This window comes from Chiloscyllium punctatum, chromosome 41 (assembly GCF_047496795.1).
Source record: "Chiloscyllium punctatum isolate Juve2018m chromosome 41, sChiPun1.3, whole genome shotgun sequence".
Taxonomy (NCBI): domain Eukaryota; kingdom Metazoa; phylum Chordata; class Chondrichthyes; order Orectolobiformes; family Hemiscylliidae; genus Chiloscyllium; species Chiloscyllium punctatum.
In genome coordinates this window covers 65,209,820-65,281,908 of record NC_092779.1, presented here as the reverse complement: position 1 = coordinate 65,281,908, position 72,089 = coordinate 65,209,820, and the positions used below count along the sequence as shown (strand labels likewise).

At 44.6% G+C, this 72,089-nt stretch overlaps 1 long non-coding RNA gene across 2 annotated transcripts; it reads left to right on the top strand.

Moving 5' to 3' along the window:
* Positions 1 to 17,936: 17,936 nt before the first annotated feature.
* On the top strand, positions 17,937 to 54,441 carry LOC140465093 (uncharacterized). 2 transcript variants are annotated; one of them, XR_011955093.1, is made up of 3 exons: positions 17,937 to 18,039; positions 46,633 to 46,739; positions 52,701 to 54,441. It is a non-coding gene; the product is annotated as an uncharacterized lncRNA (long non-coding RNA). The 2 variants fall into 2 exon arrangements; XR_011955094.1 differs by lacking the exon at positions 17,937 to 18,039 and adding an exon at positions 24,076 to 24,162.
* Positions 54,442 to 72,089: the final 17,648 nt, after the last annotated feature.

The window sequence follows — 72,089 nt, the reverse complement described above, 5'->3', positions numbered from 1 at the left end:
CCAACTGATCTGTAAAGCTCTGCAACCTTGGACATTCTTGTTGGTTAACCCCATCTCCACCAATTTTCATTTCACCTCCAATAATTATCTTTGTCATTTCCCTTGTTTCAGTTGTGTGAGAATCTGGAAACAGAGACCATAAAATCCCATCAAGGGATCACCTATTGAAAATGGAGATGAAGAGGAATGTCTTCACTCAGAGGGTAGTGACTCTTTGGGAATTCCTGACTGGAGGGGGCTGTCGAGGCTGGGTCATTAAGAATATTTACAGCAGAGATGGTCAGATGTTAATGAATCAGGGAAACAAGGGCTTGGGGAAAAGGCAGGAAAGTAGAGTTGGAGAGTATCAGGTCAGCCATGATCAGATTGAAAAGCAGAGCATCCTCAATGGGCCAAATGGTCTAATTTCACTCCTACTTCTCATGTTTTAGCTCAAACTGAGCATCTACATTACAACATTGTGGGTCTCTGCTCAAAAAAACACCTTTAGATTAGGATTTTTAGATATTGATTATTACACAGTATTTGATCTACAATAGACAATTTTGTTGCTGGCTCCTTGATATGATGTTATAGAAAACTATCTTGTATCCAATCCAGGATTCCATCCATTATAGCCCTGATATTCATTAGTTATCCAGTCGGGATGGAGACCACCGTCACACACAGTCACTGTACTGCCCTTACTGCAAGTATATTCAGTGTCCTGATCATAACCATATTGACATTGCCATCACTTGCTGGTGCCCATAAAATAATTCTTGCTCACGGTTGCTGCTGCTTGCTCCACCCAAACAGACTCCAACATTTGATCTTCAGATCCATATGACTGTCTCATTAATGCATTAACCTCATCCTTTCTTCACAACTTGTTGCCTTTTTGTATAGATCCCAACAACCCTTCAGTATTCCCTTCCCAGCGATGGTGATTCTACAGCTACATCTCCGGAATGACGGTTCCATCATATCTGTTCACTGTCATTCCATCTGCCTTATGGCGAATACAGGGAGACATTCCTCAGTAGTGGGGGTTTGAACAGATGGATAAATGTTACAGAGATAGGGAGGCTTACAGGGACACAAGGATGTTAGAGTTAAACAGAGTACATCTGGTCAAGAATGTCAGCGGGACAAAGGGGTTTGGGGATTTGAGGAATTTACAGAGATAGAGGGAGCTGGATTAAATTCTGGAGATAGGGATTGGGATGGGTGTAGGGTGAGGCAGGCAGACTGAGAGGGACAGACAGGGGGTGTTTCCAAGAGAAGAGTCCTAAGAGAGGTATGGAAGGTTGTAGTGACGGAAGACGTTTACAGATATTCGAAGGCTTCTAGGTTCTGAAGGCTCATAGATAGGAAGGCAATGGAGAATGTCAGGTTACTGGGTTAGAGACAATTACACAGATGGGGAGGGTTGCTCAAACTGAAAGAGGTCCCTGTGGTTGGGAGGGTTGGGGGAGAACTAGGGTGAAATGTAAAGAGATTGATTTCTAAGAATTGGAGAAGAATAAGCAGATTATAGGTAGGTTTTGATACTAGATAAACTGGCATTGAAAGTGAGTCTTATCGGAATTGGAGAGTCATAAAGATTGGGGAAACTGCTAAAATTGGGAAATCGCCTGGAACTTCAAGAGATTACCCAACAAGGGAAGATCAAATGGGCTCCATAGATTGGGGGTTTCGAAAGGACTGGAAGAGTAGTACAAATAGAGATGAATTTAGGGGTAGCAGGTGTTTATGGAGATAGTGAGGGGTTGGAACAGTTTACATAGACATGCACGTTTTTAGGCAGTACTAAGATACACAGGCTTTAGTTAATGCAAGAATGGGAAGCTTAATGGGACTGGAAGACCGAAGAAAGTTACGGACAGTAGTGGTGGCTGCAGATGTTAACAGATTACAGAGAGACTTGCAGATTAGAGAGAGTGTGGGCATCAGATTCTGACAGACATTGTAGGAACTGGAGTAGCCTTGGCAAACGGGCAGTTTGCAGTTATAGAAGGTGCTGAAGGGACTGGAAGCAGGAAAAGGTGTGGTGAAGGTTGTGGAGGCAGCTTGTGGTTTGAGAGACAGATGGATACAGAGACTGCAGGGGATCATACAGACAGGAAGTGTTCTTAGAGCAGGAGAAAGTAGCAAAAATAGAGAAAGTGCAGAGCCTGAAGTAGGTTCAGCAATCAGGAGGTTTCAAGCTGCAGGATAATGTTAACAAAACAGGGGCAGTTGTAGGGATTGGAGGACCATACAAATATAGGGAGAGCTTTTGACACTGCAGGATATATTACAGACATGGGGAAAGTTTCACAACTAAAGGGAATTAGAAACACCAGGAGGCTTTGAGGTTATTGGAGCAGCTTTGACTGCTCCAGGGAGAGATGTGGAGGCTGGAACAGGAGACAAAGTTAGGGAGGGTTTTAAGAATAAGGAGGACTTTTCAGAAAAACGGAGGGATATAGGGATGGGACATGGTGAGAGTCGGTGAGAATTACGGAAGCTCATGAAGGTAACGGAAATAAATAGTGTAGTCACATGGGGAGGACGTGAAAGATATAAAGATATGTAGTGACTGAAGCAGATTACATGCACAAGGAGGGGAGCAGGGACCAGCAGAATTTACAGAGATTGAGTGCGCTTTAGAGAGGAAGAGTTTATCGTCATCATTAGGATTATAGAGACAAAAGTTCCATGATAGGGACGGTTGAACTGGAAGGTTTCTACAGACATGGAGGATGTTATCAGGTGGAGGGGTTCCTGAAGTCAGGGGTTCCTTGGGAGATTACACGGATAGTGAGATTCTCAGATAGGAGCCTGACATAGTTTCAAAGACAGGGAGGTATTTAGATCTGGAAGGGATTACACAGATCTGGACAGCTCAATGGAGTGAATAATTTTTCACAGACAAGGAAGACTTGGAGGAGCTGGAGACGTTTACCCAGATAGGAAAGGATGGAGAGGTTAAAGGCAAATACATTTACATGGAGGGTAGTATTGGTAGGAGGGGCTTACAGGGATTAACAGGACTCTCGGGGTTAACCAGGATGAAGGAATTTAGTTTCTATTGGAGACGTATAGGGATTAGGTTGTTAGAGATTGGAGAACCTGACAGATATAGAGAGCATTGTGGGGACTAGAAGAGATTCCAAACAGAGGAAAGATGATCGGGAATGGAGGATATTACAGGGATCACTAATACAGCATGGGCCAGGATTGATACCTGGGACCACCTGGGTTGTCTCAGTGAGGACCATACATCAGAGGGGAAAGAAATGTCCTCACAAGATAGTGGGATTGAAGCCTCGAATATAGCTGTTCCTTGCCCAGCAGTGTCCCCACTCCCAGACCATACAGAACCTCATCACCTCAGGAGATATCACACCCACAGCTTCCAACTTCATAGTCCGGGAACTCTGCACTGCCCGGTTCTACCTCCTTCCCAAGATCCACAAGCCTGACCACCCTGGCCGATTCATTGTCTCAGCATGCTCCTGCCCCACTGAACTCATCTCTACCTACCTCGACACTATCCTATCCCTCCAGTCCAGGAACTCCTCACATACGTTCGAGACACCACCCACGCCCTACACCACCTCAAAGACTTCCGTTTTTCTGGCCCCCAACGCCTCATCTTAACCATGGATATTCAATCCCTCTGCACCTCCATCCGCCATGACTAGGGCCTCCAAGCCCTCCGTTTGTTCCTCTGCAGACGTCCCCAACAGTAGCCTTCAACCGATACTCTCATTCATTTGGCTGAACTGGTCCTCATCCTTAACAATTTCTCCTTTGAATCCTCCCACTTCCTCCAGACCAAAGGGGTAGCCATGGGCACACGTATGGATTCCAGCTATGCCTGTCTCTTTGTTGGCTACGTAGAGCAGTTGATCTTCCGTAATTACACTGGCACCACTCCCCACCTCTTCCTCCGCTACATTGATGACTGCATTGGCGCCACCTCGTGCTCCCGCGAGGAGGTTGAACAATTCATCAACTTCACCAACACATTCCACCCTGACCTTAAATTTACCTGGACCATCTCTGACACCTCCCTCCCCTTCCTGGACCTCTCCATCTGCATTAATGACGACCGACTTGACACTGACATTTTTTACAAACCCACCGACTCCCACAGCTACGTGGATTACACCTCTTCCCACCCTACTTCTTGCAAAAATGCCATCCCGTATTCCCAATTCCTCCGCCTCCGCCGAATCTGTTCCCAGGAGGACCAGTTCCACCACAGAACACACCAGATTGCCTCCTTCTTTAGAGACCGCAATTTCCCTTCCCACGTGGTTAAAGATGCCCTCCAACGCATCGCATCCACATCCCGCACCTCTGCCCTCAGACCCCACCCCTCCAACCGTAACAAGGACAGAGCATGCTGAGACAATGAATCGGCCAGGGTGGTCAGGCTTGTGGATCTTGGGAAGGAGGTAGAACCGGGCAGTGCAGAGTTCCCGGACTATGAAGTTGGAAGCTGTGGGTGTGATATCTCCTGAGGTGATGAGGTTCTGTATGGTCTGGGAGTGGGGACACTGCTGGGCAAGGAACAGCTATATTCGACCCTAACAACCTTTGCATAAACCAAATCATCCGCCGACATTTCTGCCACCTCCAAACAGACCCCACTACCAGGGATATATTTCCCTCCCCACCCCTTTCCACAAAAACCGTTCCCTCTGCGACTACCTCATCAGGTCCACGCCCCCAATCAACCCACCCTCCAATCCTGGCACTTTCCCCTGCCACCGCAGGAACTGTAAAACCTGCGCCCACATCTCCTCCCTCACCTCTATCCAAGGCCCTAAAGGACCCTTGCACATCCATGAAAGTTTTACTTGCACATCCACTAATATCTTTTATTGTATCCGTTGCTCCCGATGTGGTCTCCTCTACATTGGGGAGACTGGGCGCCTCCTAGCAGAGCAGTTTAGGGAACATCTCCAGGACACCCGCACCAATCAACCAAACTGCCCCGTGGCCCAAAATTTCAACACCCCCTCCCACTCTGCTGAGGACATGGAGGTCCTGGGCCTCCTTCACCACCGCTCCCTCACCACCAGACGCCTGTAGGAAGAACGCCTCATCTTCCGCCTCGGAACACTTCAAGCCCAGGGCATCAATGTGGACTTCAACAGTTTCCTCGTTTCCCCTTCCCCCACCTCACCTTAGTTCTAAACTTCTAGCTCAGTAACTGTCCCCTTGACTTGCCTGGAGTTGTCCTACCTGCCTATCTTCTTTTCCACCAAACCACTCCACCCTCTCCTCCTTGACCTATCACCTTCATCCCCTCTCCCACTCACCCATTGTACTCTATGCTACTCTCTCCCCACCCCCACCCTCCTCTAGTTTATCTCTCCACGCTTCAGGTTCACTGCCTTTATTCCCGATGAAGAGCTTTTGTCCGAAATGTCGATTTCGCTGCTCGTTGGATGCTGCCTGAACTGCTGTGCTCTTCCAGCACCACTAATCTAGTATTTGGTTTTCAGCATCTGCAGTCATTGTTTTTACCTCGCAGTAATACCACTCGGCCATCAGCTCCATCCTGTGATCTTCATTATTTGTTGTTTTCAGTTCTTAAGAAATATGTTCTGCATTAATTTTGAACGCTGTAAAAGCATCCACAGTGAACACAAAAACCCACCTCCAGTCATGATGTTTGAGTCTGGATGACTCAGTCAGACTGGCTAATGAGGCGGAGTTACGCATTTTAATATCTGACAGTTTCTCCGCAGTTTCGGCTGGCGTTGGGCTGCTCACATTCCTTCTGCGATGAAATGAAGAAATGACAGTCGATACTCCCCACTAAGTGTCTAAATTCAATTGCACCGCAACCAAAGTAATTTATTTTAATTCAAAAATGTTTCGGTGAAAGACATTCCAGGAAGCTCACCACCACCTGTCTCAGTTTAATGGGAAATGGGATCAATTTTGTAGCGCCTACTGTCCCACAGAAAAGGCCACTGGTTTAAGCCCTTGAACAGTTTATCAGCTGATCTGAGTTTTCAATCTTGTTCTTTGATAGATTGCACATGTTTTGCACAAGGGGGCATGCAGACAGGACAAACTTCAATTATATTCAACACAAGAAAAGGCAATTCCTTTTAACTGAGGCAGATTAATTGAGATCAGGCCTCAGGTGAGGATACAAAACAGTCAAGTTTGGAATTTCCAGAGACCATCAAGATTGTCCATTCAATTACTGAAGTTTGTCTCAGTATTGCTTTCCCAATCAAACTATTTCAATGCATTTTGACACCTCTGGAGGTGGGACAGTTCCAGGCCTTCTGGCTCAAAGTTGGAGACACTACCACAGAATCACAAGAGCACTGTGTTTTAGGCTGAGTAACTGGTGGGTTAATTTGCCCAATTATCTTACTAATCCAGAAGACACTGTTACCACCCTAATGCTGGGAAATAAGCAAGGTATTAATGGGAGCAAAGATGTTACAACAGACTCTCTGACAAGGGACAAAATATCTTCCATCTGTTGTTTTGTTCATCCTTCGATAGTTTGAAGTTTTTAAACCTCCTGGTCTACCATCATCTTTGCAGTTTTGTACATCTTTTCTTTCAATTTGATGTCACTCATAATTCCCTCAGCTATGCACCGCTGTTCATCGTGCATTTCTTTTACAAGTTAATATATATTGTTGAGAATTATAAAATAACTGAATATATTCTTCTGCTTTAACATTCTAACTATAGTCCCATTCCAGTTTAGCAAACAACTACTTTATCCCCTTGTCACTGCCTTGAAGTTTAGATACTAGTTGAAGAAATTCCTCACCCTAAAGCTAAATTCTATCATGCTGCATTGCATCTTACCAAAAGGGTATTTTACTTTGAGCTCATTAATCAATCATATTATCAGGTCTAAAATAGCTGTTCCATGATTGGTTCCAGAGCATCTCTTCTGTAAAATTGCACAGAGCAGTCTACCTCAAACTGCTTCAGAAGGTAACATAAGCTAAGTGCACAATACTATTTTAACTAACAGAGAACCCTCTGAATACCAGGATTCTGTTAGATCCCCAAAATTACTCATAGCAAGGAATCCCTACGTTGTAGAAACACGCCCTTCAGCCCAACAAATCCACACCAACCCTGCAAAGAGTATCCCAACAAAACCGATTCCTCAATGTTTACCCCTGATTAATGCACCGAAGCTGTGCATCGCTGGACACTATGGCAATTTAGCATGACCAATTCACCTAACCTGCAGTTCTTCGGATTGTGGATTTGCAGCCCTGGTTCGCGGTTGCTTCGTGAAGTCTGAATGTTGTTGTCTCAATTAGTCCAACAACACTGTCACTGACACAGGAGCTGTTCCCCCAGATCAGTTTGTGGCAGTCAGAGATCCTGCTACAACCTGCGCACATGCTAACCCAGTCATCTCAATCAAAAAGAATGAGTACAGCACAGATTAGGAGACAAATTGGATCACATTGTGCTTTTGAAATCAGAGGCTTTTGAAATGTTACAACAGTCTTTGTTACAAGGGACAAAGTATTGACCAACTAATAGGACTAAAGGCAGACAGCACCTAATGGCCTGGATCAAACATTTTTAAGGCAACTGACTGCAGAGATATTCAAGGCATCGATTGGAATATTCCAGAATCAGGGGATACAGGAAACATCTAGTGGATTGATGCACCTGTTCAAGAAGGGAAGGGAGACAGAAATCAGGAAACTATAGACTAGTTAGTTTAATATCTGTTTTTGTAATAAAGCAGAGTCGAATATTAAAGTAATACATAGCAGGACATTTAGAAAAGATTATCATTAAACATGGTAGACTGGGTTTTGTGAAAGAGACACTATGACAAATTTGCGACAGTTCATTGAGGAGATAACAAGCAGGGCTGATAAAGGGCAATCCAATGATGTTCTGTATTTGGATTTTAAAAATGCAAATGATAAGGTGCTACAGAAAAGTTAATTGCATAACAAAGGAGCTCACTGTGTCAGGGGTGACGTATTGGCATGGAGTGAGGATTGGTTAACCACACTGGCTGTTGCCGAGACCTCACTTGGAGTACTGTATACAATGTTAGCTCCCATATTTAATAAGGGATAAACCAGTATTGGAGACCATTCAAAAAAAGATTCAGCTAGCTGCTTCGATGACAAAAAGGTTGACCTATCAAGAATAGCTAAACAGGTTAGGTCATTATACAATAGAATCTCAACAAACAGATTACATACTGTGTGGAAACAGGCCCTTGGCCCAACAAGTTCACACCGATCCGCCGAAGCACAACCCACCAAGACCCATTCCCCTACATTTACCCCTTCACCTAAAACTACAGGCAATTTAGCATTGCCAATTCACCTAACCTGCACTTTTTTTTGGATTGTGGGAGGATACCAGAGCACCCAGAGGAAAGCCACGCAGACAACGTGCAAACTCCACACAGAGAGTCACTTGAGGCAGGAATTAAACCCAGGTCTCTGGCACTGTGAGACATCAGTGCTAACCACTATGCCACCCACATAATATAAGGGGTGATCTTATGGAAACAAGACTCTGAGGAGCTTGACAGGGTAGATGTTGACGAGATCTTCTAGCACCAATGAAGTCTCAAACCAAGGGACATTACATAAGGGAACATTCATTTTCTAGAAAATGTAAAGATTTATTTTCTCTCAGTGAATGGCTAGAATTTTATACCCCAAACAATTATGAAAGTTAAATGTGGTAGGGGAATGGATCTGGTTGGGTTACTCTTCAGAGGGTTGTGTGGCTTGTTGGGCCGAAGGGCCTGTTTCCACACAGTAGGGAATTTATGATTCTATCTCAAATTATTCTAAAAGAGGGCAGATAGATTTTTGAAGTATTGAGCAGTTGAGGGCTCTGCAGATCAAGCATAAAAGAGGTGTTGAGATCTGGGTTGGCCCAGCCATGATCTGATAGAATGGGGGAACAAGCTGGAGGGGATGAATGCCCTACTCCTGCTCCGATTCCTTGAGGCTCCATTTCATGCTTTTTTTATCTCCAAAGAAGAGTTTGATACAATGTGCTGAACATCTCAGATGTTGTGAAAATGGGATGTTTATGTACGGGATCATTTGGCATTGTTTCATCAATCACAGCTATACAGTCGTGAGTAGGAAGGCAATTCCCTCCATGAATAAAGGAAATCTACTGCAGAGCTCACACAAAGGGATCCTTCCCCTCAGTGAACTCTCCCATCACATTACCCAATATATCAGCAAAAGCAGGACGCACTGCGCATGCTCTAGCCAACAAAGGGATCCCGGTGATTGATGTCAGCTCCGGACCAATGAAAGGACTGTGGGCGGATCTGGAGGACCCGCGGAAGGTTGGTCCTCCAACCAATCAAAGTGAACTAGGGGCATAACTAGTTAAACCACGTGATCACTCGCGCGCGGAGGAGAGTCGCTGTAACGGATGCTCAGGAAGTTATGGAGCGAAAGGATACGGTTAGGAAAGAAATAAATAAACAGAGAGAAACGGGAGAAAAACTGTGTTGCTATGAGCGGAGAGGTTTTACAAACATGTTGTGCACATCGGAAAACACAAATTTGAACGTCCCAGTCCGGTGTTTGGAGTAAACGGGGAATTGCCTCAGTGTGGCCGCAGGCCTGAGTGAGCGCCGCCATCTTTATTCGGGGCAACGATTCACTGGACACGTGCGTGTCCGCCATCTTTGTAGGGGGCAGGTGCATGTGCAGCCTTTCTCTGGTCCAGTTATTGGGTAGAATTTACACAAATCACATTCAAACTCAGAGAAATAGATTTTTATTTCTGGATTTGTTTTGTCATTCATTTAAATGACTTGCTGTCGTAACTGAGTTTGCAGGTCATTCAAAATTGGAGGTATTGTGCATAATGAAGAAGGTTACAGTGAGATATCGATCAGATACGGATTAATTTAGATAAATGTGAGGTGCTGCATTTTGGAAAAGCAAGTTAAGGCAGGACCTATACACTAGGGGAAAGTGAAGACTGCAGATGCTGGAGATCAGAGCTGAAAAATGTGTTGCTGGAAAATCACAGCAGGTCAAGCAGCATCAAGGGCTCATGTCCGAAACGTAGATTCTCCTGATCTTTGGATGCTGCCTTTTCCAGCAACACGTTTTTCAGCCCAGGACTTATACACTGAATGGCAAGGCCCCGGAGACGCTTGCAGAACAAAGAGACCTTGGACTGCAGGTTCATAGTCCTTGCAAGTCAATTTGCAGGTAGATAGGATGATGAAGAAGGTGTTCAGTGTATTTTCCTTTATTGGTTAGAGCATTGAGTATAGGATGTGGGAAGTCATGTTGCTGTACAGGACATTGGTTAGGTTACTTTTGGAATAGTGTGTGCAATTCCGGCCTGCCTCCTATCAGAAGGGTGCTGTGAAACTTGAAACTTGGGCGGCACGGTGGCACAGTGGTTAGCACTGCTGCCTCACAGCGCCTGAGACCCGGGTTCAATTCCCGCCTCAGGCGACTGACTGTGTGGAGTTTGCACGTTCTCCCCGTGTCTGCGTGGGTTTCCTCCGGGTGCTCCGGTTTCCTCCCACAGTCACAAAGATGTGCAGGCCAGGTGAATTGGCCATGCTAAATTGCCCATAGTGTTAGGTAAGGGGTAAATGTCGATGTAGGGGTATGGGTGGGTTACGCTTCGGCGGGGCGGTGTGGACTTGTTGGGCCGAAGGGCCTGTTTCCACACTGTAAGTAATCTAATCTAATCTAATCTAATCATAAAAGACTTGCAAGGATGTTGTTACGTTTGGAGGATTTGAGCGACAGGATGAGGCATAAAAGGCTGGGGCTGTTTTCTCTGGAGTGCGATAGACAGAGCAGTGATGTTATGGAGGTTTATACAATCATGAGGAGCATGAACAGGGTTAATGAACAACGTGTTTTCCCTCGAGCAGTGGTGTCCAAAAGTAGAGGACATTGCTTTAGGGTGAACGGGGCAAAAATTCAAAGAGGCCTAAAGGGCAACTCTTTCATGCAGTGGGTGGAATGAGCTGCCAGAGAAAGTGGTGGAGGCTAGTACAATTAAAAGATATTAAAGGCATCTAAATAGACACATGATCTGATTAGGAAGCGTTTACAGGAATATGGGCCAAGTGTTGGCAAATGGGAATAGATTACGTTCGGATACCTGGTTGGCATGGATGAGTTAAACCGAAGGGTATGTGTCGGTGCTATACATCTCTATGACTGTGGGATCATAACAGTTTATACTGCTCTGCTTCATCTCTGGGCTCCCTTATGACCACTTTGTCAATATCTAGCTTGCTCAGTATTGAACAATGGGTGTATTTTTGGTCTGTTTAGTATTTTACGATTACTTTTACAGACATTTTTGTAAGTTAATTTTTCTCTGCTGCCCAGCCCCTGACCATGTGCTGCTTATTAATTTTTTTTTCTGGAAAATATTTGACAGTCAAGAATTCTTTTTTCCAATAAGCAAGTGTATGTTCCTTCCATTTCTGACTATCAAATTCTGCACCATTTTCATTCCCTGTAATCCATTTTTCACTCCCTGAAACATCAACTGTGTTTCTCCTTCCACAGAAACCAGTGATTAATGTCAAAGACCTGTTGTCTGTGGAGAGGGTGATGTTTGACTTTCTTGTACAGCTGCAGTTTGTGTGGTGAAGGTGCTCCCACAATGTGATTAGGTAAGAGACATTACAGAGTATTCTTTACAGCAACAGTGATGATTTGAAGGTAATGTCCAAATCAAGAACAGTTTGTAGTTTTATTATCCTGCTTATAATTTCACAAAAATATTATTGGGAACTTTAGATATAAGGTCAGAGACTGATGATATTAGGTCAGGTGACCAAAAGCATTGCCAAATAAGCAGGTTTTGAGGAATGTCTTAAAGGGGGAAAGCAGACCTGTGAGGTTTTGGCTGCGAATTTAAAAAAATGTTGCTTTGGCAACTGTAAAAGCAGCCAGACAGGTGAAGTAATGAATTAACAGATCACTGGGAGTCTCGAACAGAATGGGTTGTCGAGGTCTTCAAGGATGTGTGATGCGGTGAGCTAGGGATAATCACAACCAGGAATTAAATCAAGAGTGAGAATTTTAAATTGAGGGATGTGGGCCGGATGCTGGCAGGTGAGACTAGATTGGGTTGGGATATCTGGTCGGCATGGACGGGTTGGATTGAAGGGTCTGTTTCCATGCTGTACATCTCTGTGGCTGTATGTTGTTGATTATGAATAGGAGCCTTTTGACGGATCAACAAGTTTTGGTACGAGGGAGCACTTGGGCAGCAGAGATTTAGTTTTTCTGAAGATTACAAGGAGATTGAATGTGGGAAGCTGGCCAGGAGTATGTTTGGATACTGAAGTCTGGAGATGAGAGGATATGAGCTGAGACAAGGTAGAATCGGCTAGAAATAGTGATCTTGGAGTGGGACTGGGCTGTCACCCTCACTTCGCCTCTGGGATTCAGTTAGTTGTCAGGTTGTTAATCAGGGCGGTAACACAATCGGGAGCTGAGTGGCCCTGGTGGGGCCTAAAATGAGTGTCACTCAGCTGGCTGTTGCTGAGTAGCTGCTGCTTGGTAGCCCTGTTGATGACATCTTCCATCACTTTACTTCTGATCGAGTGTGGACTGATAGATGGAAATTGGCTGGGTTGGATTGCCCTGTGTTTTTGTGTTGAACATTCCTGGGCAATGTTCCACATTGTCGGTCGATGCCAGTGCTGGAGCGGTACGTGACTTGGTGGGTGGCAAGTTCTGGAACTCAAACCATCAGTATTATTGCCAGAATATTGGTAGGGCCCGTAGCCTTTGCACTACTTAACCACTTCTTGATGTTATTCAAACTGAATCAAACTGGCTTAAAACTCACATCTGTGATGTTAGAAACCACTGGTTAAGATGGATCATCCCACTTTGCACTTCTGGCTGAAGATTGCCGCAAATGCTGTTGTCTTGTCTGGTGCGTGGGCGTGTGAGACCCCTCCATCAGTAATGGTGGGGATATCTGTGATGCTTCCTCCAGTGAGTTGTTCAATTGTCCATCACCGTTCACAACTGGGTGTGACTGAACTGCAGAGCTCCGATCTGATCTATTGGTTGTGGGATCGTTTAGCTCTGTTGCTTGCTGCTGATGCTGTTTGACATGAAATAGCTTCAGGAAATGGTTTAAGTAGACTCCAAAGAGATTAAACAAAAATATATCACAGACAAAAGATGAACTAGACCAGAGAATAGGACCCCTTAAAGATTAACGAGGCTGTCTATGGAACCACCGGGGGTGGGAAAGATATGCAAATATTTCACGTCATTTTTACTGGAGAAAGATATGGAAGCTCGAGAATTTGGAGAAATAAACAGAGAGAACTTGTAAAGTATCCATGTTACAGTGGAGGTGTTACTGGATGTCTTGAATCGCATCAAGGTGGATAAAGCCCTGGGATGTATCAGATGTATCCCGGAACGTTCTGGAAATCTAGGGAAGTGATTGTTGGGCCTCTCCTGAGGTATTTGTATCATTGATAGCGACAGGTGAGGTGCTATTATTTTAAAAAGGTGGTAAGGAGAGGCCATGGAACAAGAGAATAGTGAGCCTGAAGTCAGTGGCAGGCAAGTTGTTGGAAGGGATTCTGAGGGACAGGATATCCATTTATTTGGAAAAGTAAGGAATAATCATTGACTGTTGTCAATGCGGCTTTGTACGTGCACAATCGTGTCTCACTAACTTGACTGAATGTTTTGAAGTGACAAAGAAAATTGATTAAACCAGGCGGTGAACGTTGTTTATATGGACATTCAACAAGGTTCCACAAAGCAGACTGGTTAGCAGGGTTAGATAACATGGAATGAAGGGAGAACAAGCCATTTGGGTACAAAATTGGCTTGATGGTAGGAGACAGAGGGTGATGATGGAGATTTGCTTTGTGGACTGGAGGACTGTGAACAGCAGTGTGCTACAAGGATCAATTATTGGGTCCTTATATAAATGACTTGGGTGTGAATATATGAGGTATGGTTAGTAGATTTACACAAGACACCAAAATTGGAGGTGTAGTGGACAGCGAAGAAGGTTAGTTCAGAATACAACAGGATCTTGATCAGATGGGCCAGTGGAGCAAGGAATAGCAGATAGAGTTAAATTTAGATAAATGTTAGCTGTTGGATTTTGGAAAGGCAAATCAGGGCAGGACCTATACACTTACTGGTAAGGTCCTGGGAAGTTTTGCTGAACAAAGAGACCATGGAGTGCAGGTTCATAGTTCCTTGAAAGTAGAGTCACAGGTAGGCAAGGGAGTAAATGCAGCATTTGTTATGCTCTCCGTCATGTTGTGGCTGTACAGGACATTGATTAAGGCTCTTCTGGAATTCTGTTTTCAGTTCCAATCTCCCTGTTCCAGGAATGATGTTGTGAAGCTTGAAACTTTTCAGAAAATGTTTGCAAGGACTTTGCCAGAATTGGACAGTTTGAGGGCAGTGCATGTTTGGAGTGAGCTGCCAGAGGAAGGGGTGGAGGAGAGTACAATTACAACAATTAAAAGACATTGATTAAGCCACTTCTCGTATTCTGTTTTCAGTTTGAATTTCCCTGTTCAGGGCAGGGTGTTGTGAAATGTGAAAAGGTTCGGACGTTGCCAGGTTTGGAGGATTTGGGCTACAGGGAGAGGCTGAATAGGCTGGGGTTAATTTCCCTGGAGAGTCCAAGACTGAGAGGTGACTTCATGGAGATTTATAAAATCACGAGGGGCATGGATAAGGTGAGCAGCTGGGGTTCGTTTTCCTGATGTTAGGTGGGTCCAAAACTGGAGCACATGGTTGAGAGGGCAACGATTTAAAAGGAATCTAAGGGCAACGTTTTCAAGCTGAGTGTGGTGTGTGTATGGAATGAGCTGCCAGATGAAGTAGTGGAGACTGATAAAATCACAACATTTAAAAGGCATCCGATTGGGTACGTGAACAGTAAGGGTTTTGATGGATACAGACCAAGAGCTGGCAAATGGGACTCCAGTAGTTTAGGATTCCTAGTTGGCATGGATGAATTGGACCGAAGGTCTGTTTCTGTGCTGTATATGTCTATGACGTTAATAAACTAAGATGTGTTCCTCTTTTGTGGAGAGCAAGCTGCAGCACAGATAATTGTCCTTGGAGCTGAGAAGGTGAAGCAGTGATTTTGACCAGTGCAGATTTGGTTCCAAGGGCTTGAATTTGCGGAGAGAGAGGAATTGTTAAAACTGTCACAACTTTTAGTAACTACTTTCAAGTAATTGGCAAATAACACAAAGTGAAAAAGTGAACATTATTGTACTCAGTAAGTTATGAGCATCTGGAACATTCTGAACGACACAGATTCAGCAGGTATTCTGAAAGAGACTTGGAATTTTAATTTTTAAGGAAAGATTTGGGGGGCTATGGGCAAATAGGAGGGGATTTAGGACAGAATTGCAGCATCTCCAGAGGGAGTGAGTACAGCCCCGATGGGCTGAATAGCCCCCAGGCCCTGTGCTCTGTGATACTGCCCCATTCACTGTGAATGGTGAAGCTCATCCCAGGGCAGAGAGAGGGATTAGCCCTCCACTCTCATCACAATGGGGCCTGGCTGATTGATGGCAGCTCCAGACCAATGGGAGGAGAGTCTGTGTGGTCCTGCAGCCAATGGGAGTGAATGAGGGGTGTGGCCAGCAAGATGACACATGTCCATGAGCTGTGCAGGTGCGGTGTCACTGTTTGGGGTTGGGAGAGACAGCAGAGACTGGGACAGAGGCTGTTGGACCTGAATTACAAACTCCCGGAAATGAGAACGAAAAGTACTGCAGATGCTGTAATTCAGAAACAATAACCAGGAGGCTCTGGAAAAGCTCAGCAGGTCTGGCAGCATCTGTGATGAGAAATCAGAGTTAAAGTTTCAGATCCAGTGTCCCTTCCACAGAACTGATACTGAAAGAAAAAATGTTGGTTTATATGCAGCAGGTAGGGTTTAGGGGAGGATGTAAGGAGTAAAGGGTAGGTGGGGATAGAGCGAGAAGAAGGGTTGGATAAAGGAGTGGACAACGATCTGGCTGGGGAGGGTGACTAGCTGTTAATGGAGACTGTTAGTGGCTAACCATAGGTAGTGTGTAATGACAGGCTGTGAGAACAAGGCCTGGTGTGTGGGGTAGGGGGCTACGACATGAGGTTGCTAAAGTATCGTTAGCCACTAACTGTCTCCGTTGTAAGCTGTTCTCCACAGACATCACTCCATGATTGGAGCTGCAGAGGACACAGCTGCAGATGGGCGGCACGGTGGCACAGTGGTTAGCACTGCCGCCTCTCAGCGCCAGAGACCCAGGTTCTATTCCCACCTCAGGCAACTGTCTGTGTGGAGTTTGCACGTTCTCCCCGTGTCTGCGTGGGTTACCTCTGGGTGCTCCGGTTTCCTCCCACAGTCCAAAAATGTACAGGTTAGGTGAATTGGCCATGTGTATAGCCATGCTAAATTGCCCGTCATGTTAGATGTAGGGGAATGGGTCTGGGTGGGTTGCTCTTTAGATGGTTTGTCTGATCTAAACACCTCTTCAATATTCTTCCCAACCCCCTCTGTACTCCTTAAAGTTGTTCTCTTTAATCAATGTTTCCTGCATTCGTGAAACACTTCAGGAGAATTGTCAGTGTGAAAGGCTCCAGACAATGCAGGTCGTTGTTGTTAATGTCCGACATTAGAAGAAACAGGAATGAACACTCTCTCTTATACCTGATGAACAGCAGCAAAAGCAGGAAGCACTGAGCATGCTCCAGCCCACAATGGGCCTCTGGTGATTGATCTCAGTGCAGGACCAATGATGGGGACGGGGCTGGAAGACAAGATAGTGCCGGTTGGTCTGAGTGAATGAGGGGCGTGGCTACACTTACCCACGTGATAAGCTTCTGGATTAGTAGTGCTGAAAAAGCACAGCAGTTCAGGAAGCATCCAAGGAGCAGCGAAATCGACGTTTTGGGCAAAAGCCCTTCATTAGGAATAAAGTGATACCACGTGATAAGCTTCACTAGCAGCACTGTGATGTTGTGACCAAGGCATTGGAAATGTGTGAAGGTGCAGGGCATGGTTCAGGAAAGACATATTGACCAGGAAGGGAAGGAAATTTTAATGGAACGGGCTGAGACGTTTAAAAGATCTTAGTGCACATCGGAAAACACAAATTTGAAAATCCCAGGCCCGTGTTTGTGGCAAACGGGAAAATGCTTCAAATGGTGAAAGGCATGAATGATTGCGCCATCTTTATTGGGAGCAGTGATCCACGGGACACGTGTGTGGCTGCCAACTTTGAGAGGGGCAAGCTGTAGGGGGACGCATGCACAGCCTTCCTTGGCAGGGAGTGATAGGGCAGGAATTACACAGTGTCAGAGTCAGGATGTTTTCAATGTCAAAGAGTGTGATGCTAGAAAAGCACAGCAGGTCAGGCAGCAACCGATTGGGGGGGAAGGAAGATGGAAATGTAGGACAGGTCAAAAGGGCAGTGCTGAGTTGGTAGGCTGGATCAGGGATAAGGTGGGTGGAGTGGAAATGAGGAAACTGGTGAAATCCACATTGATCCCATGTGGTTGGATGATCTGAACACCGATGATGAGGCGTTCTTCGTCCAGGCATCAGATGCCTGGGATTTGGCGGTGGAGGTGGCCCAGGACCTGCATATCTTTGGTGGAGCGGGAAGGGAAGTTAAAGTCTTTGGGCACAGGCTGTTTGGCTTGTTTAGTGTTTTACTGTTACTTTCACAGACCTTTTGTAAGTTAATTTTCCTCTGCTGCCCAACCCCTGACAATGTGCTGCTCTCTCAACAGACTAAATTTTCCACAGTATCTTTGACAGTGAATAATTCTTTTTTTCAACAAAAGAGTGCATTTTCCTTCCATTTCTGACCATCAAATTCTGCAACATTCTCACTTCCTGTAATGCATTTAGCACTCCCTGAAATATCAACTATGTGTTTCTCTCTTCACAGACACCAGTGATTAATACCAGAGTCCCATTGCCTGTGGAGAGGGTGATGTTTGACTACCTTGTCTAGCTGCAGTTCGTGTGGTGAAGGTGCTCCCACAGTGTTCTTGGGTAAGAGATGTTACAGATTATTTACTCAGCGACAGTGAAGTGTTGACAATGTGTGTGCAAATCAAGAACAGTTTGTATTTTTATCATTTTTGTAATTTCACAGAAATTGAGAATTTCTGACATAAGGCCACAGATGGGGATATTAAGTCAGGTGATCAAAAATATTGCCAAATAAGCAGGTTTTCAGGAATACCTTAAAGGAGGAAAGCAAGTCTGAGAGGGTCAGGGTGGGAATTCCAGACTGTGTTGCCTTGGCAACTGTCAAAACAGCCAGACAGGTGAAGCAATGAATAAATGCATCTTTGGGAGTCTGAAAGAAAATGAGTTGTCGAGGTCTCTCAGGTTGTGTGGTGCAGGGAGACAGGGATGTTCACAGCCAGGAATTACATCAAGCGAGAGAATTTTAAATTGTTGCTTGTTAATAGGAGCCTTTTGATGGATCAACAAGTTTTGGTACAAGTGAGCACTCGGGCAGTAGGGTTTTAGATACTCTTGAGCTTATATGTAAGTTGAATGTGGGAGGCTGGCCAGGACTGTGTTTAGATAACGAAGTCTGGAGATAACACAAGGCTGGATGAGTATTTCAGTAAATGAGCTGAGACTAGGGTGGAGTTGGGTGATGTCACTGATGTAGAAACAGCAGTTTTGGAGTCGGGCTCCTCCTCATCACTCCCCCTCACCCATTCACAAATATTGTTCCCTGTCCTGTCTGTCTTTTCTGGTTATGTCCTTCTTTCCAATTCTGCTAAGAACTAATATTTGACCTCAAGGTTGTTGGAAAATCCTGCTCCATCTCCACTCTCCCTTTCCTTTCTGAATTCCTCATATGTGGTGTCCATCCAGGATCTATCTTTGTCCCCTCCTGTATCTCACCTACATACTGCCAGGAGGTGACATCGTATTGGTTTCCCATGTACACTGACGATGCCCAACTCTCTCTCCCTATCATCCCTCTCCATTACTCCACTGTTACTCATTCATCAAACTGCTTACCACTCAATTGGCTGCAATTTCCTCCACTGAAACACTGCAATGGTTAAACCCATTGCCTTCGGTTGCTATTACAAATTCCTTTCCCTTACTGCTGAGCCCCTCCCTCTTATTGGGAAATGCCTGAGGCAGAACATCACAATATTGCTCTCATATTCTGACCCCAAGGTGACCTTCTGATCAGACATCTACACAATTGCAAACACTAGGAACTCCAATCTCTAAAATGTTGTTTTTCTCCACCTCACCCCAGCTCCATTGCTCCTGAAACCATTTACCCATGTCTGTGTTGCATTAAAGTTGACAAATCAAAAACAGAACCCTTGATTCTGCAACTGACCCAGAGTCTGTTTCCAGGTTCCCTCATGATGGGACACATCCTGTCAGTATTTACCCTGTCATACCCCTTAATAAGCCTATCTGTTTCAATAAGATCCCCTCTCATTCTCCCCCAAATCCAATGAGTCAAGTCCCAACTTCTTCAGCCTTTTCTTAAAAGATAGTCCCTGCAAACCAGGGATCATCGCAGTCAATCTTCTCTAAATGCCTCCTATGAAGTGATGTATTTCCTTAAATAAAGGGACCAAAACTTCTCTCATTACTCCCTGTGTGGTCTCACTCGCACTATATAAAGTAGCTCTCAGGTATATACTCCAAACTCTTATATTGCAAATCCCCTGAAATCAGGAATAATATTCCATTCCCCTTCCTGATGACCCTGTTGTAACTGTGTGCTAGCTTTCTGTGTTTCCTGCAAAGTTACCCCCTGGTCCCTTTTGTGTTGCAGGTTTCAACAGTTTCCACCATTTAAATAGTCCTCTGTTCTTTTATTACCTCCTCCAAAATGAACAACTTCACATTATCCCAAGTTATGCTCCATTTACCAACTTGTCCACTTCTCCGAATCCCTCTCTGTAAACTGTTTATAACCCTTTTGGAAGTTTAGTGTTCTACATTTTCTAGGAGATTTCCCCCCTCATTCTTCTAAACCTTTCCAGGGAGCACCGGACAGTGGGAAGCATGCTGAGTTGCTGTCTTTTCAGAGAGACTCTTTGGAATGACTGGGAGGATCTTGCTGCCCTTTGGTCAGAATGGAGACAACTTGCCCATCAAGCTGCATGAGTCTTTCACCCCCCACGTCTTATTGATGAGGCACAGCGGCAGCACGGAAGGAAAGAAAAGGAAGCAAATCCTGCTCTCCACATCTCACTGACCCTTGGAACATTCTGTCCCATGTGTCAAAGATCTGCCCTGTTCAGTCACATGAAGTCCCAAGGTGGAACCTCATAAAACCCACACAGATTTCCCCCTGAACTGACTGCTGGTCTCCACAAGGGGTAATGTGTACAGTCATCCTGGACCAGGAGGAGGGGATGGTGTGAGTTTCTAACCTGAACTGACAGTGATAGATTTTATAAACTTGTATTACAGGATACTACAGGTGGATATTCAGATAGGAATCTCAGTAATTGTAACGCCAAACTCTGACTGAATTACTCCATTAATCAGGACCTGGATATTTGCACTGTGTGGGAGTATTTTGTTCCAGCTCAATTCCATTTTCTGCATAAAAATTCTCCTTTGAATCAAACCGTCCTGTCAATAGATCTCCCCAAAATCTTCAATATATGTCCAGTAATCCTTTTATGATGAGTTGATGAGTGTAAGGTTTAACATCCTGATGTATATGTTTTGTAAGCACTTATCTCTCAGCTCCCCTCAATTTCCTTTGCTACAAGGAGAACAATCTCAGTTTTCCCAAACCCCTGATTCCCCAATATCTGTTTGCTCTCTATAAGGCACACATCAGGATCGTGTTGGAACATTCTCCACTTGCCTGCATCAGTGCAGCCCTCAACAGTATTAAAGAAAGCGAACATCCTCCAGGACAAAGCACTGTGCCTCAGTGGTGTCCCATCCACCACCTTCAGCATTCCCTCTCTCCACCCCCGATGCACAGTGGCATCACTGTGTGAAAGGTAAAGTCAGTATTGTCCTACCAGACCATAGGGCTGCTCTCTCATTAGGGAGAGATGTCTGGTGGTGGTTTAACGTGAAGGTTACCAAAGCCCTGGCAAGGGGAGAGGTTGAGAATGAGAGTCCATCTATTATAGATGGATATTCTTGATATGTATTAACAACACCCATGTCCCTGCAACTAAAATCCCCCATTCCTTGAACCATCCTGGTAACTCTCCTGTGCCCCCTCTCAGGGACCCTGCCATCCTTCCCAATGTGTGGGCGATCTCTGGTTTGCACAGACCCAGCTGCTCTGTGTTCCTGTGGGTGATGTCATCATCGAACAACAGTTGCACTAAACCTCACTGTCTGTGAGGGTGGGAGACACAAATTCCGAAAACATTCGAGATGTATTTAGTGTGCACTTGCTATGCCATTATAGATGACACTTATCTATTTTCCAGTACTTGTGGAAGAGGATACTTCGGTGGTAGTTTTCTTTCTCACAGACCGGATGGACCACCAGAGCATTTTTCTGTTCTGTAGACCGCTGAGATGTTTATTATAGGAATATGACAGGCTCCATTGGACATCAGGTCAGAAAAGGTGATACTAGAATAGATGACACGTGATTGGTCGATATTTCTGGGAGGAAAATGAGACACAGAGGTTTAAGAGGAAATTCAGAAGCTCAGCGCAGGAATTGTAAAGGGCCATTATCAAGTGAGAAATAAACATTGGGCATCCTGAAAGCTGGAAATAACGAAAGGCACATATAGCAGAGCTTTGAGAGACTGGAGGGGATTAGACATGGGGAGGATAATGAAGCTGGAGGAGATGCAAGTTGGAAAGGATTGTGAGGAAGGAGGATGTTACAGAGATAGAGATATTTGTGATAGAGGTTTTTTTTATTTTGAGGCTGGAAAGGAATTATAGAGATGAGGAGGATTTGTAAGGCTGAATGAGGTGGCACTGATAGGGAGAGTTCCAAACATAGAGGAATTTACAGAGATAACGAGTCATAAAGTTACACAGCATCGACACAGACCCTGTGGTCCAACCAGTCCGTGTCGACCATAAATTCGAACTGAACGAATCGCACCTGCCTCCACTTGGTCCAAGTCCATCCGAGCATTCCCTCTTGATATACAGGTCCAAATGTTGTTTTCCTATTAGAATCCCATTCCCCTACCCTTTTGCTCTATATTTACACCTGACTAATTCACTCAACCCAATCATCCCTGAACACTATGGGCAATTGAGCACGGCCAGTTCACCTACCCTATACATCTGTGGATTGTGGGAGGAAACGGCAGCACCTGGAGGAACCCACACTGACATGGGGAAGAATATGCAAACTCCACATGGACAGTCACCCAAGACAGGAATTGAGCCTGTGTCCCTGGCGCTGAGAGGTAGCAGTGCTAACCGTTGAGCCACTGTGCCACCCTGCAATTGTAATTGCATTCATAGCTACCACGTCCTCTGCATGTTTATTCCACATGTGAACCACTCTTTGTGTAAAAACAAAAAATAAAATCCAGAACTTCTTTTGAAAGCCTTACTTTTTAACGTGAGAAAAGGATGTCCCCAATCTTGAATTGCGCCCCCTCCTGGAAAGGGCACCTGCTGTTCACATTACCGAAACTCTTCAGGATTTTATAAACTTCTAATAAGGTCACCCCTCAGCCTCCTGTGCTCCAGTGAAAAAGGACCCAGCCTATCCAGACTCTGCTTATAACTCAAACCATCCATTCCCATCACCATCCTGGTAGATCTCTTCTGAACCTGCTCCGAATTAATAATATCCTTCCTATAACAACACAACCAGAACTAGAGACAGTATTCCAGAAGAGGCCTCCCCAACATCCTACACAACCTCAACATAACGTCCCAACTCCTATATTCAAAGATCTGAGCAATGAAGGCAAATGTGCTAAAGCCCTTCTGAACCACCCTGTCTGCATGTGACACATAGTTCAAAGATCTGAACCCCTCGGTCTCTTTGTTCCATATCACTATCCGAGGCCCAACTTTTAATCAGGGTAAGTCCAGCCTTCGTTTGTTTTATCAAGATGTAATATTTTGCATTTACTCCAATCCAAAAATCACAAACATCCTTCGAGTATGAAGGCAAGAGGAGTATACTTAAGAGTAAAATCAGTAAGGCAAAAAGGGGACAGGACACCGCTTTGGCGAATAGGGAAAGGGTTTTTACAAATACATTAAGAGCAAATGGGTCACTAGAGAGAGAATAGGCCACCTCAACGATCAGCAAGGCAGCCTATGTGTGAAGACACAGGAGATGGGGTTGTTGGGGGGGATACTAAACGAGTGGCATCAGTTTTTACTGTGGAGAAGGACAGATTTGTGGGGGTTGTCAAGATTAGAGATCGTGAGGGTGGGTGATGAGACGGGAGGCGATTGGAGGATGTTACAGAGATTGAGATGTTTGTGATACCAGAGATAGTGATAGTTCTGAGGCAAGAGAGGATTTCTAGAGATAAGAAAGAGTTTCGTCTGGATGAGGTGACAGTGATATGGGGAGTTGTGACGATGGAGGAATTCACAGTCGTAGCGAGAGTTAGTCATAATTTTATACAGCACAGTAACAGACCCTGTGGTTAAACCACTCCGTGTCGACCATAATTCCCAACTAATCTAATCGCCCCTCCCTCCGCTTGGTCCACATTCATCCAAACATTTCCTATTTATGTACTTGTCTAAATGTCTTTTATACATTGTAATTGTATTCACAGCTGCCTCTTTTTCTGGGGGGTCACTTCACACATGTAAAAGTAAAAACAAATCCCCAATTTATTTTTTAAACCTTTCTCATCTATTTTAAAATTGTATGCACCCAGGTCTTGAATCCCCCCTCTCCCCCTTATGTACACGCTTTATGGTTTTATAAACCTCTAAGGTCATCCCTCAACCTCCTACGCTGTGGTGAAAAAGCATCCCAGCCTATTCAGCTTCTCCTTGTGACACAATCCCTCCATTCATGGCAACATCCCGGTTAGTCTCTTCCGAATCCGCTCCAATTTAATAATATACTTCCTGTAACAGCACAACCAGAACTGGACACAATATTCCAGAAGAGGCCTCCCCAGCATCCTGTACAGCCTCAACCTAAATTCCCAACTCCGGTACTCAGAGGTCTGAGCAATGAAGGTAAGTGTGCTAACCACCTTCTTAACCACCCTGTCTACATGTGACACAGACTAAGAAGACCTGAACTCCTCGGTCTCTTTGTTCCATATCACTACTCAAAGCCTTACTTTTAATGAGTGTAACTCCTGCCCTTGTTTGTTTTATCAAGATGCAATATTTTGCAACAGTATTTACTGTGGAGAAAGACACGGGAGATGTAGAATGTGGGGAAATAAATGGTGACATCTTGAAAAATGTCCATACTGCAGAGTAGTGGATGTCTGGAAACGCATAAAGGTGGATCAATCTCCAGGCTTTGATCAGGTGTTCCCAAAAATTCTGTGGGAAGCGAGGGAAGTGATTTCTGGGCCTCTTGCTGAGATTTTTGTATTATTGATAGTCACAGCTGAGGTGCCAGAAGACTGCGGGTTGGTTAATACGGCGCTACTATTTGACGAAGGCGGTTTGGACAAGCTCGGGAACTACAGACGCTGTGCTCGACTAGGTGTTGGAGGGAGCCCTGAGCGACAGGATTTGCGTGTATTTGGAAAAGCACAGCCTGATTAGGGATAGTCAGCATAACTTTCTGCATGGGAAATCATGTGTCACATACTCGATCTGGTTTTTAAGAAGTAACAAAGAGGATTGAGGAGGGAAGAGCAGTAGATGTGATCTGTATGGACTTCAGTAAGGCGTTCGACAAGGTTCCCCATGTGAGACTGGTTAGCAAGGTTAGATCGCACGGAAGTAGCCATCTGGATATAGAACTGGCTCAAAGGCAGAAGACAGAGGGTGGTGGTGATGGATGATTATTTTTCAGACTGGAGGCCTGTGACTAGTGGAATGCCACAAGGATTGGTGCTGGGTCCACTACCTCTCATCATTTATATAAATGATTTGGATATGAACACAGGAGGTATAGTTAGTAAGTTTGTAGATGGCACCAAATTGGAGGTGTAGTGGACAGTGAAGAAGGCTACCTCAGATTTCAATGGGATTTTGATCAGATGGGCAAATGTTCTGAGGAGTGGCAGATGGAGTTCAATTCAGATAAGTGCGAGGTGCTGCATTTTGGAAAAGCAAAGCTTAGCAGGACTGATACATATCATGGTCAGGTCCTGGGGAGTGTTGCTGAACAAAGAGACCTTGTTGTGCAGGTTCACAGCTCCTTGAAAGGAGAGGTGCAGGTAGATAGGATAGTGAAGGTGTTTGGTATGATTTCCTTTATTGGTCAGAGTATTGAGTAAGAGAGTTGGGAGGTCATGTTGCAGCTGTTGAGAACATTGGTTTGGCCACTCTTGCAATAATGTGCGCAATTCTGTTCTCCACCTATCAGAAGGATGTTGTGTAACTTAAAAGGTTCACAAAAGATTTATCAGGATATTGCCAGGGTTGGAGGGTTTGAGATATAGGGAGAGGCTGTACAGGCTGGGGCTGTTTTCCCTGGAGTGTCTGAGTCTAAGGAGTGGTCTCAGAGGTTTATAAAATCATGAGCATGGATCGGATAGCTAGACAAGGTATTTTCACTGGAGTGGGGGAGTCTAGAACTAGAGGGTACAGATTTAGCGTGAGAGGGGAATGATGTTAAAGGGGCCTAAGGGGCAACTTTTTCATGCGACGGTGTTGTGTTTATGGAATGAGCTGCCAGAGGGAGTTGTGAAGGCTGCTACAATTGCAACATTTATTAGGCATCTGGATGGGTATATGAATAGGAAGGGTTTAGAGGGATATCGACCAAGTGCTGGTAAATGGGACGAGATTAGGTTCGGATATCTGGTCAGCATGGACGAGTTTGACTGAAGGGTCTGTTTCCGTGCTGTATGTCTGTGACTCGCAGCTGGGGATCAGCTTAGTGGGTTTCAGTCTCTTAAAAGGTAAATCTTACTCTGCTTTACTTTTTAAAATCCGCAACATTCAGTACGGTGAGTGTTTACTAGTTTAAGTGCCTCTGTTATGATCTTTTGGTTGAATGTTTTAAATATAAAATACAGGTTCTAATGTATTCGAGATTAGTCTTTTGTAAAGCTGTAAGACTCTGCCTTTTCTGGGACTACAGATTAAGGTGCAGAGATGGCCATTCGTACAGTGATGTGCACTTCCTGGAGGAGAGTAGGGGGAGTTTGAATGATCCTGATGATAGCCTGCTGGAAGTGATGCAAATCCTCTTGGATCACATGGAGTAGTGCTTAATAGTAATGAAGAATTTACAAGAGTCAGGATGTGTAATAAGTGGCAGTCTCAGGCCGGAAAACTGCAGATACAGTCAGGTAGATGGGTTACCTCTGGGAAAGGTAGTAGAGGGAGGTAGGTAGAGCATGAGTCTCCTATGGAGAAAGTGAGGACTGCAGGTGCTGGAGAACAGAGCTGAAAAGTGTGTTGCTAGAAAAGCGCAGCAGGTCAGGCAACATCAAAGGAGCAGAAGAATCGACGTTTCGGGCATAATAAGGGCTTATGCCCGAAGCGTCGATTTTCCTGCTCCTTTAATGCTGCGCTTTTCCAGCAACACATTTTTTCAGCCATGAGTCTCCTGTGGCTATCCCCATCTCAAACAAGTTTACTGTTTTGGATAATGTAGGTTGTCATAGACTTTCAGGGAATGTTACACTGACAGCCAAGTTACTGGTACTGAGATTGACTCCACTATAATGAGAGGGATATCAGATTTCAAACGCTCAAGGATGATAAGGGACTTTCTAGTTGGGCACAGACTGCTGTTTCTGCAGCTGACAGTGAGACATCAGAATGGGGTGGTACCACCCTGGTGCCAGGGTCAAGGATGTTTCGGACAGGTAGCAGAATATTCTCAAATAAAAGAATGACCAGTGGGAGGTCATTGTACATTGGTACCAATGACAAAGGGAGGGGAAAAGATAAAGTCCTGATGAGAGAATATAGCAGATTAGCCTAGAATATAATAAACCAGGTCCTCGGTCATAATATGTGGATTACTCCAGGTGCTACATGCTCGAGAGAGTAGGAAGAGCAGGATGGAGGAGATGAATGATTGGCTAAGGAGCTGGTGTAGGGCAGAAGGATTCACATCTTTTGATCATTGTAATCTTCTCTTGAGTAGAGTTGATGTGCATAAGAAGGATGGATTGTACCTGAATTGGAAGGTGTCTGATATCCAGGCAGGGAGATTTGCTCGTACTACTCAGGAGTCAGTAAACCAGTGAGGGAGTGTGGGTAAACTCAAAGAGATGGTGAGAAAAGAGGTAAGTCTGAGGCTGGTACAGTTCAGAAGTCAGACAGTCAAGGGAGGCAAGGGCAAGGCACAGAACCAGGTAGAACTGACAAGTTACACTGCATTTACTTCAATGCAAGAGGCCTGACAGGGAAGGCAGATGGGCTCAGGGTATGGTTTTGAACGTGGCACTGGGATATCATGGGTATTACAGAAACGTTGCTCAGAGATGGGTAGGACTGGCAGCGTAATGTTCCCGGGTATCGATGCAAGAGGAAGGATAGGAAGGGGGACATGAGAGGGGGCGGAGTGGCCTTATTGATTAGGGGTAGCATTACAGTTGTGCTGAGGGAGGATATTCTGAGATTACGTCCAGCGAAGTTACTTAGGTTGACCTGGGAAATAAGAAAGGGATGATCACCTTGTTGTTATTACCTGCGTGGGTTTTGTCTATTTGCTGTGGTTTCCTCCCACTATCTAAAGATATGCAGGTTGGGTGGATATTCCAGGCTGAATTGCCCAGATTGTTCAGGGATGTGCAGGCTAGGTGGATTAGCCATGGGAAATGCAGCGTTACAGGTTTAAGGTCGGAGGGTTTGAGGGTCAGGGTGGGTGTGATGGGCTGAATGGCCTGCTTCCACACTCTCAGGATTCTCTGATAATTCTGCTAGTTTTAAAATAGTTACAGAAAATAATAAACCAGATCTAAACGGTGTTCTAAATTGGACAAAGGCGAATTTTGACGGTACAAGGCGAGAACGTTCAATATTTCTTTGCTATTCCCAGGTAAAGGGACAGCTGGAAAGTGGGAACATAAGAACAGAAGGAAGAGGAGCAGGAGTAGGCTACATGGCCCCTCGAGCCTGCTCTGCCATTCAATAAGATCAGGGCTGATCTTTTCATGGCCTCAGCTCCACTTTCCTGTTCTCTCACCATAACCCTCAATTCCTTTCCTGTTCATAAATCTACCTTTTGACCTAACGATAGTCAAGTTGATAACGTCAACTGCTACACTCAGCAGCAAATTCCACAGATTCACAGATTTATCTGAAGAAGTCCATCCTGAACTCAGTCCTATATCTGATATCCCCTTATTTTGACTCTCTGCTCCCTAGTTTGCTCCGTCCCCAGTGGAAATCACCTCCCTGCTTCTAGTTTATCTACTCCATTAATTATTTCAATTTTTTTCCTATCCAACCCCCCATTCTTCGAAATTCCAATGAGTATAGAACTAGTTTTCTCAATCTCTCCGCATATGTCAACCCTATGAAATCCTGACTCAAACTAGTGATCCTCCACTGCACCCTCTCCAGTGCCAGTACATCCTTCCTGAAGTAAGGAGACCAAACCTGTACACAGTATTCCAGGTGTGGCCTCCCCAGCACCCTGTACAGCTGCAGCATAACCATCCCTCGAGCAATGAAGGACAATATTCCCTTCACTGTCTTATTTACCTGCTGCACCTGCAAACCACCTTCCTCTGATTCATGCACAAGGACACCCAGCTCCCTCTGTACAGCAGACTGCTGCAAGTTTTCACCATTTCATCAGTTAACTGTTAGTCCGACCAAAATGGATGACTTCACATTTCCCAACATTGTCCTCCATCTGTTCGACCCTTACACACACACTTAACCTATCCGTATCCCTCTGCAGACTTTCATTGGCCTCTGCACACATTGCTCTACCACTCAGCTTAGTGTTGTCTATCTTTCATGAATCGATGCTGTGTCTGCTCTGAGACAATTTCTATCCAGATAGCTCACTATTTCTTCCTTGAGAGATCGAGCATTTCCCCCACTACAGAAGTTATGCTAACAGGTCCATTTTAAAATATTGGCATCACATTTGCAGCTATCTAATCTGTCAGAACCGTCCCAGAGTCCAGCACATTTTAGTGAATTATCACGAGTGTGTTTGCTATTTAGCCTCTTCCATCTGTTATAGTTCCCTGGGCTGCACTCCATCACAGCCAGACGACCCATCTACCTTTCAGCTGTTATCTTTCCCAATACCACCTCTTTACTGAGAATGATTGCTTCTCTGTCCTCATCTGCCATTGCATCCATAGGCCTGCAACAACGAGAGTACACAGACAGTATGTTCCTGTTAAGGCCAAGGCTGGTAGGTGTAGGGAATGCTGTCTGTCGAGAGAAATTGAGGGCCTGGTCAAGAAAATGAAGGAGGGATATGGCAGGTACAGACAGCTGGGTTTGCGTGAATCCCTCCAGGAGTAAAAGGGCAATAGGAGTAAAGTCGGGGGAAACCATGAGGACTAAAAGGGGACATGAGATAGCTTTGGGAAATAGGTTTAAGGAAGAACCCAAAGAGATTCGACAAATACACCTAGGACAAAAGAGTAACCAGGCAGAGATTAGGGACCCTCAAAGATCAGCAAGGCTGTCTGTGGAACCATCGGGGGTGGGAGGATTTCATGTCAGCTTTTACTTAGAGGATGTGGAAGTGAGACAGTTTGGAAAAATAAATAGGGAAAGCTTGACAAGTGTTCATATTACAGAGAATGAGGTACTGGATGTCTTAGAATACATAAAGCTGAATAAATCCCTGGGACCTGATCAGGTGTGTCCCAGAACTTTGTGGGAAGTTAGGGAAGTGATTGCCGGGCCCCTCGCTGAGATATTTGTATCACCAATAGCCACAGGTGAGGTGCTGTAAGACGGGCGCCATTATTTGAGAAAGGTGGTGAGGAAAGTCCAGGGAACAATACACCGGTGAGCCTGAAGACAGGCAAGTTGTTGGAAGGGCTTCTCAGAGACAGGATTTGGATGTAATTGGAAAGGCAAGAAATTATTAGGGATAGTCAGCATGGCTTTGTTCATGGAAATCACTAACTTGGTCTTCAGAAAGACGTTCAACAAGGTTCAACATAACAGACAGGTTAACAAATTATACAAAATTGGCTGGAAAATTGGAGGCAGAGGATAGTGGTGGACGGTTGCTTTTCGGACTGGAGACCTGTGCTGAGCAATATGGTGTAAGGATTGGGGTTGGGTCCACTGCTTTTCATCATTTATATAAATGATTTCTATGTGAATATACGAGCTATGATTAGTGACTTTACATAGACACCAAAATTGGAGATGCAGTGGACAGGGAAGAAAGTTACCTCCGAGTACAATGAGACTTCAATCAACTGGGCTGAGGAGTGGCAGATGGAGTGGAATTCAGATAAATGTGAGGTGCTGCATTTTGGAAAAACAAATCAGGGAAGCGCCTGGGGAGTGTTGCTGAACAAAGAGACGTTGAGGCGCAGGTTCATAGTTCTTTGAAAGTGGAATAGGCAGGGTGGTGAAGAAGGCGTTTGGTTAACTTGCCTTTATTGGTCTGTGCATTGAGGATAGGAGTTGCGACATTATTTTGCAGCTGTACAGGACATTGATTCAGCCATTTCTGGAATTCTGCTTTCAGTCCTGGTCTCCCTGCTATCGGAATGATATTATAAAACTTGAAAGGATTCAGAAAAGATGTGCAAAGATGTTTCCAGGGTTGAGGGTTTGACCCATACAGAGAGAGGCTGAATAGGCTCGGGCTGTTTTCACTGGAGCATCGGATACTGAGAGGTGACCTTCGAGTTTGATAAATGGTGAAGGACATGGTTAGGGTGAACGGCCAGGGTCTTATTGCCAGGTTAGGGGGAGTCCAAAACCAGAGAGCACCGACGGGAGGGGTGAGGGAAAAGATAGAAAGGCGATCTAAAGAGCAATGTTTTCAAGCTGAATATGGTATGGAATGAGCTGCCTGAGGAAGTGTGGAGGCTGGTACGATTACATTTAAAAGGCATCTGATTGGGTACGTGTTTAGGAAACTTTTAGAAGGATATGGGCCAAGTGTTGGCAAATGGGAGAAGATTAATTTAGGATATCTGGGCGGCATTGACGATTTGGACAGAAGTGTCTGTTTCTGTGCTGTGCATCTCTATGACACTAATAAATTAAAATTAAGATACATTTCTCTTTTATGGAGAGTAAGCAAAAGACCTGACAAGTCTCCTTGGAGCTGAGGAGCTTAAGCAGTGATTTCAACCAGAAACAGATTTGTTTCCAGGATGTTTAATTTACAGAGACACTGAGAAATTATTGTCACAATGTTTGGTAACTACCTTCAGGCAATTGGCAAATAATGCAGGTTAAAAACTCAGTAGGTTCTGAGCATCTGGAACAGTTTGAATCACAGCCGGATGCAGCTTTTGTTATTTGTCAAAACACATTTGGAATTTAACTATTTGAGGATAACTGTGGAGGGCGACTGGTAAATGGGAGTGGAGTAAGGGCAGATTGGCAGCATCTCCAGAGGAAGAAAGTACAGCCCCAATGGGCTGAATAGCCCCCAGCCCCTGTGCTCTGTGATACTGCCCCATTCACTGAATGATGAAGCTCATCCCAGGGCAGAGCCACAGTCATGTACTGCAAGGAAACAGACTCTTTAGTCAAACTCGTCCACACTGACCAGATATCCCAACCTAATCTAGTCCTATATGACAGCAGTTGGCCCATATCACTCTACGCCCTTCCTATTCATATACCCATCCAGCTGCCTTTCAAATGGTGACAGCTTGTATAGTTACACCACTTCCCTGACAGTAGATTCCATACACGCACATGAAAAAAGTTGCCCCTTGGGTCTCTTTTATATCATTCTCCTCTCACCTTAAACCTATGCCCCCTCGTTCTGGACTTCCTAACCCCAGGGAAAAGACCTTGTCTCTGTATCCCATCCACGCCCCTCATGATTTTATAAACCTCTGAGGTCACCCCTCAGCCTCCTACCACTCAAGTCACAATGGGACCTGGCTGATTGATGGCAGCTTCAGACCAATAGGGGAGTTGGTGTAATCCTCCTGCCAATGGGAGTGAATGAGGGGTGTGGCCAGCAGGCCAACACGTGACCATGAGCTGAGCAGGTGCAATGTCACTGTGAGGGGGGACCCAGTGAGTGTGAAGGGAGTGGGAGAGACAGCAGAGACTGGGAGAGAAATTGAGTTTGCGTACTGGGTAGGTTGATAAACACACGATGTAGGCTGCTGGACCTGAATTACCAACTCCCAGTAAATGAAAACCAAAGGAATTGCGGATGCTGTAAATCAGAAACAACAACCAGAAGATCCTGAAAATGCTCAGCAGGTCTGGCAGCATCTGTGAAGAGAAGTCAAAGTGAACATTTCTGATCCAATGACCCTTCGTCAGAACTGATGTTCCTGAGAAACAATGTTGGTTTATATGCAGAAGGTAGGGGTGAAGGTGTAAATGATAGGTGGTGATAGATTCCAAAGAACGCGATGGGAGCAGTTGGACAAAGGAGTGGATAACGATCTGGCTGGGGGAGGGTGAATAGCTGTTTATGGAGACTGTTCGTGACTAACCATAGGTAGTGTGTAATTGCAGGCGATGTAATAACAGGGCCTGGTCTATGGGATGGGGGCTAGGACACTAGTACGTAGGAGAATTAGGACCTAAAATTATGGAATCCAATATTGAGGCCAGAGGACTGAAGGGTCCTCAGGTACAAGATGAGGTGATGTTCTTCCAGCTTGTGTTAAAGTGTGGCGCTGGATGTGCACAGCAGGTCAGGGAGTATGCAAGGAGCAGGCGAATTGACATATTGGGCCTAAGCACTTCTTCAGTAATGTGAGGGTGGGGAAGAGGACAGATAATAGGATGGGTATGTAGGGCTGGTGGGAAGGTAGTTGGGAAGGCGATAGGAAAATGCAGGTGGGGGTAATGGTGAGAGGGTGGAGTGGATAATTGGGAAGGAAGATGGACAGATGGGACAGTTTGAGGGCGGTGCTGAGTTGGAGGGTTGGATCTGAGATAAGGTCGGGGAGAGGAGATGAGTAAATGTTGCCATGTTGTTGAAGGGTCGCTCCATCCCACCTATTATTTACTCTTTTACCCCTAACTCCTGCAGTCCAAAGACGTGTAGGTTCGTGAATTGGCCAAGCTAAATTTCCTGTCGTGTTCAGGGATGTGAAGGTGAGGTGCGTTGTTCAGGAGAAATTTAGAGTAATAGAGTAGTGGAATGAGATACTCTTCAGAGTGTCAATGTGGATTTGTTGGACCGAATGAGCTTCTTCCACACACTAGGGAGTCTAATTTTCCCAGCTGCCATCGGTTCTGAGGAAGGGTCACTGGACCCGGAATGGCCCTTGGTGTGTGCAGGAGCCAGAAACTGGGAAGGGGGAGGGGCAGCGGAAACCGGGAGAAAATGATTCAGTTTAGACTGGGAAGTTTTATTTACACGTCTGTACAGGGTGTTAGTCCTGAATTAGAAACTCTTGGTTCCATGTTTACAGCAAATGGGAAAACGGCTGTGGGCCTCAGTCAGTGATAGGTCCTGGGTTATGGCCGCCATTTTTATTGGGGGCACGGTACAGCAAGGTGCATGGACATGTCCTCTTCCTGGGTGGGGGAGGGGTGATTTGAAGACGAGCGTTTACACATCAGACACATACCAGAGAAATATTTGTCTTTCCAATTCATCCTGCACTGGCTGAAGTTTGTTTTGTGAATTCTTTTTATGGGATATTAAATGAGAATAAATGAGGACAGGATCTCAAAAAAGCAGATTTCTGCAATCAGTGGAGTCATCAGGATCTGGATATCATGAGCATTTTACTGTGGAAGGAGAAAGGGCTGTCTGTTCTATCTCTGGGAAAATATCTCCAATACTTTTGTGAAGCAACATGCAGAAAGATGTTCAAATTTGTGGTTGAATCGCCCATGGGCGATTTGGCCTGAGTGGGAGCACAGATTTATCCAGATTATACATAGTCTCTTTGCAGGAACTGTCAGATTTAGTCCCAATCACTCACTTCATAATGTTAACCTGTAAACTCCTAATTTTCAACTTCCTGCGAAATTTTCATTAAAATTCTTTGTGAACTCAAATTCCAGCACATTTTCAGGTGGAATGTTCCAGGTTCTGACAACTGTCTGTTCATCCAGAAACTGCTGACGTCCATGTTGACTCTGGGGTTACAAAGGGCTGAGCTGAAAGATGAGATGCAGTTTTTGAGCTCCCATTGTGATGCATTGGAACAGGACATGAGGCTGAGGGCAGTGTAGGTGTGACCAGACAATGAAAATGACAGGGCTGCACTGAGTGTTGCTTGACTCAATGAGTGTGTTTTGCAGTTGGATGAAAACGGAGGGAGGTGAGACAGGGAGATGTTGAAGCTGAAACTCTAGTTTAGTTCAGGCCATTGAAAAATTCACATGGTCCCAATGGGAACAGCCAATTTGTAAGTGATATCTGCAGAGTATTTGTTAAGTTTTTAAAATATAACGTATCAGCTTAAGTAAAGATTGGGGTTTTTGATATATAATGGTAATGTTTGAAGTGAAGGAAGGTTGAAAGCTCTTTTAAATTCTCTTAATGGGAGTAATTAGCTGAATCTAGAGAGACGTTGTGACAGGAGCCCTCAGACCCGTGGTGTGCTCCTCTTGTACAATGTGGGAAATAAGGGATACTTTCAGTGTCCCTGACGGCTATGTGTGCAGGAAGTGGGCCCACCTACAGCTACTGGGAAACTGCTTTTCAGACCTGGAGTTATGAGTGGAATCACTGTGGAGCATCGGAGAGTGTTATGGACAGCACGTTTACTGAGTTCGTCACACTGCAGGTGAGGGTTACACAGGCAGAAAGGGAATGGTTGACCATCAAACCAAATAAAAGGCTCAGGAAGGGAGTGCGGGAATCCCCAGTGATCATCCACTTCTCAATCCTGCTTGGGATTCTGTTGGGGGTGAATGCGTGGAGTGGCTTCTCGGGAAATCAGCAACAACCAGCTTCATGATACTACAGATAGCTCTGCTGTACAGAACCGGAGGAAAGACAGTGGCAGGGCTATAGTGACAGGGGATTCAATGGTCAGGGCTACAGGTAGGCACTTCTGTGGCCACAGACATGAATCCAGGATGGTATGTTACCTCCCTGGTGCCAGGATCCGCGATTATCATGGAGCAGCTGCAGGATATTCTGGAGCTGGAGTGTAAAGTCAGTGGTTGTGGAACACACCAATACCAATGACATCACTAAACAAAGGGATGAGGTCCTGAAAGCTGGATATAGGGAGATTAGGGATACAGTAAAATGTAGCTCCTGAAATGAAATAATGTCAGACTTACTCAGTGCCATGTGCTAGTGAGAGCAGGACTAAGAGGATAGATCAGCTGGACGTGTGACTGGCGAAATGGTGTACCAGAGAAGGGTTTAGATTCTTCAGGCATTGGGACCGTTTCTGGGTGGGTCCTGTACCAGCCTGACTGGTTACCCCTGGGCAGAGCTGGGAGAAATCTCCTGGTGGAGGCTTTTGCCAGTCCCATTGGTGCGGTTTTAACTAGTCTAACAGGGGGATGGGAACTAAAGTGTAGGCTTAGATGGGTCAGATTCAGGACAGGGAATGGGAGGTAGAATATTAATGATGTAGTCAGCGGCTCAGAAAGTCAAAGGAAAGGAGGATGAAATGAAGATTGAGTCCCTCTTCATCCATCAGTCCTGCCATCCCAGGAATTATAGTCAGCAAAATATGGAGCTGTACAGCTCTCTGACTCTAAGTGCTTGAAATCCACAATAAAAACAAAACGTGCTGGAGATCCTCAGGTCGGGCAGCATCTGAAATGCTGACAGAAACATTGCAGCCTTGAAGAAGTGTTTAGATGATCACACCAGGTACTACAATATCGGTTACACGCTGAGTGCCATAACGTGGGACTAGAATTAATAGGTGCTTGATGACCAGCATGAATATGATGGGGCTGGAAAGGTGATGTTTCGGGTCAGGACTATTCATCAGGGCTGACAAAGGGTTCCGACCCAACATATCAACCTTCCTGCTCCTGTGATGCATCCTGACCTGCTGCACTTCCCCAGATCCACATTGTATGGACTCTGACCTCTAGCATCTGCAGCCCATAACTATCACCACATCCCAGGACTCCGGCTGGTGACCCTCCTTTACTCTCTCAATAACCAGGAGAGCCTTCCTTGGGAAAGGGGAACAAAGGTATACACTGTACTTCAGGTGTGATCTCACCAAGGCCCTTCCAGAAAGGGATCCCTGCTCCTGTACACGAATCCTCTCACTAGGAAGGTCACCCATCATTTACATTCTCCACTGCTTCCCACTCCTGCCTGCTTCCGAAAAAGAGGGAATCGCAGAGAAACATGGAATCAAATGAGGTCAGAGTCTCTGGTATAAAACTGTTGAACACAATGCCCCCATCTTCTACATACTGGCCATCAAGCACACGTGCCTGGTGTGATAATCTAACCACTTCTTCAAGGCTGCAATGTTTCCTGCATCTGTCAGCGTTTCAGATGCTGCCAGACCTGCTGAGGATTTCCAGCACTTTCTGTTTTCTCTGTTGTGTAGTACTGAATGGGGGGATTTGCAGTTGAGAAATTCAAATTGAACTTCATGTTCAGTTTTGATAGTTACTTGATCCGTGCCGATATGAATATGATTGACCTTTTCATCTGGATGGAAAGGTGTGCATTCTGTCCGTGGGCGAATATTTCAAATATCAGTGTGACTGGGAAAAAAGTACTGAGACAGTGAAGTCCATGTTAGCGTGGGGACTGTGGAGAGAGATTTCATTGGTTTTTGAAAGTCTAAAAAAATCATGGCACATTTCCCAGGAACAGTTAAGCCACTGGTTTTGTATGAGGACAATTAACCATGAAACCAGAAAGACAAAAGGATTCCTGCATCATGGAAAAAGCTTTGAAAATGGGATTGTTGTTAGGGGGTAAATTATTGATCGTGGATTGTAATCCATTGTCATTGTCATATCTGTTCCAACGCCGTGGGGAAACACTGGAAATGTGATCAATGCAGTGTAGGGTTCAGTTATTAAACTGGAAAGGGTGCAGAAGAAATTTACAAGGATGATGCCAGGGCTCAGGGGTCTGAGTTACAGGGAGAGGTTGGACAAGCGAGGGCTTTTTTGTTTAGAACAGAGGAAACCGAGGGGGAATTTTTTAGAGAAGTTTAAAAGATCATAAGAGGCGTGGGTAAGGTGAATGCACTCTGTCTTTTTCCCAGGGAACCAAGGACTGGAGGGCATCAGTTTAAGGTTAGAGGAGAAAGAATAAAAGGGAAGCTGAGGGGCAACTGTTTTACACAGAGGGTTGTACGCATATGGAATGAGCTGCCAGTGGAAGTGGTTGAGGCGGGTACACTAACAACATGTAAAAGGCATTTGGACAAATACATGGATAGCAAAGTGTCAGAAGCAGATGGGCCAAGTGCAGGGAAATGGGGTTAGCATGGATGGACATTCTGATCGGCATGGGCCATTTTGGGCCAAAGGGCCTGTCTCTGCTGTAGGATGCTGTAACTAAGTGCATTTGCTATTTCTCCCACGAACTCTGTTGGTATCCTGGGATGTATTCCATTAGGGGAAGGAGACTTGTCTACCATTAACGCCATTAGCTTTCCCAGCTCTAACTCTTTCATGATAATGGTCGTTTCTAGATACTCACCTTCCTCAGTCTCCTTATCAATTACTGGCATGTTCTTCGTGTTCTCCACTGTGAAAACTGACTGCTGTGTACTCATCTTCCTGAACCCTGCTGGATAGGAATTACAAGGCACAGAACTCCGAGAGGTCTTCTTTGAGTATTTATTGATGAGACATGGTAGTTACCTGGGTATTTTACGTGCAAAACGCCTTTAGGCAGGATCAGGTCCGATACGGCTCCCATTCTTCTACCTTTGTGATTTGTGACTTTGCATAGAGACTGTCTCTCAGGATTAACTCCATGTCAACAACAGTTAAAAAGTCTAGTTCAGTTCAACTCTGGTTAAACCACACACCCCTCCCCCCACACCCCCTTGGCTCCCTCAAGTATCTGACAGGCACTTCAGTTTCAGTGGGGCTGTCTATCGGGATGCTGATGTGGAGGAGCCGGGGTTGGGGTGGGGTGGACAAAGTTAAAAACCATACAACACCAGGTTATAGTCCAATAGGTTTATTTGGAAATACAAGCTTTTAGAGTGTGCTGTGATTTTTAACTTGATCAGGATTATCTCTCTGGTAACTGTTAAATGCTTCAACAATTACAGAGGCCATATGTTCCCCAAACAATAGGTTTCCCTCTAACAGTGTAAACTGCTATTCTGTCCCTGGGGAGAGCTACTCATCACTATTTATACCCAATCCCATCAAGCTTTCAGTTGACCTTTGAAGTTTTTCTAATCTCCTAATTTCTCCTTGGTCTTTGCCAATTTGTATGCCTTCTGTTTCAATTTGATAGACTCCCTTATTTCCTTAGACACCCACGGCAGCTTACTCCTTTTCCTAAGTCCTTCCTTTTCACTGATATATATTTTTGCTGAGCACTTCGAAAAATTGCTTTGATATTCCTCCACTGTCTGTCAACTGTCCCACCTTAAAGTCTTTGCTCCGAGTCTATATTGCCAACTCCTGCCTCGTCCTATTGTAGTCTTCTTTGATTAAGCACAGGATCTTCGGACTGGATTTAATCTATCTGCTTTCCATCTGTGTTCTAAATTCAACCAGATTTATCACGCGGTTTTTGTCAGATTACGAGGTGAGGCGATGTTTCCTGGGTGTTTTGGTTTTCATTATCAGTGACCTTGGCTTTGTAACAAAGTACAGGATAGATATTCACAACAGAGTAGTCTGGACGCTGTGAATGTACCACACAGTCTATAACTATAAATCACTGTTACCCCTCAGTTTAAAATTGCAAAATCATTATCTTCTACACAGTTCCTCACTATCTCAGTTTTGAATACTATTCCACTTGACTATCCTACATTTTTTGAAAATCTCCTTTGGTGAAGGTGGTGAGTTTTGGATTCCGCTTTCCAGTTACTACCGTAAGAAGATAAGCCCTGGGCACAGGAGAGGCAATGCAGCCCTTCGAATCAACTCCACCATTTAATACCATGATGATTGAGCTCACCTCGGTCTCAGCTGGATTTTCCTGCCTGCGCTCTCTCTCTCTCTCTCTCTCTCACCCTTCAGCTCATTTCAAATTAAAAATCTGTATCTGTCCATTAAATTTGCTCATTATCTTGGCATCCACTGCGTTTTGAATAGGGAATTCCACAGATTCATAACACATCGAGATAGGTACATTCTTCTTCATGAGAATAAAATAGAATCCCTACAGTGCAGATTCATCCATCGAGTCCACACCAATCCTATAATTCAGACTCACCCATTCCCAGTATTTCCCATGGTTAATGGCTTAATCTGCACATGCATGGACACTGTGGTTTGGCATGGCGAATCCACCTAACCTGTACATCTTTGGACTTTGGGAAGAAACTGGAACACCGAACAAAACCATGCAGCCACTGGGAGAACGTGTAAACTGCACCCAGTCACATAAGGCTTGAATCAAACCAGGGTCTCTGAAGCTGTGAGGCAGAGGTGCTAGCCACTGAGCCACCTCTGCCTAAAACTGCTTCCCCTTCTTGCCCCCTACACCCCGCAATTGACTGAATCTATATTCCTTACGTCAGAAACTGGGTTGTCTAACCAGATGTCTCAGTAAAACCCAATGATAAACCATATGTCCTGTCTGTCTGAATGGGGATCCTATACATAACACCCTTCCACCCCACACGTTTCATTCACTATACAGAGACAGGGCTCCAGTGACTTCATGGGGACTGCAACTCCCATAATTCCTGAGGCAGGGACCACAGGTGTGTGGGTAAACCCGCACTGTATATGTACAGAATGTGGGCCGGTTTTGGAGCACATGTTTTGGGGTAATTAGGGGAAAGTATTTCACACTGTGATTGGCTAGAGGAGGAACGTATCTGCTTGTAGTATTGATCAGTTGGGGGGTCAAAGTGTCACTACACCCACGTGGGACCACTCTCCATCCCCAGTTCTTTGTAATGCTCGGAATAAACTAATGGGAAACAAGGAAGAATGTGACCCATTCTCCCAGAATGAAAGTTCCTCTTCTGTCCAGGATCTGCCACCTCCTTTTCTGTTTCCATCTGTTTCATTCTGCTGTTACATTATTGACTTGCAGCAACTGAAGGGAAAGCAAGTGAACCCAGAAAGGGTGCAGAGTCGAACCAGGGACGGGAAGTGGAGGCATGGATCTGTTTATCAGTAACTCCATGAGAATGAGGAGGGTGTACATTAGGGGCACCAGAGCCAGAATGGTAGGAGAGGGTAATTGGGCTGGAAAGGTAACCGCTTTGGGGGAAGAAAGGGGAAAAAGATATTCCAGAGAAACTAGAATAGTCTGTTCTGAATTTCTAATCTGTGCATATTCCTTTACACAGGGTGCTAGATGGTGAAGATTTGCAGACTGAAATCTCAAAATCATGTGCAGATAGTGATTAAGTTACCCAGTATTTGAAGAACCAAAGATGGAGAATCACTCAGACAAAACCCCACAACATTCCCCCTCACAGCATTGTCGGTCTATCTGCACCAGATGGACTGTGAATGGTTCAAGACAGCAGCTCACTACCATCTTCACAATGGTAACTAGTGATGGGGTATAAATGCTGGCTGAGCCAGTGATGACCATATCCTAGAAATGGGTTCTGTCTCTGGTTGCTGAAACCCAGTTGATGTTACTGCAGGATGATGAGGGACGCTGAGTGTGTCCTCCAGGAAGAGCACCATCACATTACCCCTGCCTCCACCCAGCAATAACACAGCAACATCGCTGGTATAAAAGGCAGTGAAGCCCAAGGAGGACTGAAATATAGTTCTTCGTGGTAAAGTCATGAAAGCAGATTGGAACAGAGCAGGAACAGGGGATTGAGCTGGATGGTCAGCTGTTTTCCATTGAATGGTGGAGCCAGATTCAAAGGCCGAATGGCCTTCTCCTGCTGCTATCTCCCAGGTACATATACATATATTAATTATTTATATAGCCATGGAGCCCGGGTAGGAAGAAGTAGTCAGGGCAGGGATTCTGCAGGAGATTGCAGTTCCTCCTCAGTTTTCAATGAGGGATGGTTTGATGGATTTTATTTAACTTTTGTCTTTAACGCAAGGTTTGTGAATTTGTTTTCTTTTGAAAAGTACAAGCTCATTCCACAATAAATAAAACTTAAAGAATCGAAACTATCTGCATATAACAGTTTTTAAAATTTCAAATGCCCTTTAAACAAAATCCTGTCTACTCCCGGACACCATCACGTTTCAGTTACTCAAACTCCAGGGAAATATTCCTTCCCTCTCTGAACCTTTGGTTTGATTTAACTACTTTCAGTTCTCGTTCTGTGAGCTGTGAAGCATTTTTCTCCCATTTCTCCTCCCCAGAAGTGTTATCTCACCCAGCTGAGCAACCTTCCCACCATCAACATCATTATTCCATTATTTTGCTTTTTGTTAACGTATAATCGCCTGCAGTAGCACACCAGTGTCATTAGTTGAATATTTACAAACAAAGCCCATTATGGGCAAAGCAAACCATTACAAGTGACAGAGTGGGAAGGGACTAAATCAAAGTAGAGTTGGGGGTGAGGGGGTGGCGGTGGCGGTGGAGATAAAGCACTGTATCCCCTGTGGTGCCCACCTTTATCTAATGGCATAGAGAACATTGATACACACCACATGCTCCTCCTCCAAGGACACCCTGAGAATATTCTTTGTCCTCAATCATAGAATATAATCCCTACAGTGTGGAAGGAGAGCATTGGTCCATCAAATCCCACCAACCATCTGAAGAACATCCCGCCCAGGGCACTCCATCCCTGTAACACTGCATATCCCATGGCTGATACACTTAGTCTGCAAATTCTGAACACTGTGGACAATTTATGACGATCGATCCACCTAACCTACATATCTTTGAATTGTGGGAGAAAAGCAGCGCACATGGAGGGTACCCACACTATTATGGGGAGAATGTGGATACCCCACATAGGCCGTTGACCAAGGCTGGACTGCAACCTTTTACCTGGTGCTGTGAGACAGCAGTGCTATGATCACAATTTAAATCAATACAGATGAACCCTGCCCCTTGTCACATTGCTGTTTGTGGTGACCTACTGCCCAGAGAGGCATCCTGAGGTTCAGAAAGTGGCAATATAAATTCAGTCAACTCCAGCCCAGTTAATGTGGTTAACAACAACATCAATACTCCAGCAGTGTCATCATGTACAAGGTCCACCCCTGACTCTGATGGACAGTAACTGCAGAATCAGAGTCCTGCAGTGATGTGTGAACTCTACCCCACACGGAGCAGGGGGATGACCACTTCCCTGTGTGCACTCACTGGGCGCTCAGTCGTGTTGAGTCTCAGCAAATCCCTTGTCACACAGAGAGGGAAACATCTCCTACCCAGTGTGAACCCGCTGGTGTCTCAGGGGGTCAGGATGAATCACTGAATCCCCTCTCACACCCTGACCATCTGAATGGCCTCTCCCCTGTGTGGGCTCACTGGGGTCTCAGTGGGGCAGGATGAATCACTGAATTCCCTCTCACACACTGACCATCTGAATGGCCTCTCCCCCTGTGTGGGATCACTGGGGTCTCAGGGGGTCAGGATGAATCACTGAATCCCCTCTCACACACTGACCATCTGAATGGTCTCTCCCCTGTGTGGGCTCACTGGGGTCTCAGGGGGTCAGGATGAATCACTGAATCCCCTCTCACACCCTGACCATCTGAATGGTCTCTCCCCTGTGTGGGCTCACTGGGGACTCAGGGGGTCAGGATGACTCACTGAATCCTCTCTCACACCCTGACCATCTGAATGGCCTCTCCCCTGTGTGGGCTCACTGGGGACTCAGGGGGTCAGGATGAATCACTGAATCCCCTCTCACACCCTAACCATCTGAATGGCCTCTCCCCAGTGTGGGCTCACTGGGGACTCAGGGGGTCAGGATGAATCACTGAATCCCCTCTCACACCCTGACCATCTGAATGGCCTCTCCCCAGTGTGGGCTCACTGGGGTCTCAGCAGGTGGTGCATTTGAGTGAATCTCTCCCCACATTGGGAGCAAGTGAATGGTCATTCTCCAGAGTGAGCTCGCTGGTGTTTCAGCAGATCAGAGGACTGAGTGAATCCTTTCCCACACATGGAGCAGGTGAAGGATCTAAATCCATTGTGCCCCCTCTGGTGCCTCAGCAGATTGTAAGATCGAGTAAATCCCTTCCCATACGTGAGGCAGGTGAACAGCCTCTCCGCAGTGCGACTGTGTCAGTGAGTGTCCCACTGGGAGGGGTAAGTCAATTTCTTCCCACAGTCCCCAAATTTACACAGCCTCACCCTGGTCCCGTTACATTGGTGTCTTCCCAGATCACATGACCGGTTAAATATTCGACCAGCTGCCTAACATGGGAATGATTTCTCTGAGCTCGGAATGCTGCTTTCCCCTTTTATGTTACTGATAAGGATCAGGACCTGCAGAATTGGACAACTCTGCAGTTGATGTGATGTTAAAGCTGAGTTTTCCATCTATGAACTCTCTCTCTCTGTGAAACAAGTTTTTTCCTATCATTACTCCAACTGCCAACACCAGCTCTCCCTTCAGCTCTCCTGAATGTCTAAATTTGGACTAATGCAAAGACCTCAGGAATGTGCTTTTCTCTCATTTGTTTCTGAAAGTAAATTGGAGCCATTTTGAATAAATTTATACACTTTACCAGCAGAACTCATGCCTACTCTGTCATTTACGATTTGTAACCTCTGGGAAATTTGTTACAATCTTCGACGACCGTTATAATGCTCTGCCCACTTCTCTGGAGCCAGGATAAGTCAATTCTAACAATTACCAATAGATTGTATCTGAACAGAATGTCCCCACAACAGGAGGCACTCTGACACTCAGTGCCCATCATTTAAGTTATTTTTCTTAAAACCCCTCATGTGTCTGGCAAAACAATTGAAGATATTTTATACAGTTGCCTTTCAGTCTCAATTGCCACTTCCAGTCCATGAAGCAGCCAGTAACACGCCATAGCGACTTGAATTCTAACAGCAGCATTGCCTTGGCAGAAGAGATTGAGGAGAATGAAACTGTCTTCTCTGAACTATCTAAACATGAAACACTTCAAATGAACGAAAATCTTAAAGAGATCAATATGGTAGACACAGCAAGGATGTGTGCCCTGGCTGGTGTGTCTGGAATGAAATCAGCACTAACTGTGGTATCTTTACCCAGCATCCCCTTTAGCTGCATAAATGTTTAAGACTTATTTGCTGCTCTAATTCCATTGTTTTGATCACTTCCATTTGTAACTGCTGTAATGTTGACAGCCATGCAAATTTATAACATTTGATTCAATCCATTCCAAAACCATCTCTGTATCTGTGTCTCATTTTTGTTCACTGAGACCCTCATTCAATCTGACATCTTTACAAACCCTGCCCTGATATTTCCTTAGAGGGCTCAGAATAAAATGTTCACAGAATGTTAATGCTGAAAGGAGGCTGCTTAACTCATCAGCTCTCCAAAGGTAAGAGGGCTGAGAGGTAAATAAGAGGCTGTGTGGGGTTGGTAGGATGGGAACTCGGAAGGCAATAGGTAGATGTAGATGGGAGGTATGATGAGAGGTTGGAGTGGATAATTGGGAAGGAAGATGGACAGGTGGGACAGTTCAAGAGGCCAGTGTCGAGTTGGAGGGTTGGATCTGAGATAAGGTGGGAGGGAGGGGAGATGGGCAAACCTTGATGCCGTGTGGTTGAAGGGTCCCAAGATGGAAGATAAGGTGTTATTCCTCCAGGCGTCGAGCGGCTGGGATTTGGCAATGGAGGCAGCCCAGAACCTACATGTCCTTGGTGGAGTGGGAGAGGGCGTTGAAGTGGTCGGCCACAGGGTGGTGGAGTTGTTTGGTGCATGTGTTCCAGAAATGTTCTGAATCAAGTTGGCGTTCTGATTCCCCAATGAAGAAGAGACCACATCGAGAGCAAAGGATAAAATAGGTGAGGTATCTGGACGTGCAGGGAAATCTCTGCTGGATATGGGAGGATCCTTTGGAGCCTTGGATTGACGTGAAGTGAAGGTGTGGGCACAGGTTTTACACCTCTTGAACTGGCAATCAAAGGTGCTGGGAGTGGATGGTGGGTTGGTGGGGAGCATGGATCTAATGAGGGAGTCGCAGAGGAAATGGTCTTTGTGGAATGCTGAAAGGGGTGGGAAGGGAAATATATCTCTGATGGTGCGGTCTGCTCGAAGGTGGTGGAACTGGCAGAGGATGATGTGTTGTATCTGGGTGGAAGGTGAGGACTGGGGGGTTCTATCCCTGTTGCGTTGGAGGTGTGGGGTTCAACAGTAGAGGTGCAGGAAGTGGAGGAGATACACTGGAGAGCATTGTTGACCACATTGGAGGGGAAATTGTGAATCGTTGAAAGAGGAGGCAATTTGGTATGTTCTGGAGTGTTCTGCCAGCTTGCATCAAGTTTCACTGGAACACTGCAGTAAGCTTGAGACAGAGATGTTGGCCAGTGAAGTCTTGTGTGTTAAAGAGCAGGCAACTGGAAGCTCAGGGTCTTTTTTTCAGCAGAACGTAGATCATCAGCCACCATTTCCACCACCGCCACTGAGATGCTGCCAGACACAGGTTCCTGTCCCCTCCATTAACAGCTATGCACCCTCCCAGCAAGATCATTCTCCACTCCTTTGTATTTCCAAATACTCCTGTCTCTCTTTGCACTCCATCTCAACCTATTATTTACTCTTTATCCCCTATCTCCTGCAGTCCAAAGATATGCAGGTTCGGTAAATTGGCCAAGCTACATTTCCCGTAGTATTCTGGGATGCATAGTTTAGGTGCATTAGTCAGGGGAAATGTAGAGCAATAGGGTCGGGGAATGGGTTGGGCTGAGATAATCATCGGAGGGTGGGTGTGAGCTTGTTGGGCCGATGGCCCTGTTTCCACACGGTGGCTGGGAAAATTTAGAATTCCTACAATCGGATCTAAGGAAGGGTCACAGGTACCGGAATGACCCTTGGTGTGTGAAGGAGATGGAAACGGGAAAGGGGAAGTGGCAGTGGAAACCGAATGAAATGCATCAGTTTAGACTGGGAGGGGTTTAATTACACTCTGTTCAGGTCGCTAGTCCTGAATTAGAAACTCCTGCTCCCACGTTTGCAGCAAATGGGAAAATGTCTGTGGCCCTCAGGCAATGATAGGTCCTGGGTTATGGCCACCATCTTTATTGGGGGCAAGGTACAGCGAGGCGCATGGACATTTCCTCTTCCGGGGTGGGGGCGGGGCGATTTGAAGAGGAGCATTTACACATCAGACACATACCAAGGAAATATTTGTCTTTGATATTCATCTTGCACTGACTGTGAGCTTTGTCTTGTGAACTTTTTTTATCAGATATTAATTGAGAATAATTGACACCAGGATCGCAAAAGCATGTTTCTACAGTCAGCGGAGTCATCAGGATCTGAATATCATTGGCATTTAACTGTGGAACGAGAAAGGTTTGTCTGTTCTGTCTGTTGAAAAGTAGCTCATATTTTTAGGTAAAAACAAAGTCCTGTGGCCTAACATTTCAACTCCCCTCCCACTCAGCAATGACATGGAGGTCCTGGGCCTCCTTCACCGCTGCTCCCTCACCACCAGACGCCTGGAGGAAGAACGCCTCATCTTCCACCTTTGAACACTTCAACCCCAGGGCATCAATGTGGACTTCACCAGTTTCCTCATTTCCCCTTCCCCCACCTCACCCCAGTTCCAAACTTCCAGCTCAGCACTGTCCCCATGACTTGTCCTACCTGCCTATCTTCCTTTCCACCTATCCACTCCACCCTCCTCTCTGACCCATCACCTTCATCATCACTCCCACTCATCTATTGTACTCTTTGCTACGTTCTCCCCACCCCCACCCTCCTCTCATTTATCTCTGCACCCTGCAGGCACCTTGTCTCTATCCCTGATGAAGGGCTTTTACTGCTCCTCGGATGCTGCCTGAACTGCTGTGCTTTTCCAGAACCACCCTATTCCAGACTCTCATATCTTTGTCAAGCAAATACCAGAAAGATGTACAAATTCATGGTTGGATCACCCTTGGGGTATGTGCTCTGTTTTGGGCCTTGCAGCTCGGGAAGAGATATTGGTCTGAGAGGGAACATAGATTTATCCAAACTACACCTCGACTCTTTGCAGGAACTGTCATGTTTTGACCCAGTCAACCACTTCATGACTTTAACCTGTGAACTCCTTACTTTCAATTCCCTGTAAATTTCCCATTAAAATTTCTTATGGACTCAAATTCCAGTACCTTTTCAGGTGAAATGTTCCAGGTTCTGACAACTGTCTGTTCATTCAGAAACTGCTGAGGTCCATGTTGACTCTGGGGTTACAAAGGGCTGAATTGAAAGATGAGATGCTGTCCCTGAGCTCCCATTGAGATGCATTGGAACAGTTCAGGAGGCTGAGGGCAGTGTAGGTATGAGCAGACAATGAAAATGACAGGGCTGCACTGTGAGGGCTGCTTGGCTCAATGAGTGTGTTTTAGAGTTGGGTGAAAACAGAGGGAGATGAGACAGGGAGAAGCTGAAGCTGAAACTCAGTTTTAGTTCAGGCCATACAGAATTTCGCATGGTCCCAATGGGAACAGCCAATTTGTAAGCGATACTGCGGAGTATTTGTTAACAGTTTTTAAAGTAAAATATATCAGCTTAAGTAAAGATTGGGGCTATTGATTATAATGGACATGTTTGAAGTGAAGGAAGGTTGAAAGCTCTTTTAAATTCTCTTAATGGGAGTAACTAGCTAAATCTAGAGAGACATTGTGACAGGACCCCTCAGACCCGTGGTGGGCTCCTCTTGTACAATGTGGGAAATAAGGGATGCTTCTTGTGTCCCTGACGGCTATGTGTGTAGGAAGTGTGTCCATCTGCGCTCCTGGGAAACTGCTTTTCAGATCTGGAGCTGTGAGTGGACCCACTGTGGACCATCTATGATACTGAGAATATTATGGACAGCACGTTTAGTGAGTTTGTCACACTGCAGGTGAGGGTTACACAGGCACAAAGGGAATGGGTGACCATCACATCAAGTTAAAGGCTCAGCAAGGGAGTGCAGGAGTCCCCATTGATCATCCCCTTCTCAAACAGATATTGTATACTGGTTGGAATTCTGTTGGGGGTGAATGGGTGGGGTGGCCTCTCGGGGAAATCAGCAACAGCCAGGGTCATGACACCACAGATAGCTCTGCTGCACCGAACAGGAGGAAAGACAGTTGCAGGGCTATAGTGACGTGGGATCAATGGTCAGAGTAAGGACAGGTACTTCTGTGGCCATAGACATGAATCAAGGATGGCATGTTACCTCCCTGGTGCTAGGATCTGTAATAGCATGGAGTGGCTACGGTGAGTTCTGCAGCTGGAGGGTAAATAACCAATGGTTGTGGAACACACAGATACCAACGACATCGCGAAACAAAGGGATGAGGGCCTGAAATATGTATAAAGGAAAATCAGAGATATATTAAAATGAAAAGTAATAATGTCAGACTTACACCCAGTGCCATGTGCTCGTGAGAGCAGGAACAAGAGGATAGATCAGCTGGATGTGTGGCTGGAGAAATGGTGTACCAGAGAAGGGTTTAGATTTTCCAGGCACTGCGACCGTTTCTGGGCTAGGTGAGACTTGTACCAGCCTGACTGGTTACCCCTGGGCAGGGCTGGGAGAAATCTCCTGGTGGGGTGATTGCCAGTTCCATTGGTGAGATTGTAACTAGTCTGGCAGGGGGTTGGGAGTTAAAGAGTGGCTTAGATGGGCCAGATTCAGGTCAGGGAATGGGGGATAGAGTATTGGTGATGCAGGCAACAGCTCAGAAAGACAAAGGAAAGGAGAATTAAACAAGGATTGTGTTCTCTTCATCCATCAGTCCTGCCATCCCAGGGGTGAGAGTCAACAAAATATAAAACCATTTAAATGTCGATGACTCTGAGTGCCTCAGCAAAATCGTGCAAATCTGCAATAAAAACAAAAAAAAATTGCTGGAGATCCTCAGCAGGTCTGGCAGCATCTGAAATGGTGATAGTTGCAGGAAACATTGCAGTTTTGAAGACGTTGTATAATGCCATCCCACAACGTCCACTACTCCAGGCAAAATGTCCTCTGCCCCTCCTTATGGGTCACATGTTTCAATACTGGCATCACCCTTATAAATCTTTTCTGGACTTTTTCAGGTTTCCCAACATCTTTCCTATAGCAGGGAGACTAGAATGTAAAGCAGTCTGGGCATTCCAAAAGTGGCTGAGCTGATAAACTGTACAACCGAAACATGATCTCCCAACTCCTATACTCAATGCACTGCCCAATAACAGCTAGCATACCAAACAGCACCTTCACCGACCTGTCTACCTTCAGCCCCACTTTCAAGGCACTATCAAACCACTCTGCACAGTGTATTTGTTCGTCAACACTTCCCAGGAACTTGTTATTATGGCGCTGAGTCCTATCTTCCTGAAATCAGGGAGACTAGAATTGAATGCAGTATTCTAAAACTGGCCTCACCAATGCCCTGTACAGCCACAACGTGACCTCCTAACTCTTATACTCAGTGACAGAATCCATACAGTGTGGAAGCAGCCCATTCAGCCCATGAGACCTTACCAACCATCGGAATAGCATCCCACCTGAACCATGTGACCCAGCATTACCCACAGTTAATCCACCTAACCTGCACCTCTTTGGATTTTTTGAGGAAACCAGAGCGCCCAGAGGATGCCCGTGCAAACACACAGAGGGAGAATGTGCAAACACGACACAGAGTGGAATCGAACCCAGGTCCCTTTATTGATGAGTGCACAGACCAATAAAGGTCAGCTTCGCAAATGCAGTCTTCAGCCAGTCTCCCTGAAACTCTACTTTCCAGGAACTATGCAGTTCTGAGCACTTCAGAGCGATTGAAAGTGAGGAGGAGAAAACAGGAACAGGGTTGAGTTGTAGATCCATAAAATAACTCTCTGTTCCCCCCTCTCTGTTTCCCTCCCCCTCTGTTCCACTCCCCGTTCTCTGATTCTCCCCTGCCTCTGCCTGTCCTCCCCTGCCTCCATCTCTGTCCTCACCTGTGCCACCCCTCTGAATCCCCACATCCTCTCTTTCCCCCCACCCTCAGCCCACCCTCTCTGCCTACTCTCCCCTCCCTCTCACCTAGTTCTGTATACCCCAGCCACAGGGAAAGGACCTTGTCTATTTGCCCTACCCATGACCGGCTGATTTTATAAATCTCTATCAGGTCACCCCTCAGCCTCCGATGCTGCAGGGAAAACAGCCTATCCAACGCTGGCAACATCCTTGTAATTCTTTTCTGACCCCTTTCAAGTTTGAGAACATCCTTCCGATAAGAAGGAGACCAGAATTGCTGGAATATTTCAAAAGTTGCCTAATCAATGTCCTGTACAGCCACAATATGACATCCCAACACCGATACTACATTCTCTGACCAATAAAAGAAAGCATACCAACTGCCTTCTTCACTATCCTATCCACCTGTGACTCTACTTTCGAGGAACTATGAACCTGTATTCCAAGGTCTCTTTGTTTCGCAACACTCCCCAGGAACTTACTATTAACTGTAAATGTCCTGTTAAGGTTTGCTTTCCTAAAATGCAGCATCTCACATTTTTCTAAACTGAACGCCTCAGCCCATTCGCCCATCTGATCCAGATCCCATTGTACTCTGAGGTAATCTTTTTCACTGCCCACTACTCTGCCAATTTTGGTGTCATCTGCAAACATGCTAACAATCCCTCTTATGTTCACATTGATATAAATGGCAAACAGTAGTGGATTCAGCACCGATCTTTGTGACATTCCATTGGTCACAGGCCTCCAGCCTGAAAAGCATCACTCCACCACCACTCTCTGTCTTCGACCTTTGAACCAGTTCTATATTCAAATGGTTACTTCTCTCAGTATTCCATGAGATCTAACCTTGCGAACCAATCTCCCATGAGGAACCTTGTCGAACGCCTTACTGAAGTCCGTGAAGATCATGTTCACCTCTCTGCCCTCATCAATCCGCATTGTTCCTTCTTCAGTAAACTCAGTCCAGTTCATGAGACATGATTTCCCACGCAGAAGGCTGTTATTGATATCCAGGACTTAACTCTGTACATTGGGGTCTGTGTCGCCCAGTTAAAGGAGGTAATATTCTGGATAACGTTCACGTACACCAGCTTTGTGTTGTTGACTGTGTACTGGGTCTTGTTAATAACACCAACACAGGTGAGTTCCTTTTGAAAGGCAGTCCCTATATCCCTACCCCCTCCGACCTGCTCTGTCTCCTCCATCCCCACCGTAGACAGTAAGTACGAGGAGCTCATGGAGTTTCCATGTGAGTGAGGTTGAGCAAATCTTCCTTTCTTTCCACCACCCCACTATGAAATGGTGGTAGTGTCCTTTCCTCTGGACCAAGAGGATCGGGTTCAGAGTTTGGTAACAGCAGCTTTGAAGAGGATGATTAGAAAACATGCCCAAGCCACCAGGCCATACTGTCTCCCAGCTGTCCCTGCCTGAGCCTCCAAACAGAACCATCCTGTCGTTTCTCATCTGTCAGACTCTCCCATTACTCAGTTTGTCCAGGATCCCCTCCTGCTGCTGCACTGATCCTGTCCCTCACTGACCTGTCCATCCCCCAGTGTCCTCCACATTCATTCATTGTTTACAATCCCATTATTTCGCGTCCTCCAGCCCCTCCCCCTCCACTCTATTGGGCAGCAGCTGCTGTCAATCACCCAGGCTCCTGTGTGATCGAGAGCATGTTCCGTTGGAAGGGAGATCAGAGCACGGGTGCAGTGCTGGCTAGTTGTTGGCGCGTATGTGCAGGGCAGGTCAGTGCCAGGGAGGGAAGCTGTGGGATTAATCTGTCATTAGCAGCTCCCTTCCTTCTTTCTTCTGAGGACACGACCCAGGGGAATAGCCCTTTGCCTGGTGTCCTGACGAGTGGCCAAAGTATCAATGGGGGAGCATTTTGCAGCAAGTTGTCAGAACTCTTATGAATAGTCAGGATTGTTATGGAAAATGACAAGAATGGGCCTCTAATTGGAGTTCTAATTTGGTTAATTTTAGTTCAACCAGATATGATTTGGCCAGTGTGTGCAGAATGGTTCTCATCACAGAATGGGGGTTCTGGGAGATGGGGGGAGGATTCACCAACACCCTGGAGGCTCCAAGTCAAACTCATTGATTTGGTTCTTAGTCTGCAGACAGCAGCTCGGAAACTGAATTCAAGGCGAGGAGAGAGATTGTGAGAACTGGGTGTGGAGGAAAGGAGGAATGAGATTGGTTTGGATTTCAGTTAAGAAGAGAGAGAAATTGTTAGACTGAGATTTAAAGCTTTGGGGGAACAAGGAAACTACAATTTAATACTATCATTGTCTTATAGAGTTCCATCCTGTATTAACTTGTTTTTTTTTCTGTTGTAGGGTACGGAAAGGGTGGATTTGCAGATGAGAAATTCGAATTGAATTTCATGTTCAGATCTGATAGTTACTTGATCTATGCCGATCTGAATATCATTGGCCTTTTCATCTTGAAGGAAAGGTTTGCATTCTGTCCGTGGGCGAATATTTCAAATGTCAGTGTGACTGGAAAAAGTACTGAGACACAGCCAAGTCCATGTTCACGTGCTTTGTGGCTTTGAATGGAGGCTGGTTGTCAGGATTATCTCCATGGCAACGGCAGTTGAAAAAGTCTAGTTCAATTCAGCACTTTGTGTTTAAACAACACACCCCTCCCCAACACCTCCGTGGCTCAGTCAAGTACTTGACAGGTGTTTCAGTTTCGGTGGGGTTGTCTGTCAGGATTCTCATGTGGAGGAGCCGGTGTTGGAATGGGGTGGACAAAGTTAAAAATCACACGACACTAGGCTATAGTCCAACAGGTTTATTAGGAAGCACTTGCTTTCCAAGCACGATGTAATTTTTAACTTTATCAGGTTCATCTTTATGCTGACAGACTTCTTCAGATAAGTACTTCAACAATTAAATAGGCCATATGTTCCCCACGCAATAGGTTTCCTCAAGCATTGTAAACTGCTATTCTTGCTCTGGGGATAGCTACTCATTTGTATACCCAGTCAAAATCCCATCAAGCTTTTTGTTGATCTTTAAAGTTTTTCTAATCTCCTAGTTTCTCCTTGGTCTTTGCCAATTTGTATGCCTTCTATTTCAATTTGATAGACTCCCTTAATTCCTTAGATACAAATGGCAGATTACTCCTTTTCCTACAGTCCTTCCTTTTCACTAATATATATAATTTTGCTGTACACTTTGAAAAATTACTGCCTCATCCTGTTGTAGTCTACTTTGTTTAATCACAGGATCTTGGGATTGGACTTAATCTTCCAGTTTGCCATCTGTGTTATAAATTCAACCAGACTTCTCACATATCCTCAAAGTGCCTCTTTGGATTAATCCTAATCTTCTCAGCCAAGGTTTTTTCATGTCCACTTTTTCGCCCTCCTGATTTCCATCAAAGGTAAACTCCTATCTCCCCTATTGTGCGCCAGGGACTCCCTTGATCCCCGTTGCCTGTGCCTGAGCCACGCATCCCTCTTTTTTCCACTCAATGCCTGAATATCTCTTGTCATCCTGGGTTCCCCATTCCTGCCAAACTTTCCCTTCACCGTCACAGGAAATATAGTCCTTGAACTCTAGCTATCTCACGTTTAAAGGCTTCCCACGAGCCAGCGGGCCATTTACCTGCAAACAAATTACTCCAGTCGACCCCTGCAAGCTTCTGTCTAATCCCATCAACAATCCCCTTGTCCCAATTTAGAACTTGAACCTGTGGACCAGTTTTGTCCCTCTCCATAGCTATTTGAAAATTAATAGGACGATGGTCACTGGTCCCAAAGTGCTCCCCCACAGTCACCTCAGTCAACTGTCCTGCTCTGTTTCCCAAGAGTTGTTCGAGTTTTGCCCCTTCCCAAGTAGGACCCTCTACATACTGCTGGAGGAAACTTTCCTGAATTCACTTATCGGATTCCACTCCATCAAATCCCTTCACACTCTGGCAGTCTCAGTCTGTTACAAAAATTAAAATCCACTCTTATGACAACCATATTGCTCCTGCATGTCTCCCTTCTCCCTGCATATTTGTTACTCAATTCACGTTGACTATTTGGAGGCCTATAGTACAACCCCGGTGACATCATCATCCACTTCCTACTTCTTTGCTCCACCCACGAAGCCTCACTGGGTGATTGGTCAGTTATTTTATCTCTGATTACTGCTGTGATAATCCCTTAATCAGAAATTCAACTCCTCCTCCCCTCCTTCCAGCATCCCTGTCCCGCCTAAAGCACCTGTACCTGATGCATGAAGCTGCCAGTCCTGACCCTCGCTTAGCCATGTTTCTATAAAGGCTATATTATCCCAATCCCATGTTCCTATCCACGCCATTAGTTTATTGGTCTTACCTGCCAACCCTCTTGCACAGAAATAAAAGTAGTTTAATCCAACATGCATTCCTTACTCCTTATCATGTTCCAGCCTGACCTGTCTCTTCAATTTATTGTTTCTGATTACTGTATCTCCGACCAGCCTCGTTCTTGCCTCCCTGATCATGAGGGTATCGCTCCTCGCCAATATAGTTTAAATCCTCCCTTGTCGCATGAACAAAATTCGCCAACAAGATACTGGTCCCCTTCCCAGTGCATGCACCACCTGTCCCTCCTGATCAGGTCAACTCTGTCACAGAAAAGACTCCAATGATGTAAAAATCTGAATCTCTCTGCCCCCCACCCCCGCACCAATTCTTTAGTTATCTATTTATCTGCCATATCCTCCTGTTCTTACTTTCATTAGCTCATTACAATGGAAGTAATCAGGAGATTACCACCGTCAAGGTCCTGGTTTTTAACTTTTCTCCCAGCTCTCACTAATCACTCTGTACGACCTCATTCCTACATCTACCCGTGTCATTTGTGCCAACGTGCATAATGATTTCTGGCTGCTCCCCCTCCCCCTTGAGAATATTCTACAGCCGCTCGGAGACATCCTGGACCCTGGAACCTGGGCAGTAACTCAACATTCTGGATTCCCATTTGAGGCCACAGGATCTCCGATCTGTCCCTCTAACAATCGACTCTTCTGTCTCTAAGGTCCTGTTAACTGTTACCCTTTCCAACTGTGCCCCAGAGTCAATGGTAGTGCCACCAACCTGGCGACTGCTGCTTTCCCCTGGAATGTATTTCCCCTGAACAGTATCCAAAACGGTGTAATTGTTTTCATGGGGAATTGCCACAGGGGATTCCTGCATTCTCTGCCTACTCCGTTTGCCATTCCAGCTGGTTGCCAACTTCCTCTCTGTCTTGAACACAACAGGGAGCAAGGACTCCTGTTGGATTAAATTGCCCTTATTTAAATGCATCAGGACAGATAGGTAAGCCTGATGTACTCATAGCATGGATCTTAACGCGGGACTGGGATATTATACTCATTACAGAAACATGATTGGGGCGAGTCTTGGGTGTGACCACAACAGGAAAGCTCTTATCTATGAAGTTCTCAATATCTCAGATGATCCTGAGTGCATCCAGCTCCAGCTCTCGAACACGGTCTCCCAGGAGTTGCAGCTGGGTGCATTTTCCACACGTGTAGTTACCAGGGACTGTGGGAATTTCCCTGAGCTCCCCACATCCCGTAGGAGGAACGTTCAACAGTCCTAACTGCCATCTCCATTGCTGCAAGACTAAAGTTGAAAGGTCTTTATTTGATCTTGCCTGTAGTTTTCGCTGAGCTGCTGCTGTCCAAAACCTCTTGAGCCAAACATTACTCCTGACTCTGCTACGAACCGCATGTCTCTCTACCCCTTCACATTTAGTTTTGGTTTGGGAAGGAGGGAGACACTGCAGTGATGTAGTATTTGGGCATTAAGCACTCCTTGACACCTGGCCACTAACTACCTGCTCTCCATCCAAGATCACTGATTGGCCTTGGAAGATGTCTTACTAAGATTTTCCTTCTGGTAGTGCTAACTGCGCTGATGCTAATCTTCACCCCGACAGAAAATCTGCGTTGTCACAGTCCCTTGGTCCTTTCTGTCTAAGAGTACTGCATTTATTAATTCCTTGAATCCATTGACTGCATTCCAAACTGTGTCTCACTCCACAGCGAGCGAGGTTGATGTTCCAGTGAATACAAGGCTATTGTAAAAATGATACAATTCGACATAGGGACAACAATATGTCTATCCCCTTACTGAGTCTGCTTTTCCACTCAATTCGGTGAGATCGATTTTGATAATTCCCCCCATTCCACTTGTCTATATTTTCCCCATAAACCTTGTATGAAAATCAGTCTGCCTCAATCCTAAAGATATTTAATGAGCCAGCCTCAACAGCCCGAAGAATTTTCGAAAATGATTTCCCTCTCACTGATGTGAGACTTGGTGGTCTTTAACCCCATGCGGTATTTCTAGCACTCTGTTTGAAAGTTGTATGAATATTAGATGTTATCCTGTCCTATCACACCTTCTCTGTGGCCAAAGGCAAAACAAAAATGAAAAGTTAAGAGACTGTAATCTCCTCACGTCAGCCTAAGATACAGCTCATTCTGGTCTGTGCATTTGCCTACTCTTTATCCCGCAAAAACTTCCAATTCATTGCCAGCTTCTGTATCAATTCACTCAAGGATCACACGGTCACTCTCCTTGAATCCAGGAACTCCTTCTTCAAACTGAAGATCGGAAGAAAGTCAGTGTTTAACATATTCTCCGTGCACAGACTGCCCCCTTGTTCCCGAATACTCCCCATTCTCTCCCACATTATCCTCTTCCCCTTAATAACCCGAAAGAATGTCTTTGAATTCTTGCTCATCTCAACCCTCGAATGTTTTAACTCCCCGCCACCACTTCTGCTCTTCTACTGACTTTTTTAAGTTTAGCCCTACACTTTCTATATTATTTTCGCACCTCCGTTGACCTGCTCACTTTGTAACTGCTTTAAGCTTCTTTTTCCTTTTTAATTCTGTTCGGAAATGTGTCGACACCTGAGTTTCTCTGGGCTTGTATTCCTGAAATTCATCTTTGGTGCAACATGCTGGGCCGACACTGTCATCAATTACATTTTGCTCAAGTGACCCCCTAACTCGAGCCCCACGCTGTTCTGTTACAGTTGCACCCAGAAGCATCAGCACTTTGGCCAAATCCTGTCAAATCTTTTCATAAAATCGGTCTCCCAAATCCAAAAAGCTTTTATTTTTCAAACAATTTCGGGTCTTTTCCTTAGCAAACTCAAGACATTGGAGACACGGTCACTGGTCCTTTCATGCTCAACCCAACCCTGCCTGCAACATCTGACTGGCTTCGTTCCCCACGGTGAGGCCCAGCACAGCCCCGCCCATTGTTGTATCTGCTGCACGTTGACATAAGAAGCTCCCTGCAATAAATTTCAAGGCATCTGTCCGCTCTTAAAAATGTTATCACTGCCCGAATGAATGTTTGGAATTGAAATGCCTGAATATAATGATCCTATTGTTGTATCAGCACACCTCAGTAAATTGGTTCTATATCAGCTCCTGTACTTTCTTTTGTTTGGGAGTCTATAATATATCCCCAGCGGTGTGTCTTCATGGTTTTGATCCTGAGCTCTAACCACCAAGCCGCATTAGATCATTTTTACTGCAGTAACTAACTCCACAATAGTAATGCAACCCCACTTCCTCTTTTACCACCTCTCCTGTCGTGCCTATTGATCTTGTACCACAGGATATTGAGTTGTCAGCTCTGACCTCCCTCAAACACATCTCTGTGAAGGCAAAAATGTCACACTTCCCGATTTCACCTCATTCCGTTATCACATCTGTTTATCCGATATTCCCAGCATTAAAGTAAACGACATCCAGCCTGGAATATAACACCTAGAATACTCTATAATGCGGAGTTCTTTAGTCATTCATTGTTTGTTCTCACGCTGCCCAATTCATGAACAAAAACTGTAACTCTGGGAATGAATTGTAATTTGTCTTTTAATAAATGTATTCATCAAATGCAACTTCCCAGAATTAAACAGTCAGCTTCACATGCAATGGGTTTCTGCTGATTAATTCCCTGTGCAGTGTGCAGAGGGGAGAGCTCTAAGTAATGGAGAAAGTGAGAACTGCAGGTACTGGGGATCAGAGTCGAAACGTGTGGCGCTGGCAAAGCACAGCCAGTGCGGCAGCATCTGAGGAACAGGAGAGTCAAAGCTTTGGGCATCAGCAGTTCATCAGGATCTGCAGTTCTCACTTTCTCCATGACTTAGTTCACGAAAGTTGCATTTGATGAATTCAAAGGAGAATGAGAGATGACTTGATAGAGGTGTATAAGATGACGAGAGGCAAAGATAGAGTGGATAGCCAGATACTTTTTCCCATGGTGCAAATATCTATCATGAGGGAGAAAAACCTAAAGGTAAGTGGAGGAAGGTTGAATGGAGATGTCAGAGGTAGGTTCCTTTCACAGAGAATGGTGGATGGTTGGAATGTACTGCTGGCAACTGTAGTAGAGTCAGCTGCATTGGGGATATATTAAGAGATCATTGGATAGGCAATTGAATGATAGCATAATGAAGGGTATGTAGGTTAGTCTGATGTTAGAGTAGGATAAAGAGTCAGCAGGACGTCAAGGCCAAAGGGTCTACACTGTACTGTTCTATGTTTCACTCAGCATGTGGATTCTTTTCAATTGTTGAATGTGTGAGGGAGTGATGTGTGTGAGATCAGGACGCTCTGTAGGGGCGTTAGGCCAAGACGTCCACTTCTGGGGTTCATTCTTACAGTCACCTGAGTACTAGTGCAATATGTGTGTGATGACCTACACCAGACAGAATCCGTCAAGTTCTGTTATTAAGGTGATTCTGGACCTGTCATTTGCTGCTGTGTTCTTCAGATAGATTTTGTTGGTTGACCCATGTATTAATTTTTCTCCATCAACAGAGATGTACAATTTTGTACAATTGTATACTGGTGAATGTGAAGGTGACATTTATTGGACACGGGTTTGGAGCTTTCTTTGAGAGACACAATGTGCTGCAGAATACTGTCACCTTGTTAACATCTTTACCCAGTGTCTGGTCCAGATAGCTTGGAGTCTGGGAGGCAGGCCAGATATCATCACCATAATTAACTTGTGCGATGTGATTCTGACACTCCATGTCCATTCATCTGCCCGCAGTCAAGGCTCAGACCGAAGATGGAGTCGAAATAATTTGTTGTGAAATAATGTTTGAATGACTGCCGTGACCCAGGTGGAAGCTCTCTGGATTCATTTAAGAGCAGACAAATGTCTTACCCAGTATCACAGGCAGCTGTGACTGAATTCAAATCTTTTAAAGTCTTTTTTCAATGTAGGTTATGATTGCAATCTGATCTGAAAAAATCAGATATTTGCTATGTTCGTGAATTGTGATTCACAAAAGTGTGAAATATTATTATTCAACCAAACAATAATTGCATCACCTCTGAAAACAATTAGTACCATAAATATAACACCAACCTAAAATATACTTTCATGCCAACATTTTATGATACAAAAATAAAGATTGTATGTTTTATTTAATACCAAACAAAGAACATGTTATCTGACTATAGTGCTGATCACAATTACATGCTTTTGCATACATGAACATCAAGTAACCACAAAAATACATCATCCTCTCTCTAGTATTCTCACAAACGGATGAGTAAGAACATCACTTCAACTGGGATAACACATCCATCCTAGGACAAACCAAATAGAGGCACGCACGAGAATTCCTAGAAGCATGACATTTCAACCTGAAGTCTATCAACAAAAACACCGAGTTAGACCTCAACTATCACCCCTGAGAAAAGGAGCAGGATGTGACTTCACCACAGGAAATGACATGACCAACTCAAAGAAACTCAAACATATAAATAGAAAGCAGGAATATTCAGCGTTGGTTCCCCTGAGGCCCACTGAAGATGAAGATGGTAAAACATCTCGAAATGAACCTCCCAGCTCAGCAAAGAAGCCTACATCCAAAACTTCAACCTGAGCTACAAATCTTCTCAAAACTCGCTACAATTACATACTCATTGTCAGTATTCAAATGAATACATCGTTGCTCCAACATTTGGAAAGTCGTTGGCGTCTGAATGATTGTATTTTTCGAGTGAGAAAACGATTGAACAGTCATATAGAAATTGCGTTCTTACATATTTATACATAATCGATCAGTTTAATTTCTCACTGAATGTGCGAGCTTCAGTTCTTTTCCAACAATTGAAAAATGACAATAATTCAGTATGAACAGAGAATATTAGATTAAATAAATGATTTGTGTTATTAAATTGAAGTGAACAACAATTTGAAACCTTGTAATTTTCAGAATGAATGGTATTAATGTGAAATGTGAAAAAGAATGAAGAACATATCCATGTGAGTGAACAGTCAGACATTTTCGAAAGAGTTTTGTGGCAAAGCAAAGGAAATATTTGTTTTATCTGTTGGGATACAAAATTTAAAATATTCGTGTGCTGAGTACTAATTAGACTTCATCATCAAGCTGAACTTGCAATACTTGCATTATAAATGGTTATGCTGCAGCAAAATGATCAGATATTTGCCAACATTTACAGCTGGAAATAATCTGATTCTGGCTTTGACTTGCATCTGTACATGGTAGAGTACAGAACTTTAATGTACACAAGGAGGCTATTTGGCCACTGTGTATGCATCAGCTTGTGAAATGTCTCCCAAATCCTCCCATTTGCCACCTCTATCACTGTTGCCCTTTAATTTCAGAACGTTCAAATATATATCCAGTTCCCTCTTGAGTCTTCTTTAAAAATCTCCCAGGTAGGGCATTCCAAATCCTAACAACTCTCTCAGTAAACAGCTTTTGCCTTATCTCACTCCAAGGTCTTGTGCCGATGATCTTGAAAATGGGATGCTGTAATGCCAGCTAAGAGAAACGAAGTATTCTTATTTTACCCTTTTTTTCATAATTTTGATCACTGCAATAAGTTCACATCTTCGTCTGTTCTGATCAATCAGGAGTAATTTCATTACTCTAATTTCTCGCATCCTACCTTTAACTAATTTCTTCATTCCACTTATCATTCTGATTATTTATAAGGTTCCAGGTATTCTTCTTCAAAGTTATGAAGGGTGTGTGTGTTTGTGTATGTGAGAGAGAGAGAGAGAGAGAGAGAGACAAAAAAAAAACAATTCTCTGTAATATATGAATTACACCCAGTGCCTCGTGTAAAAGAGGTAAGGATTAAGTAACGATTAACATATGGTAAAAGAGCTAGTTCAGGGGCGACGGTTTCAGATTTCTGGATCATTGGGCCCTCTTCCAGGACAGGTGGGGGCTTTAAGAAATGGAGAGATTGCATCTTAACTGGATGAGCACCAACAACCTAGTGGGGAGGTTTTCTCGTGCAAATTGGGTGGATTTAAACTAATAAACCAGAAGGCTGGGAAACAAAGCAGCAGGTCAGGAACAGAGCAGAATGTAGAGGTGAGTAGGACATCAGGCACGGCCAGTCTCATAACCATGCTGCGAGAAGGAATCAAATCAGTCCAAAATGTGAGTTGGAGATTGGAATAAATGATAGAGATGTATGTCAGTGATGAGCAAATGAAGATGGAATGTATGGGGTTCATGAAGGAGTGAGGTGTTTGAGATCAGGAAGCTCGTACTCAAACAACGGGGAAAAATAAATCGAAAAAGACTTATTTAAAATCCTTAGGCCTAAAAGCACACAGTATTTGGAATAAAATTGATGAGCTGGCAGTAGGTACTGAGATAAATGGGTATGGCCTGGTAAGGATGATTGAAACATGGTTACAGGAAGATCAGGACTGGACAGTGAACTGCCCATGGGTACTCGGGATTCCGAAAGGATCGACATGAAGGTAAAGGAGGTGGAATTGGGGTATTGGTTAAGGATGATATCAAGGCTATATTAAGAAATGATATTGGCACAAGGGAACAAATTAAAATCAGTCCAGGTGCAAATAAAAAGCAACTGAAGAAACCTCTTTGGAAGAGTAATTTTCAGCCACCGTCTCCCCAAAGTACTTCTGAGTTCGGAAATGATGAGGGTTCGTGACAAGGGAACAACGGTGGGATAAATGTGCATATTGAATCAATTAATCAACTTGGCAAAGGGTAGGCTCCAAGTACAAATCATAGAGTATATGAAGGATTGTTTCTAAGAACACATGTCATGGAGCCAACCAGAGAGCAGGGTACTTTAGATTTGATATAAGCAAGGAATGAAAAAGGATCTTGCAGGAAAGAATCCTCTTGGAAAGAATGACCACAACATACTGGTGAGAACAGAGTCACATACGAGAGCCTTAGTGTTGGGTAATAATACTTACAGTGGCCTAAGGAAGGTGTTGGTTGGGGGGGGGGGGGTGGGGAGGTGTGGAGGTGTGGAACAGTCAAAGGCAGGACAGATGAAGAAATTTGGCAAATACCTAAGGGGATACTAAATACGTCTCAAGTAAAGTATATTTGTGAGAGAAGAGGAATTGCATGACAGAGAAAATTTATCCATGTCTAGATAAGGAATTCAATGACAGCATGAGGGCAAAAACTAGGGCAAATCATACTGCACAAGTTAGTCATGCTCCGGGGGATTGGGTAAGGCGGTGGCCTAGTGCATTACAGCTAAACTGCTCATCGAGAGACCCAGATAATGTTCTGGGGAGCTGGGTTCGCATCTTGCTATGGCAGATGGTGGAATTTGAATTCAAATTTGGGATTAACAAACTGATGGTGAACATGACTAGATTGTCAGGAGAAGCTAATGTCTGTTTCACTAATGTCCTATGGGGAAGGAAACTGCCATCCTTCTCTGGTCTGGCCGATATGTGACTCCAGACCCACATCAATGTAGATAACTCCTAACTGTCCTCTGGGAAATCAAGGATGGGCAATAAATACCGGCCCACGCAGCAATGCCCTCTTCCTGTGAATTAATGAAAACAAACAAAAAAAATCAGCAAAGGGTTAACACACAACATTAAAAGAAGCTATGACAAGAAATGAACAGATACATAAATACTGATACCATTAGCTTTCACTAGTAGATAAAAAAGAATCGCAGAGTGAAACTAAGTGATGGCTCTTTGCAGGATGAAACTGACAAGATAACGATGGAAAACTCAAAAATGGCAGAGGCACAAAAGCAATGTTTTCTGTTTTCACAGACTACACTAAAAACTGTAGTTCCTACAGAGGAACTTGTTGGGATTACTGCTGTTTGTCATTTTAATAAATTACCTATATGAGGGCATAAAATGATGTGGTAGTAAATTTAATGATGATACTAAGGTTGGTGAAGTGTGGATAGTGGTGAAGGATGTTGCAGGTTACAGAGGGACATAGGTAAGCTACAGAGCTGGGCTGAGAGTTGGCAACTTCAGTTTAATGTGCAAGAGTGTGAGGTAATTCATTTTGGAAGTAACAAAATGAATAAAGAGTACTGGGCCAATGGTAAGATTCTTGGCAGTGTCCATGAGAAGAGAGATCTCAGTGTCAATGTACGAAGATCACTCAATGTTGCCAATCTGTTTAATAGGCTTGTTAAGAAGGCGTACAGTATGTTAGCTTTTATTGGAAGAGGGATAGAATTTTGGAACCACATGATCATACTGCAGGTGCACAAAACTCCGATGTGGCTGCACTTGGAGTACTGTATATTTCTGCTTGCTGCATTACAGGAAGGACGTAGAACGTTTGGAAAGGGATCAAAAGAGATTTACAAGAATGTTGCCTGATTTTGAGAGAAGGTCTTATAAGGAAAGTCTGAGGTCGTTGTCGCTGAGAGAAGAAGGATGAGAGCTGTCTGAATTGATCTACATTAGATAATCAGAGGGTTAGATAGGGTGGACAGTTTTATGAATTTTTAAGTGTACTATACCTTCAAGAGAGTTGAAAGGCTGGCCAGAGTACTGGAACAATTAAAAATGTAATATTTGGTCAAACAGCTAGCAGGATCTTGGTTGCTATGAGACAAATTCAAATTCAGATTCAGCCAATCAGTTTAAATAATGTGCCAAGATGCCAAATGCTAATCAAGTTTGTATTTAGTGTTTTTAAAGTATTAAAACCTATGAAACAATCCAATCTTTTAGGGCATAAATATCAAACATTTTGAACAGTTGGCCAGAGCGGCAAAGAGCAGCAAGCCGCTAACAAGTCCAGCCTGGCAGCAGAAAGATCTGCTCTCTGACAGGGACCTTTATCAACCAAAGACCTGGGAAGCAGAATCCCCAAGAATAAGAAAAGAAGACAGGAATATGGAGAAGAATCGACAGCTGTCTGGTTTTGAAATAAGAGTTTTTAAAAAATCTTCATCAGGATTTTTTGATCGGACTATTATTATCGAGGTGGAGGTATCCGTATGCATATCAGTCTATTGGTGCGTAAAAGCGGCAAACTTGCAAAATTTTGGGCAATACCATGATGACCTTTGAAAAGGTAAGGTGCTTTTCGGTGATTAAACAGAAGAACAAATGTCTGTGGGTAAGCAGTTTCCAGGTGCCCAAATTGACAGAATGGATCAAACCCGTTCAGTTATCAGGCCCAAGCAGCATTTTTATCCAGGCAACAGTTCAAATGCTGCCAATTAACTTAAAAAGGCACTTGGAGATTAAGGATCCATTTTAGCATTAACAATATGAAACCAATCATATACTAAGAATTTCTTGTGTCAAGGAGATATATATAACAGAGAGGCAATTGGACGAGGGGAAGAGTCCACTGCAAGCTGAAAAAACGATGACAGGGAAGTGTCATCTGTGAAAGAAATATTGGGGTCTCACAAAAAATCTCCATGCTCTGCCTAAAAAGCTCTATCCATCAATAAAGGTACACAACACGCTGAGCAAATATTCTTGAAACCAGAAAACAACTGAGAAGGCATTTCAGACAGAGAAAGACGAGGGAATAAGATACAGAAATTTGAAGACAGTCCATACTGGATGAACTTTGAGAGACTAAGTTTTAATTTTACTCTTAGTAATAATGGATTTATGAGTGGAATCTGCATTAGTGAAACAGCATATCAGGAAAATCTTGATTTTTTTCCGGAAAACGTAATTAGTTACAGAGAGATTGTTCAGTTTGTAAGTGATTTGTTCAGTGTTAAAGTTAGAATCATAGAATATGTAGGTAGGGAAACAGGTCCTTCGGACGTACAAGGATCACACTGACCCTCCAAAGAGTAAACCACTCAGATGCATTCCTCTACACTATTGACTATATTTACCCCTGACTAACGCACCTAACTTACACATCCATGAACACTATGGGCAATTTGGCATGCCCAATTTAAGTAACCTGCACATCATTGGATTGTGAGAGGAAACAGGAGCACGTGTTTGAGCCCACGCAGACATGAGTAGACTGTGATAACTCCACATAGACAGTTGCCCGAGGTTGGAATCAAGCCTGGGTCTTTGGCACTATGAGGCAGCAGTGCTAGCCCCTGAGCCACGGTGTCAGCCCTAGACAAGCAAATAGTACTTGTTAATTACAGAATGCGTGAAAGGATTCCATTTCATTGAACCATTCCTTTATAACAAACTGGGTTGTCAAAAAGGAGGTGGGTTACATCACTTGTCACACTCTCTTCGCTGGGTGCATTGCTTTTAATTATCAGATGGATGTTGACCTCCACTTCGTTATATTATAGAGAGTGAATGATATATTGGTATATGGGGCATAGCAGGAAACATGTGTCTGTGTTTGAATAGATTGGTGATTTGAATAAAAAAAAGTGCATTAATCCAATGGAGAGATCGCAAAGCTGAGGCACAGAGGAATCAGACATTTGGATAACAAAAAAAATCACAGTGCGTGCACATCATAGGGAGGCGATATAAATTTTCAAACCTTTCGAAAGAGAATACATTCAGGAGTAGGGAAGATATCCTATAGTTTTGTAGGGTATGGTGAGACCACATTAGGAGAGCTGAGGGCACAATGACATAAAAAGCAGTCCAGAGAAGATTCACTCAACTGATTCCTGTGAGGAGCATTTATCTCTGGACGAACATTGTCAGATTGGCCTTGGATCAGTTGGGGTTTAGGCAAATGACGCATGATCCCTTTTAAACCCATAATATTCTGAGTAGTCTATTCAAGTTGAATGCTGAAACAATATTTCAATTTGTGCGAGAGATTTCCAGAAATGGATGGACTCCTGGAAACTGGAGAATATCCCAGTGAAGGAGTTGGTGATTGTTTTAACCATCTCAAAGGGTACTTTGTCTGTGGGAACTTCCCTCCCAGAGAGTGATGAAAGGTAAGACAATGAATATTCTAAGACACAGTCAGACAGTTTATTGGCTATGAATTATGAATTAAAGTTATAGGGCATAGCCACAATCAGATCATCCATGATCTTATCACATTGCAGACTTGGTTCAAGTTGTCCAATCACTTACTCCTGATCTTAGTTTCTTTGTTGCTATTGCCGTTAGATACTGAAAAAATAATGAAAGCATTGTCAAATGCAAAAAGGCTCTCCCTTTCAGAATGATGAGCACAACTCGCAAATGTGATTTTTAATCAGCACTGCGAAAGCACTCGTGGAAGTTTCATGGAGTTACAGAAAGATCAGATGCTTAGGTCAAAGTAAAAGCCTCATTAAAACTGCGTTAGAAATCAGATAGTTTAGAATGGATGCCGTTAATTGAGCAGATTCCTGTCAGTTGTTCTTGTAAGGTGAATTCCGTTAGCAAGACGAGCATTTATTGCCCATGTCTAATTTCCATTCAGAATATGGTGGTGAACCCCAGTGATCCTCGTGGTGCAGGGGCACTAACTGATATGTTTCAAAGAGAGCCACAGAATTCTAAACAAGTGACAGTGAAGGGACAATGATATTGATTCAAGCCAGGATGCTGTGTAACCTTGGAGATTGTATTCCTCACCACATGATGCTCACAGCGATGGAAATAGTGGGACAATCTCTTGCTGTTCTTATTTTGGGGGGAATGTACAGAGTGATGTAGTTAAGGTCATTTCTGAGGGGGCCTGAAGTAGCATTTTGAACACAGAGCTGAACTTTCCTTTTACGTACGCTCTGCCAGCTCTGCATGTTTTATTTATAAACCTTGTGAATAATTTAGGATGAAAATGTGTTGCTGAAAAAGCGCAGCAGGTCAGGCAGCATCCAAGGAGCAGGAGAATCGACGTTTCGGGCATAAACCCTTCTTCAGGAATGAGGAAAGTGTGCCAAGCAGGCTCAGATAAAAAGTAGGGAGGAGGGACTTGCGGGAGGGGCGTTGGAAATGCGATAGGTGGAAGGAGGTTAAGGTGAGGGTGATAGGCCGGAGTGGGGGTGGGGGCGGAGAGGACAGGAAGAAGATTGCAGGTTAGGAAGGTGGTGCTGAGTTCGAGGGTTGGGACTGAAACAAGGTGGGGTGAGGAGAAATGAGGAAACTGGAGAAATCTGAGTTCATCCCTTGTGGTTGGAGGGTTCCTATGTGGAAGGTGAGGCGCTCTTCCTCCAGCCGTCATGTTGCTATGGTCTGGCGATGGAGGAGTCCAAGGACCTGCATGTCCTTGGTGGAGTTGGGGGGGGGCGTATTTGAAGTGTTTTGCCACGGGGTGGTTGGGTTGGTTGGTCCGGGTGTCCCAGAGGTGTTCTCTGAAACGTTCGTCAAGTAGGCGGCCTGTCTCCCCAATATAGAGGAGGCCACATCGGGTGCAGCGGATGCAGTAAATGATATGTGTGGAGTGCAGGTGAATTTGTGGCGATATGGAAAGATCCCTTGGGGCCTGGCAATTAGAATTTCTCATTGCTAGGACTAAATCTAAAGTTGCCCAATCTCTAATGGATTGTGCTATGTTAAATTTAAACTGAGGAGTTGTGGGTGGTATTAATTGCACATTTGTCATTGTACGTTCCCACTTTTGGACTTATGATGGAGGGAAGGACATTGATGAAGCAGCTGGATATGGCTTGGCATGGGATATTTCGCTGCAGAACTGGGCCCTTGGAAGGCAGTACTTGGAGGTGCGTAGTAAAATAGGGCTGAGTCAGCATGACTTCATCAAGGAGAGGTCTCGCTGACCAGTCTGGCAGAATTCTTTCAGATGAGAATGTGCAAGTTTGACAAGGAAGGATGTGATTTGATTGGCTAATTGGGACTCTGCGAAATATGAATCTGCCTTAAATTGAATTTTGTTCATCTATTGGTTACAAGTTGCATAAGTAGAGATATAAAAACATTTAAAAATAAAAACACCACAAATTCAATACAATAACGATGGTGGCTCTGGGGATGTGTTATTTCTTCATCATGTGGTAGCTGGAGACATTCACTGTCTCGCTCAGCAATCCTAACCTGCCGAGTGACCAGTTCACTAACTGTGCTATCCACTCCCTCCTCAGCATCGCGGATACTCCACAGTGAGTCCATCCGCAGCTCCAGAGCCGACATGTGGTCAAACAACAGCTGCAGCTGGACACATTTCTTGCAAGTGTAAGAGTCAGGAACGACAGACACGTTCCTAAGCTCCTACATCAAGCAATAGTCACATGGCACGTGTCTGAGGTCCCCTGCCATTGTAAGCTTAACTTTATATGAACTAACTAAAACCAAACAATGCACTTAAATAAATGAAAAGGATGGATAAGATATAAAATCCTTACCTTACAGGATCATTTTCTTCTGGTTAGTTGAGCGAGGCGTTAGGGAGATATCCGTGTCCTATCTCGGTATAGCCACAGCCCAGATATAAATTAAGCCCTAACCTTCCCATCAGCCCTCGCTTCACTCCTCCTCCTCTCCCCGCCGCTCTGGAAAAATGGAGGTTGTTGTCAAGCAGGTTTGGTGGAGGTGATAGATATCAGATCCTGTCATCACTGGACTGATTCAGAGGACTCCTCTTTCCCAGTTAATGAACTCACTCTTAAGTATTTATTGTCAAGTCTGTCCATTTTAAAGACAATGTAATTGCCGGAGTTGTGCTGAAGTGATATTTACATTTTCATGCGACAAGATTATTCAATGCGCCAATGAGGTTAGGAATAGGATGGAGGTAGAGTTAAATACATGGGCAAAGAACTGGTAGAGGAGGCAGCACTTCCAATATGTGTATCATTGTGATTCCCAAGTCCCTCTCTCAAACAAATCTCTATAATGTTAACATAGCAGTGATATATACTCACCCAAGCTCCACGTTCATGCGTCTTGCCTGTCATACTCCTCACATTATAATCAGTGCACTTCAGACTGCCAGGATCATTGTGTTCAGTAACCTCTGTCTGTTTGTTGTTGGTCTTAGTTGTACTGGGATTAGTCACCAACCCCGCCTCAGTCGTGTACTTGTGGACCTACTGCTCTGGTTCCCACTGTTCCCCCCTCCCCCCAACGACCACACTAGCTTAAACCCTCCTGTTTGACAACAGCAAACCTGCCTGCCAGGAGATTGCTGTCAGTTCAGGTGCATCCCGTTCTTCTTGCGAACATCCTACCGACCTGAAAATCCCAATGATCCCCATATCGGAGATTGCTGCCAATTAAGGTCCATCCTGTCCTTCTTGTGTATATCCTATCGACTCAGGATCTGATGGCATTGGGCTGAAGTGTGTTTATGTCAATGCAATGATTATTATGGGTAAGGCAGATGAGCTTACAGCCTGATTCAAAACATGGAACCATGATGTTGCAGTTATTACAGGCATTTAGTTTGGAGAGGGACAGGACTGGGCGTTCAACATTCCAGGGTATTGTTGTGTTAGATGAGATATAAAGGAAGGTAAAAGAGGTGGAGGAGCTGTATTACTAATCAGGGATCATGTTGCATTTGCACTCAGAGAGGTCGTACTGGAGGGCTCATCCACTGATGCAATATGAGTAGAGTACAAAAATAAGATTGATGCAATTACTGTGTTCGGATGATACTATAGTCCGTTCAACAGCCACCGAGGCTTTGAGAACAAATGTGTGGACCAGTAATGGAAAGGTGTAATAAAAACAGAGTTGTCATTTTGAGTGACTTCAAAATCCCCAATATGAACTGGGACTCCCTTAGAGCAATTGGCTTAGACGGGGCAGAATTTGGTGCATCCAAGCGGGTTACTTGAATCGGTATGTGGGTAGTCCACTCCAGGAAGGGCCGTACTGGACCTCGTATTGGCTAATGAGCCTGGACAGTTGACTGACATTTCAAGGACAGCATTGTGGAATCATTTTGGAAACTCCTTCAGTTTTAAGATAGCTAAGAACATGGATAAGTCAGGACCTTTTGAGAAGCTATGGAATTGGAGTAAGGTAAGTTATGTCAGTATCAGGCAGGAGCTAGGGAGTGTTAATTGGGAGGAGTAGCTATCAGACAAATCCACATTTTGTATGTGGCAACTGTTTATTAAATCCTGATTGCAATATCACCTGGCGAACGTCCTCTCGACTGTTCGAATTTCAATCTATTTTATTTGAACAGATATTTCGAAGTCGCTGTATACCAGAGAACAGAAAGAGATAATGGATGATTGTGACCTGTGTCCTTCACTGAATCAGATTGTCTCTACAGGCAACTAATATTTTTATTGTGGGTCAGAGCACCACAGAATTAATAGAGCACAGACGGAAGCCATTCAGTCCTTCGTACATTCACGAGCTCTCCAACTATGCAATCAGAAAGCAGAGAGAGTTATTGGAGATAGAGAGAGAGAGAGGGAGAGAGAGAGAGAGAGAGAGAGAGAGAGAGAGAGAGAGAATGAAATAGAAAGAAAGAATGTGAAGGGAGATGAACAGAGAGGAGAGAAAACAGAGTGACAGAGTGAGTGAGAAATGAAGGGGTGTGAAATGGGGATGAAATTAGGTAGATCAGGAGACAGCATGAGGAGACATAGACAGAACATGGAAGATTTATTTCAACATTTCCCCTGAACCAAAAGGTCTTTGTTTGGGAGCCATACCCTGTGAGCACCATGGTGATACTGGTTATGATCCCAGATCATTTATCTCCTATAATATCACAGAGTTGAGTGGCTGACAGCTAAACAGAATCCAATAGACCAATTGACTGACTCCAGAGAGAAGGTGAATGAATTTAAATAGACTGTGCCAATGGTAGCAGGAACTGATAACCCCCTGAGACACTGTGCGAGTGACTGAGCCAGAGAATCTCAGTGAGGGGGGATCACTGTCGGAGGGGAAATCAGCATCTCAGCTGTGGGTCAAGTAATGACTGAAAAGGTTTGCACCCCACTTCCATGGTTCAGTAATCCACATTTCACTTCATAGAGCTCGATATCATGAGGGTATTTGAACAATCTTATCTCTTTGTACATTTCATACTTTGGTTTGTCGAGAAAATCATTTTGTCCCTGTATTTTGTGTTGAATAAACGCATATCATTTCTGGGGAAGAAAGTACCTGTTCTGATGGGACAGCTTTTATCGGATCCATGTTGGGACCAGAGTCCGAATGAATCGCTTAACTAGGGCGATAGACAGAGATGTAAATGGAATAGGAGTGGGGGAGCGGGAGTCAGTTATAGGGGTAATTAGAAACCTGAATTAAAAGAGGAGGTAAGAGTGCAGAATTCAGGGTAGATTATTAACATCTCCATCACAGACATAAATAGCATTGAGTATCTAGAAATGATTAACAAACAAACTTCAAGCACACTGGAATATGAATGACAATGAGAGGAGAGATGGTTAATACAGGACTACAGCGTTATATCTGAATGCATGCAGTATGAGGAATAGGGTAAATGAATTCGTGACCCAGATCGAAATTGGCAGGTATGGCGTGATGGGCATCACAGAGACATGGCTGCAAGGGGATCAGGATTGGGAGTTAAATATTCCAGGATATGC